Below are 70,944 nucleotides of genomic sequence, written 5' to 3'. Positions count from 1 at the left end.
CACACAAGTGAGGTATAATTTTTATCCGGAGACTTGGGGGAATGCTGGGTGGAAGGAAATTTGTGGCTCCTCTCAGTTCCAGAACTTTCTGTCACCGAAATGTGAGGAAAACTTGTTTTTTTAGCCACTTTTTGAGGTTTGCAAAGGATTCCAGGTAACAGAACCTGGTCAGAGCCCCACGAGTCACCCCATCTTGGATTCCCCTAGGTCTCTAGTTTTCAAAAATGCACAGGTTTGGTAGGTTTCCCTATGTGTCGGCTGAGCTAGAGGCCAAAATCTACAGGTAGGCACTTTGCAAAAAACAGCTCTGTATTTTGTCAAAAAATGGGATGTGTCCACATTGTGTTTTGTGGCATTTCCTGTCGCGGGGGCTAGGCCTACCCACACAAGTGAGGTATCATTTTTATCGGGAGACTTGGGGGAATGCTGGGTGGAAGGAAATTTGTGGCTCCTCTCAGATTCCAGAACTTTCTGTCACAGAAATGTAAGGAAAACTTGTTTTTTTTAGCCACTTTTTGAGGTTTGCAAAGGATTCTGGGTAACAGAACCTGGTCAGAGCCCCACGACTCACCCCATCTTGGATTCCCCTAGGTCTCTAGTTTTCAAAAATGCACAGGTTTGGTAGGTTTCCCTATGTGCCGGCTGAGCTAGAGGCCAAAATCTACAGGTAGGCACTTTGCAAAAAACAGCTCTGTATTTTGTCAAAAAATGGGATGTGTCCACGTTGTGTTTTGGGGCATTTGCTGTCGCAGGCGCTAGGCCTACCCACACAAGTGAGGTATCATTTTTATCCAGAGACTTGGGGGAACGCTGGGTGGAAGGAAATTTGTGGCTCCTCTCAGATTCCAGAACTTTCTGTCACAGAAATGTGAGGAAAACTTGTTTTTTTTAGCCACTTTTTGAGGTTTGCAAAGGATTCTGGGTAACAGAACCTGGTCAGAGCCCCACGAGTCACCCCATCTTGGATTCCCCTAGGTCTCTAGTTTTCAAAAATGCACAGGTTTGGTAGGTTTCCCTATGTGCCGGCTGAGCTAGAGGCCAAAATCTACAGGTAGGCACTTTGCAAAAAACAGCTCTGTATTTTGTCAAAAAATGGGATGTGTCCACGTTGTGTTTTGGGGCATTTGCTGTCGCGGGCGCCAGGCCTACCCACACAAGTGAGGTATCATTTTTATCCGGAGACTTGGGGGAACGCTGGGTGGAAGGAAATTTGTGGCTCCTCTCAGATTCCAGATCTTTCTGTCACCGAAATGTGAGGAAAACTTGTTTTTTTAGCCACTTTTTGAGGTTTGCAAAGGATTCTGGGTAACAGAACCTGGTCAGAGCCCCACGAGTCACCCCATCTTGGATTCCCCTAGGTCTCTAGTTTTCAAAAATGCACAGGTTTGGTAGGTTTCCCTATGTGTCGGCTGAGCTAGAGGCCAAAATCTACAGGTAGGCACTTTGCAAAAAACAGCTCTGTATTTTGTCAAAAAATGGGATGTGTCCACGTTGTGTTTTGGGGCATTTAATGTCGCGGGCGCTAGGCCTACCCACACAAGTGAGGTATCATTTTTATCGGGAGACTTGGGGGAACGCTAGGTAGAAGGAAATTTGTGGCTCCTCTCAGATTCCAGAACTTTCTGTCACGAAATGTGAGGAAAACGTGTTATTTTAGCCATATTTTGAGGTTTGCAAAGGATTCTGGGTAACAGAACCTGGTCAGAGCCCCACAAGTCACCCCATCTTGGATTCCCCTACGTCTCTAGTTTTCAAAAATGTGCTGGTTTGGTCGGTTTCCCCAGGTGCCGGCTGAGCTAGAGGCCAAAATCCACAGGTAGGCTCTGTTTTCTATGAAAAAATGTGATGTGTCCACGTTGTGTTTTGGGGCATTTCCTGTCGCGGGCGCCAGGCCTACCCACACAAGTGAGGTATCATTTTTATCGGGAGACTTGGAGGAATGCTGTGGGGAAGGAAATTTGTGGCTCCTCTCAGATTCCAGAACTTTCTGTCACAGAAATGTGAGGAACATGTGTTTTTTTAGCCAAATTTTGAAGTTTGCAAAGGATTCTGGGTAACAGAACCTGGTCAGAGCCCCACAAGTCACCCCATCTTGGATTCCCATATGTCTCTAGTTTTCAAACATGCACAGGTTTGGTAGGTTTCCCTATGTGCCGGCTGAGCTAGAGGCCAAAATCTACAGGTAGGCACTTTGCAAAAAACAGCTCTGTATTTTGTCAAAAAATGGGATGTGTCCACGTTGTGTTTTGGGGCATTTCCTGTCGCGGGCGTAGGCCTACCCACACAAGTGAGGTATCATTTTTATCGGGAGACTTGGGGGAACGCTGGGTGGAAGGAAATTTGTGGCTCCTCTCAGATTCCAGAACTTTCTGTCACCGAAATGTGAGGAAAACTTGTTTTTTTAGCCACTTTTTGAGGTTTGCAAAGGATTCTGGGTAACAGAACCTGGTCAGAGCCCCACGAGTCACCCCCTCTTGGATTCCCCTAGGTCTCTAGTTTTCAAAAATGTGCTGGTTTGGTCGGTTTCCCCAGGTGCCGGCTGAGCTAGAGGCCAAAATCCACAGGTAGGCTCTGTTTTCTATGAAAAAATGTGATGTGTCCACGTTGTGTTTTGGGGCATTTCCTGTCGCGGGCGCCAGGCCTACCCACACAAGTGAGGTATCATTTTTATCGGGAGACTTGGGGGAATGCTGTGTGGAAGGAAATTTGTGGCTCCTCTCAGATTCCAGAACTTTCTGTCACCGAAATGTGAGGAAAACTTGTTTTTTTAGCCACTTTTTGAGGTTTGCAAAGGATTCCGGGTAACAGAACCTGGTCAGAGCCCCACGAGTCACCCCATCTTGGATTCCCCTAGGTCTCTAGTTTTCAAAAATGCACAGGTTTGGTAGGTTTCCCTATGTGTCGGCTGAGCTAGAGGCCAAAATCTACAGGTAGGCACTTTGCAAAAAACAGCTCTGTATTTTGTCAAAAAATGGGATGTGTCCACATTGTGTTTTGGGGCATTTCCTGTCGCGGGGGCTAGGCCTACCCACACAAGTGAGGTATCATTTTTATCGGGAGACTTGGGGGAATGCTGGGTGGAAGGAAATTTGTGGCTCCTCTCAGATTCCAGAACTTTCTGTCACAGAAATGTAAGGAAAACTTGTTTTTTTTAGCCACTTTTTGAGGTTTGCAAAGTATTCTGGGTAACAGAACCTGGTCAGAGCCCCACGAGTCACCCCATCTTGGATTCCCCTAGGTCTCTAGTTTTCAAAAATGCACAGGTTTGGTAGGTTTCCCTATGTGCCGGCTGAGCTAGAGGCCAAAATCTACAGGTAGGCACTTTGCAAAAAACAGCTCTGTATTTTGTCAAAAAATGGGATGTGTCCACGTTGTGTTTTGGGGCATTTGCTGTCGCGGGCGCTAGGCCTACCCACACAAGTGAGGTATCATTTTTATCCGGAGACTTGGGGGAACGCTGGGTGGAAGGAAATTTGTGGCTCCTCTCAGATTCCAGAACTTTCTGTCACAGAAATGTGAGGAAACTTGTTTTTTTTAGCCACTTTTTGAGGTTTGCAAAGGATTCTGGGTAACAGAACCTGGTCAGAGCCCCACGAGTCACCCCATCTTGGATTCCCCTAGGTCTCTAGTTTTCAAAAATGCACAGGTTTGGTAGGTTTCCCTATGTGCCGGCTGAGCTAGAGGCCAAAATCTACAGGTAGGCACTTTGCAAAAAACAGCTCTGTATTTTGTCAAAAAATGGGAGGTGTCCACATTGTGTTTTGGGGCATTTCCTGTCGCGGGGGCTAGGCCTACCGACACAAGTGAGGTATCATTTTTATCGGGAGACTTGGGGGAACGCTGGGTGGAAGGAAATTTGTGGCTCCTCTCAGATTCCAGAACTTTCTGTCACCGAAATGTGAGGAAAACTTGTTTTTTTAGCCACTTTTTGAGGTTTGCAAAGGATTCTGGGTAACAGAACCTGGTCAGAGCCACACGAGTCACCCCATCTTGGATTCCCCTAGGTCTCTAGTTTTCGAAAATGCACAGGTTTGGTAGGTTTCCCTATGTGCCGGCTGAGCTAGAGGCCAAAATCTACAGGTAGGCACTTTGCAAAAAACAGCTCTGTATTTTGTCAAAAAATGGGATGTGTCCACGTTGTGTTTTGGGGCATTTCCTGTCGCGGGCGCTAGGCCTACCCACACAAGTGAGGTATAATATTTATCCGGAGTCTTGGGGGAACGCTGGGTGGAAGGAAATTTGTGGCTCCTCTCAGATTCCAGAACTTTCTGTCACCGAAATGTGAGGAAAACTTGTTTTTTTAGCCACTTTTTGAGGTTTGCAAAGGATTCTGGGTAACAGAACCTGGTCAGAGCCCCACAAGTCACCCCATCTTGGATTCCCCTACGTCTCTAGTTTTTAAAAATGTGCTGGTTTGGTCGGTTTCCCCAGGTGCCGGCTGAGCTAGAGGCCAAAATCCACAGGTAGGCTCTGTTTTCTATGAAAAAATGTGATGTGTCCACGTTGTGTTTTGGGGCATTTCCTGTCGCGGGCGCCAGGCCTACCCACACAAGTGAGGTATCATTTTTATCGGGAGACTTGGGGGAATGCTGTGGGGAAGGAAATTTGTGGCTCCTCTCAGATTCCAGAACTTTCTGTCACAGAAATATGAGGAACATGTGTTTTTTTAGCCAAATTTTGAAGTTTGCAAAGGATTCTGGGTAACAGAACCTGGTCAGAGCCCCACAAGTCACCCCATCTTGGATTCCCATATGTCTCTAGTTTTCAAACATGCACAGGTTTGGTAGGTTTCCCTATGTGCCGGCTGAGCTAGAGGCCAAAATCTACAGGTAGGCACTTTGCAAAAAACAGCTCTGTATTTTGTCAAAAAATGGGATGTGTCCACGTTGTGTTTTGGGGCATTTCCTGTCGCGGGCGCTAGGCCTACCCACACAAGTGAGGTATAATTTTTATCCGGAGACTTGGGGGAACGCTGGGTGGAAGGAAATTTGTGGCTCCTCTCAGATTCCAGAACTTTCTGTCACCGAAATGTGAGGAAAACTTGTTTTTTTAGCCACTTTTTGAGGTTTGCAAAGGATTCTGGGTAACAGAACCTGGTCAGAGCCCCACGAGTCAGTCCATCTTGGATTCCCCTAGGTCTCTAGTTTTCAAAAATGCACAGGTTTGGTAGGTTTCCCTATGTGTCGGCTGAGCTAGAGGCCAAAATCTACAGGTAGGCACTTTGCAAAAAACAGCTCTGTATTTTGTCAAAAAATGGGATGTGTCCACATTGTGTTTTGGGGCATTTCCTGTCGCGGGGGCTAGGCCTACCCACACAAGTGAGGTATCATTTTTATCGGGAGACTTGGGGGAATGCTGGGTGGAAGGAAATTTGTGGCTCCTCTCAGATTCCAGAACTTTCTGTCACAGAAAGGTGAGGAAAACTTGTTTTTTTTAGCCACTTTTTGAGGTTTGCAAAGGATTCTGGGTAACAGAACCTGGTCAGAGCCCCACGAGTCACCCCATCTTGGATTCCCCTAGGTCTCTAGTTTTAAAAAATGCACAGGTTTGGTAGGTTTCCCTATGTGCCGGCTGAGCTAGAGGCCAAAATCTACAGGTAGGCACTTTGCAAAAAACAGCTCTGTATTTTGTCAAAAAATGGGATGTGTCCACGTTGTGTTTTGGGGCATTTAATGTCGCGGGCGCTAGGCCTACCCACACAAGTGAGGTATAATTTTTATCCGGAGACTTGGGGGAATGCTGGGTGGAAGGAAATTTGTGGCTCCTCTCAGATTCCAGAACTTTCTGTCACAGAAATGTGAGGAACATGTGTTTTTTTAGCCATATTTTGAGGTTTGCAAAGGATTCTGGGTAACAGAACCTGGTCAGAGCCCCACAAGTCACCCCATCTTGGATTCCCCTACGTCTCTAGTTTTCAAAAATGTGCTGGTTTGGTCGGTTTCCCCAGGTGCCGGCTGAGCTAGAGGCCAAAATCCACAGGTAGGCTCTGTTTTCTATGAAAAAATGTGATGTGTCCACGTTGTGTTTTGGGGCATTTCCTGTCGCGGGCGCCAGGCCTACCCACACAAGTGAGGTATCATTTTTATCGGGAGACTTGGGGGAATGCTGTGTGGAAGGAAATTTGTGGCTCCTCTCAGATTCCAGAACTTTCTGTCACAGAAATGTGAGGAACATGTGTTTTTTTAGCCAAATTTTGAAGTTTGCAAAGGATTCTGGGTAACAGAACCTGGTCAGAGCCCCACAAGTCACCCCATCTTGGATTCCCATATGTCTCTAGTTTTCAGACCTGCACAGGTTTGGTAGGTTTCCCTATGTGCCGGCTGAGCTAGAGGCCAAAATCTACAGGTAGGCACTTTGCAAAAAACAGCTCTGTATTTTGTCAAAAAATGGGATGTGTCCACGTTGTGTTTTGGGGCATTTCCTGTCGCGGGCGTAGGCCTACCCACACAAGTGAGGTATCATTTTTATCGGGAGACTTGGGGGAACACTGGGTGGAAGGAAATTTGTGGCTCCTCTCAGATTCCAGAACTTTCTGTCACCGAAATGTGAGGAAAACTTGTTTTTTTAGCCACTTTTTGAGGTTTGCAAAGGATTCTGGGTAACAGAACCTGGTCAGAGCCCCACGAGTCACCCCAGCTTGGATTCCCCTAGGTCTCTAGTTTTCAAAAATGCACAGGTTTGGTAGGTTTCCCTATGTGCCGGCTGAGCTAGAGGCCAAAATCTACAGGTAGGCACTTTGCAAAAAACAGCTCTGTATTTTGTCAAAAAATGGGATGTGTCCACGTTGTGTTTTGGGGCATTTCCTGTCGCGGGCGCTAGGCCTACCCACACAAGTGAGGTATAATTTTTATCCGGAGACTTGGGGGAATGCTGGGTGGAAGGAAATTTGTGGCTCCTCTCAGATTCCAGAACTTTCTGTCACCGAAATGTGAGGAAAACTTGTTTTTTTAGCCACTTTTTGAGGTTTGCAAAGGATTCCGGGTAACAGAACCTGGTCAGAGCCCCACGAGTCACCCCATCTTGGATTCCCCTAGGTCTCTAGTTTTCAAAAATGCACAGGTTTGGTAGGTTTCCCTATGTGTCGGCTGAGCTAGAGGCCAAAATCTACAGGTAGGCACTTTGCAAAAAACAGCTCTGTATTTTGTCAAAAAATGGGATGTGTCCACATTGTGTTTTGGGGCATTTCCTGTCGCGGGGGCTAGGCCTACCCACACAAGTGAGGTATCATTTTTATCGGGAGACTTGGGGGAATGCTGGGTGGAAGGAAATTTGTGGCTCCTCTCAGATTCCAGAACTTTCTGTCACAGAAATGTAAGGAAAACTTGTTTTTTTTAGCCACTTTTTGAGGTTTGCAAAGGATTCTGGGTAACAGAACCTGGTCAGAGCCCCACGAGTCACCCCATCTTGGATTCCCCTAGGTCTCTAGTTTTCAAAAATGCACAGGTTTGGTAGGTTTCCCTATGTGCCGGCTGAGCTAGAGGCCAAAATCTACAGGTAGGCACTTTGCAAAAAACAGCTCTGTATTTTGTCAAAAAATGGGATGTGTCCACGTTGTGTTTTGGGGCATTTGCTGTCGCGGGCGCTAGGCCTACCCACACAAGTGAGGTATAATTTTTATCCGGAGACTTGGGGGAACGCTGGGTGGAAGGAAATTTGTGGCTCCTCTCAGATTCCAGAACTTTCTGTCACAGAAATGTGAGGAAACTTGTTTTTTTTAGCCACTTTTTGAGGTTTGCAAAGGATTCTGGGTAACAGAACCTGGTCAGAGCCCCACGAGTCACCCCATCTTGGATTCCCCTAGGTCTCTAGTTTTCAAAAATGCACAGGTTTGGTAGGTTTCCCTATGTGCCGGCTGAGCTAGAGGCCAAAATCTACAGGTAGGCACTTTGCAAAAAACAGCTCTGTATTTTGTCAAAAAATGGGATGTGTCCACATTGTGTTTTGGGGCATTTCCTGTCGCGGGGGCTAGGCCTACCCACACAAGTGAGGTATCATTTTTATCGGGAGACTTGGGGGAACGCTGGGTGGAAGGAAATTTGTGGCTCCTCTCAGATTCCAGAACTTTCTGTCACCGAAATGTGAGGAAAACTTGTTTTTTTAGCCACTTTTTGAGGTTTGCAAAGGATTCTGGGTAACAGAACCTGGTCAGAGCCCCACGAGTCACCCCATCTTGGATTCCCCTAGGTCTCTAGTTTTCAAAAATGCACAGGTTTGGTAGGTTTCCCTATGTGTCGGCTGAGCTAGAGGCCAAAATCTACAGGTAGGCACTTTGCAAAAAACAGCTCTGTATTTTGTCAAAAAATGGGATGTGTCCACGTTGTGTTTTGGGGCATTTAATGTCGCGGGCGCTAGGCCTACCCACACAAGTGAGGTATAATTTTTATCGGGAGACTTGGGGGAACGCTAGGTAGAAGGAAATTTGTGGCTCCTCTCAGATTCCAGAACTTTCTGTCACGAAATGTGAGGAAAACGTGTTATTTTAGCCATATTTTGAGGTTTGCAAAGGATTCTGGGTAACAGAACCTGGTCAGAGCCCCACAAGTCACCCCATCTTGGATTCCCCTACGTCTCTAGTTTTTAAAAATGTGCTGGTTTGGTCGGTTTCCCCAGGTGCCGGCTGAGCTAGAGGCCAAAATCCACAGGTAGGCTCTGTTTTCTATGAAAAAATGTGATGTGTCCACGTTGTGTTTTGAGGCATTTCCTGTCGCGGGCGCCAGGCCTACCCACACAAGTGAGGTATCATTTTTATCGGTAGACTTGGGGGAATGCTGTGGGGAAGGAAATTTGTGGCTCCTCTCAGATTCCAGAACTTTCTGTCACAGAAATATGAGGAACATGTGTTTTTTTAGCCAAATTTTGAAGTTTGCAAAGGATTCTGGGTAACAGAACCTGGTCAGAGCCCCACAAGTCACCCCATCTTGGATTCCCATATGTCTCTAGTTTTCAAACATGCACAGGTTTGGTAGGTTTCCCTATGTGCCGGCTGAGCTAGAGGCCAAAATCTACAGGTAGGCACTTTGCAAAAAACAGCTCTGTATTTTGTCAAAAAATGGGATGTGTCCACGTTGTGTTTTGGGGCATTTCCTGTCGCGGGCGCTAGGCCTACCCACACAAGTGAGGTATAATTTTTATCCGGAGACTTGGGGGAACGCTGGGTGGAAGGAAATTTGTGGCTCCTCTCAGATTCCAGAACTTTCTGTCACCGAAATGTGAGGAAAACTTGTTTTTTTAGCCACTTTTTGAGGTTTGCAAAGGATTCTGGGTAACAGAACCTGGTCAGAGCCCCACGAGTCACCCCATCTTGGATTCCCCTAGGTCTCTAGTTTTCAAAAATGCACAGGTTTGGTAGGTTTCCCTATGTGTCGGCTGAGCTAGAGGCCAAAATCTACAGGTAGGCACTTTGCAAAAAACAGCTCTGTATTTTGTCAAAAAATGGGATGTGTCCACGTTGTGTTTTGGGGCATTTGCTGTCGCGGGCGCTAGGCCTACCCACACAAGTGAGGTATCATTTTTATCGGGAGACTTGGGGGAATGCTGGGTGGAAGGAAATTTGTGGCTCCTCTCAGATTCCAGAACTTTCTGTCACAGAAATGTGAGGAAAACTTGTTTTTTTAGCCACTTTTTGAGGTTTGCAAAGGATTCCGGGTAACAGAACCTGGTCAGAGCCCCACGAGTCACCCCATCTTGGATTCCCCTAGGTCTCTAGTTTTCAAAAATGCACAGGTTTGGTAGGTTTCCCTATGTGCCGGCTGAGCTAGAGGCCAAAATCTACAGGTAGGCACTTTGCAAAAAACAGCTCTGTATTTTGTCAAAAAATGGGATGTGTCCACGTTGTGTTTTGGGGCATTTGCTGTCGCGGGCGCCAGGCCTACCCACACAAGTGAGGTATCATTTTTATCGGGAGACTTGGGGGAATGCTGGGTGGAAGGAAATTTGTGGCTCCTCTCAGATTCCAGAACTTTCTGTCACAGAAATGTGAGGAAAACTTGTTTTTTTTAGCCACTTTTTGAGGTTTGCAAAGGATTCTGGGTAACAGAACCTGGTCAGAGCCCCACGAGTCACCCCATCTTGGATTCCCCTAGGTCTCTAGTTTTCAAAAATGCACAGGTTTGGTAGGTTTCCCTATGTGCCGGCTGAGCTAGAGGCCAAAATCTACAGGTAGGCACTTTGCAAAAAACAGCTCTGTATTTTGTCAAAAAATGGGATGTGTCCACGTTGTGTTTTGGGGCATTTAATGTCGCGGGCACTAGGTCTACCCACACAAGTGAGGTATCATTTTTATCGGGAGACTTGGGGGAACGCTAGGTAGAAGGAAATTTGTGGCTCCTCTCAGATTCCAGAACTTTCTGTCACGAAATGTGAGGAAAACGTGTTATTTTAGCCATATTTTGAGGTTTGCAAAGGATTCTGGGTAACAGAACCTGGTCAGAGCCCCACAAGTCACCCCATCTTGGATTCCCCTACGTCTCTAGTTTTCAAAAATGTGCTGGTTTGGTCGGTTTCCCCAGGTGCCGGCTGAGCTAGAGGCCAAAATCCACAGGTAGGCTCTGTTTTCTATGAAAAAATGTGATGTGTCCACGTTGTGTTTTGGGGCATTTCCTGTCGCGGGCGCCAGGCCTACCCACACAAGTGAGGTATCATTTTTATCGGGAGACTTGGGGGAATGCTGTGTGGAAGGAAATTGGTGGCTCCTCTCAGATTCCAGAACTTTCTGTCACAGAAATGTGAGGAACATGTGTTTTTTTAGCCAAATTTTGAAGTTTGCAAAGGATTCTGGGTAACAGAACCTGGTCAGAGCCCCACAAGTCACCCCATCTTGGATTCCCATATGTCTCTAGTTTTCAAACATGCACAGGCTTGGTAGGTTTCCCTATGTGCCGGCTGAGCTAGAGGCCAAAATCTACAGGTAGGCACTTTGCAAAAAACTGCTCTGTATTTTGTAAAAAAATGGGATGTGTCCACGTTGTGTTTTGGGGCATTAAATGTCGCGGGCGCTAGGCCTACCCACACAAGTGAGGTATCATTTTTATCGGGAGACTTGGGGGAACGCTAGGTAGAAGGAAATTTGTGGCTCCTCTCAGATTCCAGAACTTTCTGTCACGAAATGTGAGGAAAACGTGTTATTTTAGCCATATTTTGAGGTTTGCAAAGGATTCTGGGTAACAGAACCTGGTCAGAGCCCCACAAGTCACCCCATCTTGGATTCCCCTACGTCTCTAGTTGTCAAAAATGTGCTGGTTTGGTCGGTTTCCCCAGGTGCCGGCTGAGCTAGAGGCCAAAATCTACAGGTAGCCTCTGTTTTCTATGAAAAAATGTGATGTGTCCACGTTGTGTTTTGGGGCATTTCCTGTCGCGGGCGCCAGGCCTACCCACACAAGTGAGGTATCATTTTTATCGGGAGACTTGGGGGAATGCTGTGTGGAAGGAAATTGGTGGCTCCTCTCAGATTCCAGAACTTTCTGTCACAGAAATGTGAGGAACATGTGTTTTTTTAGCCAAATTTTGAAGTTTGCAAAGGATTCTGGGTAACAGAACCTGGTCAGAGCCCCACAAGTCACCCCATCTTGGATTCCCATATGTCTCTAGTTTTCAAACATGCACAGGTTTGGTAGGTTTCCCTATGTGCCGGCTGAGCTAGAGGCCAAAATCTACAGGTAGGCACTTTGCAAAAAACAGCTCTGTATTTTGTCAAAAAATGGGATGTGTCCACGTTGTGTTTTGGGGCATTTCCTGTCGCGGGCGTAGGCCTACCCACACAAGTGAGGTATCATTTTTATCGGGAGACTTGGGGGAACGCTGGGTGGAAGGAAATTTGTGGCTCCTCTCAGATTCCAGAACTTTCTGTCACCGAAATGTGAGGAAAACTTGTTTTTTTAGCCACTTTTTGAGGTTTGCAAAGGATTCTGGGTAACAGAACCTGGTCAGAGCCCCACGAGTCACCCCATCTTGGATTCCCCTAGGTCTCTAGTTTTCAAAAATGCACAGGTTTGGTAGGTTTCCCTATGTGCCGGCTGAGCTAGAGGCCAAAATCTACAGGTAGGCACTTTGCAAAAAACTGCTCTGTATTTTGTCAAAAAATGGGATGTGTCCACGTTGTGTTTTGGGGCATTTCCTGTCGCGGGCGCTAGGCCTACCCACACAAGTGAGGTATCATTTTTATCCGAAGACTTGGGGGAATGCTGGGTGGAAGGAAATTTGTGGCTCCTCTCAGATTCCAGAACTTTCTGTCACCGAAATGTGAGGAAAACTTGTTTTCTTAGCCACTTTTTGAGGTTTGCAAAGGATTCCGGGTAACAGAACCTGGTCAGAGCCCCACGAGTCACCCCATCTTGGATTCCCCTAGGTCTCTAGTTTTCAAAAATGCACAGGTTTGGTAGGTTTCCCTATGTGTCGGCTGAGCTAGAGGCCAAAATCTACAGGTAGGCACTTTGCAAAAAACAGCTCTGTATTTTGTCAAAAAATGGGATGTGTCCACATTGTGTTTTGGGGCATTTCCTGTCGCGGGGGCTAGGCCTACCCACACAAGTGAGGTATCATTTTTATCGGGAGACTTGGGGGAATGCTGGGTGGAAGGAAATTTGTGGCTCCTCTCAGATTCCAGAACTTTCTGTCACAGAAATGTAAGGAAAACTTGTTTTTTTTAGCCACTTTTTGAGGTTTGCAAAGGATTCTGGGTAACAGAACCTGGTCAGAGCCCCACGAGTCACCCCATCTTGGATTCCCCTAGGTCTCTAGTTTTCAAAAATGCACAGGTTTGGTAGGTTTCCCTATGTGCCGGCTGAGCTAGAGGCCAAAATCTACAGGTAGGCACTTTGCAAAAAACAGCTCTGTATTTTGTCAAAAAATGGGATGTGTCCACGTTGTGTTTTGGGGCATTTGCTGTCGCGGGCGCTAGGCCTACCCACACAAGTGAGGTATCATTTTTATCCGGAGACTTGGGGGAACGCTGGGTGGAAGGAAATTTGTGGCTCCTCTCAGATTCCAGAACTTTCTGTCACAGAAATGTGAGGAAACTTGTTTTTTTTTGCCACTTTTTGAGGTTTGCAAAGGATTCTGGGTAACAGAACCTGGTCAGAGCCCCACGAGTCACCCCATCTTGGATTCCCCTAGGTCTCTAGTTTTCAAAAATGCACAGGTTTGGTAGGTTTCCCTATGTGCCGGCTGAGCTAGAGGCCAAAATCTACAGGTAGGCACTTTGCAAAAAACAGCTCTGTATTTTGTCAAAAAATGGGATGTGTCCACATTGTGTTTTGGGGCATTTCCTGTCGCGGGGGCTAGGCCTACCCACACAAGTGAGGTATCATTTTTATCGGGAGACTTGGGGGAACGCTGGGTGGAAGGAAATTTGTGGCTCCTCTCAGATTCCAGAACTTTCTGTCACCGAAATGTGAGGAAAACTTGTTTTTTTAGCCACTTTTTGAGGTTTGCAAAGGATTCTGGGTAACAGAACCTGGTCAGAGCCACACGAGTCACCCCATCTTGGATTCCCCTAGGTCTCTAGTTTTCGAAAATGCACAGGTTTGGTAGGTTTCCCTATGTGCCGGCTGAGCTAGAGGCCAAAATCTACAGGTAGGCACTTTGCAAAAAACAGCTCTGTATTTTGTCAAAAAATGGGATGTGTCCACGTTGTGTTTTGGGGCATTTCCTGTCGCGGGCGCTAGGCCTACCCACACAAGTGAGGTATAATATTTATCCGGAGTCTTGGGGGAACGCTGGGTGGAAGGAAATTTGTGGCTCCTCTCAGATTCCAGAACTTTCTGTCACCGAAATGTGAGGAAAACTTGTTTTTTTAGCCACTTTTTGAGGTTTGCAAAGGATTCTGGGTAACAGAACCTGGTCAGAGCCCCACGAGTCACCCCATCTTGGATTCCCCTAGGTCTCTAGTTTTCAAAAATGCACAGGTTTGGTAGGTTTCCCTATGTGTCGCCTGAGCTAGAGGCCAAAATCTACAGGTAGGCACTTTGCAAAAAACAGCTCTGTATTTTGTCAAAAAATGGGATGTGTCCACATTGTGTTTTGGGGCATTTCCTGTCGCGGGGGCTAGGCCTACCCACACAAGTGAGGTATCATTTTTATCGGGAGACTTGGGGGAATGCTGGGTGGAAGGAAATTTGTGGCTCCTCTCAGATTCCAGAACTTTCTGTCACAGAAATTTGAGGAAAACTTGTTTTTTTTAGCCACTTTTTGAGGTTTGCAAAGGATTCTGGGTAACAGAACCTGGTCAGAGCCCCACGAGTCACCCCATCTTGGATTCCCCTAGGTCTCTAGTTTTCAAAAATGCACAGGTTTGGTAGGTTTCCCTATGTGCCGGCTGAGCTAGAGGCCAAAATCTACAGGTAGGCACTTTGCAAAAAACAGCTCTGTATTTTGTCAAAAAATGGGATGTGTCCACGTTGTGTTTTGGGGCATTTGCTGTCGCGGGCGCTAGGCCTACCCACACAAGTGAGGTATCATTTTTATCCGGAGACTTCGGGGAACGCTGGGTGGAAGGAAATTTGTGGCTCCTCTCAGATTCCAGAACTTTCTGTCACCGAAATGTGAGGAAAACTTGTTTTTTTAGCCACTTTTTGAGGTTTGCAAAGGATTCTGGGTAACAGAACCTGGTCAGAGCCCCACGAGTCACCCCATCGTGGATTCCCCTAGGTCTCTAGTTTTCAAAAATGCACAGGTTTGGTAGGTTTCCCTATGTGTCGGCTGAGCTAGAGGCCAAAATCTACAGGTAGGCACTTTGCAAAAAACAGCTCTGTATTTTGTCAAAAAATGGGATGTGTCCATGTTGTGTTTTGGGGCATTTAATGTCGCGGGCGCTAGGCCTACCCACACAAGTGAGGTATAATTTTTATCGGGAGACTTGGGGGAACGCTAGGTAGAAGGAAATTTGTGGCTCCTCTCAGATTCCAGAACTTTCTGTCACGAAATGTGAGGAAAACGTGTTATTTTAGCCATATTTTGAGGTTTGCAAAGGATTCTGGGTAACAGAACCTGGTCAGAGCCCCACAAGTCACCCCATCTTGGATTCCCCTACGTCTCTAGTTTTTAAAAATGTGCTGGTTTGGTCGGTTTCCCCAGGTGCCGGCTGAGCTAGAGGCCAAAATCCACAGGTAGGCTCTGTTTTCTATGAAAAAATGTGATGTGTCCACGTTGTGTTTTGGGGCATTTCCTGTCGCGGGCGCCAGGCCTACCCACACAAGTGAGGTATCATTTTTATCGGGAGACTTGGGGGAATGCTGTGGGGAAGGAAATTTGTGGCTCCTCTCAGATTCCAGAACTTTCTGTCACAGAAATATGAGGAACATGTGTTTTTTTAGCCAAATTTTGAAGTTTGCAAAGGATTCTGGGTAACAGAACCTGGTCAGAGCCCCACAAGTCACCCCATCTTGGATTCCCATATGTCTCTAGTTTTCAAACATGCACAGGTTTGGTAGGTTTCCCTATGTGCCGGCTGAGCTAGAGGCCAAAATCTACAGGTAGGCACTTTGCAAAAAACAGCTCTGTATTTTGTCAAAAAATGGGATGTGTCCACGTTGTGTTTTGGGGCATTTCCTGTCGCGGGCGCTAGGCCTACCCACACAAGTGAGGTATAATTTTTATCCGGAGACTTGGGGGAACGCTGGGTGGAAGGAAATTTGTGGCTCCTCTCAGATTCCAGAACTTTCTGTCACCGAAATGTGAGGAAAACTTGTTTTTTTAGCCACTTTTTGAGGTTTGCAAAGGATTCTGGGTAACAGAACCTGGTCAGAGCCCCACGAGTCACCCCATCTTGGATTCCCCTAGGTCTCTAGTTTTAAAAAATGCACAGGTTTGGTAGGTTTCCCTATGTGTCGGCTGAGCTAGAGGCCAAAATCTACAGGTAGGCACTTTGCAAAAAACAGCTCTGTATTTTGTCAAAAAATGGGATGTGTCCACATTGTGTTTTGGGGCATTTCCTGTTGCGGGGGCTAGGCCTACCCACACAAGTGAGGTATCATTTTTATCGGGAGACTTGGGGGAATGCTGGGTGGAAGGAAATTTGTGGCTCCTCTCAGATTCCAGAACTTTCTGTCACAGAAATGTGAGGAAAACTTGTTTTTTTTAGCCACTTTTTGAGGTTTGCAAAGGATTCTGGGTAACAGAACCTGGTCAGAGCCCCACGAGTCACCCCATCTTGGATTCCCCTAGGTCTCTAGTTTTCAAAAATGCACAGGTTTGGTAGGTTTCCCTATGTGCCGGCTGAGCTAGAGGCCAAAATCTACAGGTAGGCACTTTGCAAAAAACAGCTCTGTATTTTGTCAAAAAATGGGATGTGTCCACGTTGTGTTTTGGGGCATTTAATGTCGCGGGCGCTAGGCCTACCCACACAAGTGAGGTATCATTTTTATCGGGAGACTTGGGGGAACGCTAGGTAGAAGGAAATTTGTGGCTCCTCTCAGATTCCAGAACTTTCTGTCACGAAATGTGAGGAAAACGTGTTATTTTAGCCATATTTTGAGGTTTGCAAAGGATTCTGGATAACAGAACCTGGTCAGAGCCCCACAAGTCACCCCATCTTGGATTCCCCTACGTCTCTAGTTTTCAAAAATGTGCTGGTTTGGTCGGTTTCCCCAGGTGCCGGCTGAGCTAGAGGCCAAAATCCACAGGTAGGCTCTGTTTTCTATGAAAAAATGTGATGTGTCCACGTTGTGTTTTGGGGCATTTCCTGTCGCGGGCGCCAGGCCTACCCACACAAGAGAGGTATCATTTTTATCGGGAGACTTGGGGGAACGCTAGGTAGAAGGAAATTTGTGGCTCCTCTCAGATTCCAGAACTTTCTGTCACAGAAATGTGAGGAACATGTGTTTTTTTAGCCAAATTTTGAAGTTTGCAAAGGATTCTGGGTAACAGAACCTGGTCAGAGCCCCACAAGTCACCCCATCTTGGATTCCCATATGTCTCTAGTTTTCAAACATGCACAGGTTTGGTAGGTTTCCCTATGTGCCGGCTGAGCTAGAGGCCAAAATCTACAGGTAGGCACTTTGCAAAAAACAGCTCTGTATTTTGTCAAAAAATGGGATGTGTCCACATTGTGTTTTGGGGCATTTCCTGTCGCGGGGGCTAGGCCTACCCACACAAGTGAGGTATCATTTTTATCGGGAGACTTGGGGGAATGCTGGGTGGAAGGAAATTTGTGGCTCCTCTCAGATTCCAGAACTTTCTGTCACAGAAATGTAAGGAAAACTTGTTTTTTTTAGCCACTTTTTGAGGTTTGCAAAGGATTCTGGGTAACAGAACCTGGTCAGAGCCCCACGAGTCACCACAGCTTGGATTCCCCTAGGTCTCTAGTTTTCAAAAATGCACAGGTTTGGTAGGTTTCCCTATGTGCCGGCTGAGCTAGAGGCCAAAATCTACAGGTAGGCACTTTGCAAAAAACAGCTCTGTATTTTGTCAAAAAATGGGATGTGTCCACGTTGTGTTTTGGGGCATTTGCTGTCGCGGGCGCTAGGCCTACCCACACAAGTGAGGTATCATTTTTATCCGGAGACTTGGGGGAACGCTGGGTGGAAGGAAATTTGTGGCTCCTCTCAGATTCCAGAACTTTCTGTCACCGAAATGTGAGGAAAACTTGTTTTTTAGCCACTTTTTGAGGTTTGCAAAGGATTCTGGGTAACAGAACCTGGTCAGAGCCCCACGAGTCACCCCATCTTGGATTCCCCTAGGTCTCTAGTTTTCAAAAATGCACAGGTTTGGTAGGTTTCCCTATGTGTCGGCTGAGCTAGAGGCCAAAATCTACAGGTAGGCACTTTGCAAAAAACAGCTCTGTATTTTGTCAAAAAATGGGATGTGTCCACATTGTGTTTTGGGGCATTTCCTGTCGCGGGGGCTAGGCCTACCCACACAAGTGAGGTATCATTTTTATCGGGAGACTTGGGGGAATGCTGGGTGGAAGGAAATTTGTGGCTCCTCTCAGATTCCAGAACTTTCTGTCAAAGAAATGTGAGGAAAACTTGTTTTTTTTAGCCACTTTTTGAGGTTTGCAAAGGATTCTGGGTAACAGAACCTGGTCAGAGCCCCACGAGTCACCCCATCTTGGATTCCCCTAGGTCTCTAGTTTTCAAAAATGCACAGGTTTGGTAGGTTTCCCTATGTGCCGGCTGAGCTAGAGGCCAAAATCTACAGGTAGGCACTTTGCAAAAAACAGCTCTGTATTTTGTAAAAAAATGGGATGTGTCCACGTTGTGTTTTGGGGCATTTCCTGTCGCGGGCGTAGGCCTACCCACACAAGTGAGGTATCATTTTTATCGGGAGACTTGGGGGATCGCTGGGTGGAAGGAAATTTGTGGCTCCTCTCAGATTCCAGAACTTTCTGTCACCGAAATGTGAGGAAAACTTGTTTTTTTAGCCACTTTTTGAGGTTTGCAAAGGATTCTGGGTAATATAACCTGGTCAGAGCCCCACGAGTCACCCCATCTTGGATTCCCCTAGGTCTCTAGTTTTCAAAAATGCACAGGTTTGGTAGGTTTCCCTATGTGCCGGCTGAGCTAGAGGCCAAAATCTACAGGTAGGCACTTTGCAAAAAACAGCTCTGTATTTTGTCAAAAAATGGGATGTGTCCACGTTGTGTTTTGGGGCATTTCCTGTCGCGGGCGCTAGGCCTACCCACACAAGTGAGGTATAATTTTTATCCGGAGACTTGGGGGAATGCTGGGTGGAAGGAAATTTGTGGCTCCTCTCAGATTCCAGAACTTTCTGTCACCGAAATGTGAGGAAAACTTGTTTTTTTAGCCACTTTTTGAGGTTTGCAAAGGATTCCGGGTAACAGAACCTAGTCAGAGCCCCACGAGTCACCCCATCTTGGATTCCCCTAGGTCTCTAGTTTTCAAAAATGCACAGGTTTGGTAGGTTTCCCTATGTGTCGGCTGAGCTAGAGGCCAAAATCTACAGGTAGGCACTTTGCAAAAAACAGCTCTGTATTTTGTCAAAAAATGGGATGTGTCCACATTGTGTTTTGGGGCATTTCCTGTCGCGGGGGCTAGGCCTACCCACACAAGTGAGGTATCATTTTTATCGGGAGACTTGGGGGAATGCTGGGTGGAAGGAAATTTGTGGCTCCTCTCAGATTCCAGAACTTTCTGTCACAGAAATGTAAGGAAAACTTGTTTTTTTAGCCACTTTTTGAGGTTTGCAAAGGATTCTGGGTAACAGAACCTGGTCAGAGCCCCACGAGTCACCCCATCTTGGATTCCCCTAGGTCTCTAGTTTTCAAAAATGCACAGGTTTGGTAGGTTTCCCTATGTGCCGGCTGAGCTAGAGGCCAAAATCTACAGGTAGGCACTTTGCAAAAAACAGCTCTGTATTTTGTCAAAAAATGGGATGTGTCCACATTGTGTTTTGGGGCATTTGCTGTCGAGGGCGCTAGGCCTACCCACACAAGTGAGGTATCATTTTTATCCGGAGACTTGGGGGAACGCTGGGTGGAAGGAAATTTGTGGCTCCTCTCAGATTCCAGAACTTTCTGTCACCGAAATGTGAGGAAAACTTGTTTTTTTAGCCACTTTTTGAGGTTTGCAAAGGATTCTGGGTAACAGAACCTGGTCAGAGCCCCACGAGTCACCCCATCTTGGATTCCCCTAGGTCTCTAGTTTTCAAAAATGCACAGGTTTGGTAGGTTTCCCTATGTGTCGGCTGAGCTAGAGGCCAAAATCTACAGGTAGGCACTTTGCAAAAAACAGCTCGGTATTTTGTCAAAAAATGGGATGTGTCCACGTTGTGTTTTGGGGCATTTAATGTCGCGGGCGCTAGGCCTACCCACACAAGTGAGGTATCATTTTTATCGGGAGACTTGGGGGAACGCTAGGTAGAAGGAAATTTGTGGCTCCTCTCAGATTCCAGAACTTTCTGTCACGAAATGTGAGGAAAACGTGTTATTTTAGCCATATTTTGAGGTTTGCAAAGGATTCTGGGTAACAGAACCTGGTCAGAGCCCCACAAGTCACCCCATCTTGGATTCCCCTACGTCTCTAGTTTTCAAAAATGTGCTGGTTTGGTCGGTTTCCCCAGGTGCCGGCTGAGCTAGAGGCCAAAATCCACAGGTAGGCTCTGTTTTCTATGAAAAAATGTGATGTGTCCACGTTGTGTTTTGGGGCATTTCCTGTCGCGGGCGCCAGGCCTACCCACACAAGTGAGGTATCATTTTTATCGGGAGACTTGGGGGAATGCTGTGGGGAAGGAAATTTGTGGCTCCTCTCAGATTCCAGAACTTTCTGTCACAGAAATGTGAGGAACATGTGTTTTTTTAGCCAAATTTTGAAGTTTGCAAAGGATTCTGGGTAACAGAACCTGGTCAGAGCCCCACAAGTCACCCCATCTTGGATTCCCATATGTCTCTAGTTTTCAAACATGCACAGGTTTGGTAGGTTTCCCTATGTGCCGGCTGAGCTAGAGGCCAAAATCTACAGGTAGGCACTTTGCAAAAAACAGCTCTGTATTTTGTCAAAAAATGGGATGTGTCCACGTTGTGTTTTGGGGCATTTCCTGTCGCGGGCGTAGGCCTACCCACACAAGTGAGGTATCATTTTTATCGGGAGACTTGGGGGAACGCTGGGTGGAAGGAAATTTGTGGCTCCTCTCAGATTCCAGAACTTTCTGTCACCGAAATGTGAGGAAAACTTGTTTTTTTAGCCACTTTTTGAGGTTTGCAAAGGATTCTGGGTAACAGAACCTGGTCAGAGCCCCACGAGTCACCCCATCTTGGATTCCCCTAGGTCTCTAGTTTTCAAAAATGCACAGGTTTGGTAGGTTTCCCTATGTGCCGGCTGAGCTAGAGGCCAAAATCTACAGGTAGGCACTTTGCAAAAAACAGCTCTGTATTTTGTCAAAAAATGGGATGTGTCCACGTTGTGTTTTGGGGCATTTCCTGTCGCGGGCGCTAGGCCTACCCACACAAGTGAGGTATAATTTTTATCCGGAGACTTGGGGGAACGCTGGGTGGAAGGAAATTTGTGGCTCCTCTCAGATTCCAGAACTTTCTGTCACCGAAATGTGAGGAAAACTTGTTTTTTTAGCCACTTTTTGAGGTTTGCAAAGGATTCTGGGTAACAGAACCTGGTCAGAGCCCCACGAGTCACCCCATCTTGGATTCCCCTAGGTCTCTAGTTTTAAAAAATGCACAGGTTTGGTAGGTTTCCCTATGTGTCGGCTGAGCTAGAGGCCAAAATCTACAGGTAGGCAATTTGCAAAAAACAGCTCTGTATTTTGTCAAAAAATGGGATGTGTCCACATTGTGTTTTGGGGCATTTCCTGTCACGGGGGCTAGGCCTACCCACACAAGTGAGGTATCATTTTTATCGGGAGACTTGGGGGAATGCTGGGTGGAAGGAAATTTGTGGCTCCTCTCAGATTCCAGAACTTTCTGTCACAGAAATGTGAGGAAAACTTGTTTTTTTTAGCCACTTTTTGAGGTTTGCAAAGGATTCTGGGTAACAGAACCTGGTCAGAGCCCCACGAGTCACCCCATCTTGGATTCCCCTAGGTCTCTAGTTTTCAAAAATGCACAGGTTTGGTAGGTTTCCCTATGTGCCGGCTGAGCTAGAGGCCAAAATCTACAGGTAGGCACTTTGCAAAAAACAGCTCTGTATTTTGTCAAAAAATGGGATGTGTCCACGTTGTGTTTTGGGGCATTTGCTGTCGCGGGCGCTAGGCCTACCCACACAAGTGAGGTATCATTTTTATCCGGAGACTTGGGGGAACGCTGGGTGGAAGGAAATTTGTGGCTCCTCTCAGATTCCAGAACTTTCTGTCACCGAAATGTGAGGAAAACTTGTTTTTTTAGCCACTTTTTGAGGTTTGCAAAGGATTCTGGGTAACAGAACCTGGTCAGAGCCCCACGAGTCACCCCATCTTGGATTCCCCTAGGTCTCTAGTTTTAAAAAATGCACAGGTTTGGTAGGTTTCCCTATGTGTCGGCTGAGCTAGAGGCCAAAATCTACAGGTAGGCACTTTGCAAAAAACAGCTCTGTATTTTGTCAAAAAATGGGATGTGTCCACATTGTGTTTTGGGGCATTTCCTGTCGCGGGGGCTAGGCCTACCCACACAAGTGAGGTATCATTTTTATCGGGAGACTTGGGGGAATGCTGGGTGGAAGGAAATTTGTGGCTCCTCTCAGATTCCAGAACTTTCTGTCACAGAAATGTGAGGAAAACTTGTTTTTTTAGCCACTTTTTGAGGTTTGCAAAGGATTCCGGGTAACAGAACCTGGTCAGAGCCCCACGAGTCACCCCATCTTGGATTCCCCTAGGTCTCTAGTTTTCAAAAATGCACAGGTTTGGTAGGTTTCCCTATGTGCCGGCTGAGCTAGAGGCCAAAATCTACAGGTAGGCACTTTGCAAAAAACAGCTCTGTATTTTGTCAAAAAATGGGATGTGTCCACGTTGTGTTTTGGGGCATTTGCTGTCGCGGGCGCCAGGCCTACCCACACAAGTGAGGTATCATTTTTATCGGGAGACTTGGGGGAATGCTGGGTGGAAGGAAATTTGTGGCTCCTCTCAGATTCCAGAACTTTCTGTCACAGAAATGTGAGGAAAACTTGTTTTTTTTAGCCACTTTTTGAGGTTTGCAAAGGATTCTGGGTAACAGAACCTGGTCAGAGCCCCACGAGTCACCCCATCTTGGATTCCCCTAGGTCTCTAGTTTTCAAAAATGCACAGGTTTGGTAGGTTTCCCTATGTGCCGGCTGAGCTAGAGGCCAAAATCTACAGGTAGGCACTTTGCAAAAAACAGCTCTGTATTTTGTCAAAAAATGGGATGTGTCCATGTTGTGTTTTGGGGCATTTAATGTCGCGGGCACTAGGTCTACCCACACAAGTGAGGTATAATTTTTATCGGGAGACTTGGGGGAACGCTAGGTAGAAGGAAATTTGTGGCTCCTCTCAGATTCCAGAACTTTCTGTCACGAAATGTGAGGAAAACGTGTTATTTTAGCCATATTTTGAGGTTTGCAAAGGATTCTGGGTAACAGAACCTGGTCAGAGCCCCACAAGTCACCCCATCTTGGATTCCCCTACGTCTCTAGTTGTCAAAAATGTGCTGGTTTGGTCTGTTTCCCCAGGTGCCGGCTGAGCTAGAGGCCAAAATCTACAGGTAGGCACTTTGCAAAAAACAGCTCTGTATTTTGTCAAAAAATGGGATGTGTCCACGTTGTGTTTTGGGGCATTTCCTGTCGCGGGCGCTAGGCCTACCCACACAAGTGGGGTATAATTTTTATCCGGAGACTTGGGGGAACGCTGGGTGGAAGGAAATTTGTGGCTCCTCTCAGATTCCAGAACTTTCTGTCACCGAAATGTGAGGAAAACTTGTTTTTTTAGCCACTTTTTGAGGTTTGCAAAGGATTCTGGGTAACAGAACCTGGTCAGAGCCCCACGAGTCACCCCATCTTGGATTCCCCTAGGTCTCTAGTTTTAAAAAATGCACAGGTTTGGTAGGTTTCCCTATGTGTCGGCTGAGCTAGAGGCCAAAATCTACAGGTAGGCACTTTGCAAAAAACAGCTCTGTATTTTGTCAAAAAATGGGATGTGTCCACATTGTGTTTTGGGGCATTTCCTGTTGCGGGGGCTAGGCCTACCCACACAAGTGAGGTATCATTTTTATCGGGAGACTTGGGGGAATGCTGGGTGGAAGGAAATTTGTGGCTCCTCTCAGATTCCAGAACTTTCTGTCACAGAAATGTGAGGAAAACTTGTTTTTTTTAGCCACTTTTTGAGGTTTGCAAAGGATTCTGGGTAACAGAACCTGGTCAGAGCCCCACGAGTCACCCCATCTTGGATTCCCCTAGGTCTCTAGTTTTCAAAAATGCACAGGTTTGGTAGGTTTCCCTATGTGCCGGCTGAGCTAGAGGCCAAAATCTACAGGTAGGCACTTTGCAAAAAACAGCTCTGTATTTTGTCAAAAAATGGGATGTGTCCACGTTGTGTTTTGGGGCATTTAATGTCGCGGGCGCTAGGCCTACCCACACAAGTGAGGTATCATTTTTATCGGGAGACTTGGGGGAACGCTAGGTAGAAGGAAATTTGTGGCTCCTCTCAGATTCCAGAACTTTCTGTCACGAAATGTGAGGAAAACGTGTTATTTTAGCCATATTTTGAGGTTTGCAAAGGATTCTGGATAACAGAACCTGGTCAGAGCCCCACAAGTCACCCCATCTTGGATTCCCCTACGTCTCTAGTTTTCAAAAATGTGCTGGTTTGGTCGGTTTCCCCAGGTGCCGGCTGAGCTAGAGGCCAAAATCCACAGGTAGGCTCTGTTTTCTATGAAAAAATGTGATGTGTCCACGTTGTGTTTTGGGGCATTTCCTGTCGCGGGCGCCAGGCCTACCCACACAAGAGAGGTATCATTTTTATCGGGAGACTTGGGGGAACGCTAGGTAGAAGGAAATTTGTGGCTCCTCTCAGATTCCAGAACTTTCTGTCACAGAAATGTGAGGAACATGTGTTTTTTTAGCCAAATTTTGAAGTTTGCAAAGGATTCTGGGTAACAGAACCTGGTCAGAGCCCCACAAGTCACCCCATCTTGGATTCCCATATGTCTCTAGTTTTCAAACATGCACAGGTTTGGTAGGTTTCCCTATGTGCCGGCTGAGCTAGAGGCCAAAATCTACAGGTAGGCACTTTGCAAAAAACAGCTCTGTATTTTGTCAAAAAATGAGATGTGTCCACGTTGTGTTTTGGGGCATTTCCTGTCGCGGGCGCTAGGCCTACCCACACAAGTGAGGTATAATTTTTATCCGGAGACTTGGGGGAACGCTGGGTGGAAGGAAATTTGTGGCTCCTCTCAGATTCCAGAACTTTCTGTCACCGAAATGTGAGGAAAACTTGTTTTTTTAGCCACTTTTTGAGGTTTGCAAAGGATTCTGGGTAACAGAAACTGGTCAGAGCCCCACGAGTCACCCCATCTTGGATTCCCCTAGGTCTCTAGTTTTCAAAAATGCACAGGTTTGGTAGGTTTCCCTATGTGCCGGCTGAGCTAGAGGCCAAAATCTACAGGTAGGCACTTTGCAAAAAACAGCTCTGTATTTTGTCAAAAAATGGGATGTGTCCACATTGTGTTTTGGGGCATTTCCTGTCGCGGGGGCTAGGCCTACCCACACAAGTGAGGTATCATTTTTATCGGGAGACTTGGGGGAATGCTGGGTGGAAGGAAATTTGTGGCTCCTCTCAGATTCCAGAACTTTCTGTCACAGAAATGTGAGGAAAACTTGTTTTTTTTAGCCACTTTTTGAGGTTTGCAAAGGATTCTGGGTAACAGAACCTGGTCAGAGCCCCACGAGTCACCCCATCTTGGATTCCCCTAGGTCTCTAGTTTTCAAAAATGCACAGGTTTGGTAGGTTTCCCTATGTGCCGGCTGAGCTAGAGGCCAAAATCTACAGGTAGGCACTTTGCAAAAAACAGCTCTGTATTTTGTAAAAAAATGGGATGTGTCCACGTTGTGTTTTGGGGCATTTCCTGTCGCGGGCGTAGGCCTACCCACACAAGTGAGGTATCATTTTTATCGGGAGACTTGGGGGATCGCTGGGTGGAAGGAAATTTGTGGCTCCTCTCAGATTCCAGAACTTTCTGTCACCGAAATGTGAGGAAAACTTGTTTTTTTAGCCACTTTTTGAGGTTTGCAAAGGATTCTGGGTAATATAACCTGGTCAGAGCCCCACGAGTCACCCCATCTTGGATTCCCCTAGGTCTCTAGTTTTCAAAAATGCACAGGTTTGGTAGGTTTCCCTATGTGCCGGCTGAGCTAGAGGCCAAAATCTACAGGTAGGCACTTTGCAAAAAACAGCTCTGTATTTTGTCAAAAAATGGGATGTGTCCACGTTGTGTTTTGGGGCATTTCCTGTCGCGGGCGCTAGGCCTACCCACACAAGTGAGGTATAATTTTTATCCGGAGACTTGGGGGAATGCTGGGTGGAAGGAAATTTGTGGCTCCTCTCAGATTCCAGAACTTTCTGTCACCGAAATGTGAGGAAAACTTGTTTTTTTAGCCACTTTTTGAGGTTTGCAAAGGATTCCGGGTAACAGAACCTAGTCAGAGCCCCACGAGTCACCCCATCTTGGATTCCCCTAGGTCTCTAGTTTTCAAAAATGCACAGGTTTGGTAGGTTTCCCTATGTGTCGGCTGAGCTAGAGGCCAAAATCTACAGGTAGGCACTTTGCAAAAAACAGCTCTGTATTTTGTCAAAAAATGGGATGTGTCCACATTGTGTTTTGGGGCATTTCCTGTCGCGGGGGCTAGGCCTACCCACACAAGTGAGGTATCATTTTTATCGGGAGACTTGGGGGAATGCTGGGTGGAAGGAAATTTGTGGCTCCTCTCAGATTCCAGAACTTTCTGTCACAGAAATGTAAGGAAAACTTGTTTTTTTAGCCACTTTTTGAGGTTTGCAAAGGATTCTGGGTAACAGAACCTGGTCAGAGCCCCACGAGTCACCCCATCTTGGATTCCCCTAGGTCTCTAGTTTTAAAAAATGCACAGGTTTGGTAGGTTTCCCTATGTGCCGGCTGAGCTAGAGGCCAAAATCTACAGGTAGGCACTTTGCAAAAAACAGCTCTGTATTTTGTCAAAAAATGGGATGTGTCCACATTGTGTTTTGGGGCATTTGCTGTCGAGGGCGCTAGGCCTACCCACACAAGTGAGGTATCATTTTTATCCGGAGACTTGGGGGAACGCTGGGTGGAAGGAAATTTGTGGCTCCTCTCAGATTCCAGAACTTTCTGTCACCGAAATGTGAGGAAAACTTGTTTTTTTAGCCACTTTTTGAGGTTTGCAAAGGATTCTGGGTAACAGAACCTGGTCAGAGCCCCACGAGTCACCCCATCTTGGATTCCCCTAGGTCTCTAGTTTTCAAAAATGCACAGGTTTGGTAGGTTTCCCTATGTGTCGGCTGAGCTAGAGGCCAAAATCTACAGGTAGGCACTTTGCAAAAAACAGCTCGGTATTTTGTCAAAAAATGGGATGTGTCCACGTTGTGTTTTGGGGCATTTAATGTCGCGGGCGCTAGGCCTACCCACACAAGTGAGGTATCATTTTTATCGGGAGACTTGGGGGAACGCTAGGTAGAAGGAAATTTGTGGCTCCTCTCAGATTCCAGAACTTTCTGTCACGAAATGTGAGGAAAACGTGTTATTTTAGCCATATTTTGAGGTTTGCAAAGGATTCTGGGTAACAGAACCTGGTCAGAGCCCCACAAGTCACCCCATCTTGGATTCCCCTACGTCTCTAGTTTTCAAAAATGTGCTGGTTTGGTCGGTTTCCCCAGGTGCCGGCTGAGCTAGAGGCCAAAATCCACAGGTAGGCTCTGTTTTCTATGAAAAAATGTGATGTGTCCACGTTGTGTTTTGGGGCATTTCCTGTCGCGGGCGCCAGGCCTACCCACACAAGTGAGGTATCATTTTTATCGGGAGACTTGGGGGAATGCTGTGGGGAAGGAAATTTGTGGCTCCTCTCAGATTCCAGAACTTTCTGTCACAGAAATGTGAGGAACATGTGTTTTTTTAGCCAAATTTTGAAGTTTGCAAAGGATTCTGGGTAACAGAAAATGGTCAGAGCCCCACAAGTCACCCCATCTTGGATTCCCATATGTCTCTAGTTTTCAAACATGCACAGGTTTGGTAGGTTTCCCTATGTGCCGGCTGAGCTAGAGGCCAAAATCTACAGGTAGGCACTTTGCAAAAAACAGCTCTGTATTTTGTCAAAAAATGGGATGTGTCCACGTTGTGTTTTGGGGCATTTCCTGTCGCGGGCGTAGGCCTACCCACACAAGTGAGGTATCATTTTTATCGGGAGACTTGGGGGAACGCTGGGTGGAAGGAAATTTGTGGCTCCTCTCAGATTCCAGAACTTTCTGTCACCGAAATGTGAGGAAAACTTGTTTTTTTAGCCACTTTTTGAGGTTTGCAAAGGATTCTGGGTAACAGAACCTGGTCAGAGCCTCACGAGTCACCCCATCTTGGATTCCCCTAGGTCTCTAGTTTTAAAAAATGCACAGGTTTGGTAGGTTTCCCTATGTGTCGGCTGAGCTAGAGGCCAAAATCTACAGGTAGGCAATTTGCAAAAAACAGCTCTGTATTTTGTCAAAAAATGGGATGTGTCCACATTGTGTTTTGGGGCATTTCCTGTCACGGGGGCTAGGCCTACCCACACAAGTGAGGTATCATTTTTATCGGGAGACTTGGGGGAATGCTGGGTGGAAGGAAATTTGTGGCTCCTCTCAGATTCCAGAACTTTCTGTCACAGAAATGTGAGGAAAACTTGTTTTTTTTAGCCACTTTTTGAGGTTTGCAAAGGATTCTGGGTAACAGAACCTGGTCAGAGCCCCACGAGTCACCCCATCTTGGATTCCCCTAGGTCTCTAGTTTTCAAAAATGCACAGGTTTGGTAGGTTTCCCTATGTGCCGGCTGAGCTAGAGGCCAAAATCTACAGGTAGGCACTTTGCAAAAAACAGCTCTGTATTTTGTCAAAAAATGGGATGTGTCCACGTTGTGTTTTGGGGCATTTGCTGTCGCGGGCGCTAGGCCTACCCACACAAGTGAGGTATCATTTTTATCCGGAGACTTGGGGGAACGCTGGGTGGAAGGAAATTTGTGGCTCCTCTCAGATTCCAGAACTTTCTGTCACCGAAATGTGAGGAAAACTTGTTTTTTTAGCCACTTTTTGAGGTTTGCAAAGGATTCTGGGTAACAGAACCTGGTCAGAGCCCCACGAGTCACCCCATCTTGGATTCCCCTAGGTCTCTAGTTTTAAAAAATGCACAGGTTTGGTAGGTTTCCCTATGTGTCGGCTGAGCTAGAGGCCAAAATCTACAGGTAGGCACTTTGCAAAAAACAGCTCTGTATTTTGTCAAAAAATGGGATGTGTCCACATTGTGTTTTGGGGCATTTCCTGTCGCGGGGGCTAGGCCTACCCACACAAGTGAGGTATCATTTTTATCGGGAGACTTGGGGGAATGCTGGGTGGAAGGAAATTTGTGGCTCCTCTCAGATTCCAGAACTTTCTGTCACAGAAATGTGAGGAAAACTTGTTTTTTTAGCCACTTTTTGAGGTTTGCAAAGGATTCCGGGTAACAGAACCTGGTCAGAGCCCCACGAGTCACCCCATCTTGGATTCCCCTAGGTCTCTAGTTTTCAAAAATGCACAGGTTTGGTAGGTTTCCCTATGTGCCGGCTGAGCTAGAGGCCAAAATCTACAGGTAGGCACTTTGCAAAAAACAGCTCTGTATTTTGTCAAAAAATGGGATGTGTCCACGTTGTGTTTTGGGGCATTTGCTGTCGCGGGCGCCAGGCCTACCCACACAAGTGAGGTATCATTTTTATCGGGAGACTTGGGGGAATGCTGGGTGGAAGGAAATTTGTGGCTCCTCTCAGATTCCAGAACTTTCTGTCACAGAAATGTGAGGAAAACTTGTTTTTTTTAGCCACTTTTTGAGGTTTGCAAAGGATTCTGGGTAACAGAACCTGGTCAGAGCCCCACGAGTCACCCCATCTTTGATTCCCCTAGGTCTCTAGTTTTCAAAAATGCACAGGTTTGGTAGGTTTCCCTATGTGCCGGCTGAGCTAGAGGCCAAAATCTACAGGTAGGCACTTTGCAAAAAACAGCTCTGTATTTTGTCAAAAAATGGGATGTGTCCACGTTGTGTTTTGGTGCATTTAATGTCGCGGGCACTAGGTCTACCCACACAAGTGAGGTATCATTTTTATCGGGAGACTTGGGGGAACGCTAGGTAGAAGGAAATTTGTGGCTCCTCTCAGATTCCAGAACTTTCTGTCACGAAATGTGAGGAAAACGTGTTATTTTAGCCATATTTTGAGGTTTGCAAAGGATTCTGGGTAACAGAACCTGGTCAGAGCCCCACAAGTCACCCCATCTTGGATTCCCCTACGTCTCTAGTTGTCAAAAATGTGCTGGTTTGGTCTGTTTCCCCAGGTGCCGGCTGAGCTAGAGGCCAAAATCTACAGGTAGGCACTTTGCAAAAAACAGCTCTGTATTTTGTCAAAAAATGGGATGTGTCCACGTTGTGTTTTGGGGCATTTCCTGTCGCGGGCGCTAGGCCTACCCACACAAGTGAGGTATAATTTTTATCCGGAGACTTGGGGGAACGCTGGGTGGAAGGAAATTTGTGGCTCCTCTCAGATTCCAGAACTTTCCGTCACCGAAATGTGAGGAAAACTTGTTTTTTTAGCCACTTTTTGAGGTTTGCAAAGGATTCTGGGTAACAGAACCTGGTCAGAGCCCCACGAGTCACCCCATCTTGGATTCCCCTAGGTCTCTAGTTTTCAAAAATGCACAGGTTTGGTAGGTTTCCCTATGTGTCGGCTGAGCTAGAGGCCAAAATCTACAGGTAGGCAATTTGCAAAAAACAGCTCTGTATTTTGTCAAAAAATGGGATGTGTCCACGTTGTGTTTTGGGGCATTTGCTGTCGCGGGCGCTAGGCCTACCCACACAAGTGAGGTATCATTTTTATCCGGAGACTTGGGGGAACGCTGGGTGGAAGGAAATTTGTGGCTCCTCTCAGATTCCAGAACTTTCTGTCACCGAAATGTGAGGAAAACTTGTTTTTTTAGCCACTTTTTGAGGTTTGCAAAGGATTCTGGGTAACAGAACCTGGTCAGAGCCCCACGAGTCACCCCATCTTGGATTCCCCTAGGTCTCTAGTTTTCAAAAATGCACAGGTTTGGTAGGTTTCCCTATGTGCCGGCTGAGGTAGAGGCCAAAATCTACAGGTAGGCACTTTGCAAAAAACAGCTCTGTATTTTGTCAAAAAATGGGATGTGTCCACGTTGTGTTTTGGAGCATTTCCTGTCGCTGGCGCTAGGCCTACCCACACAAGTGAGGTATCATTTTTATCGGGAGACTAGGGGGAACGCTGGGTGGAAGGAAATTTGTGGCTCCTCTCAGATTCTAGAACTTTCTGTCACCGAAATTGAGGAAAACTTGTTTTTTTAGCCACTTTTTGAGGTTTGCAAAGGATTCTGGGTAACAGAACCTGGTCAGAGCCCCACGAGTCACCCCATCTTGGATTCCCCTAGGTCTCTAGTTTTCAAAAATGTGCTGGTTTGGTCGGTTTCCCCAGGTGCCGGCTGAGCTAGAGGCCAAAATCCACAGGTAGGCTCTGTTTTCTATGAAAAAATGTGATGTGTCCACGTTGTGTTTTGGGGCATTTCCTGTCGCGGGCGCCAGGCCTACCCACACAAGTGAGGTATCATTTTTATCGGGAGACTTGGGGGAATGCTGGGTGGAAGGAAATTTGTGGCTCCTCTCAGATTCCAGAACTTTCTGTCACAGAAATGTGAGGAAAACTTGTTTTTTTAGCCACTTTTTGAGGTTTGCAAAGGATTCCGGGTAACAGAACCTGGTCAGAGCCCCACGAGTCACCCCATCTTGGATTCCCCTAGGTCTCTAGTTTTCAAAAATGCACAGGTTTGGTAGGTTTCCCTATGTGCCGGCTGAGCTAGAGGCCAAAATCTACAGGTAGGCACTTTGCAAAAAACAGCTCTGTATTTTGTCAAAAAATGGGATGTGTCCACGTTGTGTTTTGGGGCATTTGCTGTCGCGGGCGCCAGGCCTACCCACACAAGTGAGGTATCATTTTTATCGGGAGACTTGGGGGAATGCTGGGTGGAAGGAAATTTGTGGCTCCTCTCAGATTCCAGAACTTTCTGTCACAGAAATGTGAGGAAAACTTGTTTTTTTTAGCCACTTTTTGAGGTTTGCAAAGGATTCTGGGTAACAGAACCTGGTCAGAGCCCCACGAGTCACCCCATCTTTGATTCCCCTAGGTCTCTAGTTTTCAAAAATGCACAGGTTTGGTAGGTTTCCCTATGTGCCGGCTGAGCTAGAGGCCAAAATCTACAGGTAGGCACTTTGCAAAAAACAGCTCTGTATTTTGTCAAAAAATGGGATGTGTCCACGTTGTGTTTTGGTGCATTTAATGTCGCGGGCACTAGGTCTACCCACACAAGTGAGGTATCATTTTTATCGGGAGACTTGGGGGAACGCTAGGTAGAAGGAAATTTGTGGCTCCTCTCAGATTCCAGAACTTTCTGTCACGAAATGTGAGGAAAACGTGTTATTTTAGCCATATTTTGAGGTTTGCAAAGGATTCTGGGTAACAGAACCTGGTCAGAGCCCCACAAGTCACCCCATCTTGGATTCCCCTACGTCTCTAGTTGTCAAAAATGTGCTGGTTTGGTCTGTTTCCCCAGGTGCCGGCTGAGCTAGAGGCCAAAATCTACAGGTAGGCACTTTGCAAAAAACAGCTCTGTATTTTGTCAAAAAATGGGATGTGTCCACGTTGTGTTTTGGGGCATTTCCTGTCGCGGGCGCTAGGCCTACCCACACAAGTGAGGTATAATTTTTATCCGGAGACTTGGGGGAACGCTGGGTGGAAGGAAATTTGTGGCTCCTCTCAGATTCCAGAACTTTCCGTCACCGAAATGTGAGGAAAACTTGTTTTTTTAGCCACTTTTTGAGGTTTGCAAAGGATTCTGGGTAACAGAACCTGGTCAGAGCCCCACGAGTCACCCCATCTTGGATTCCCCTAGGTCTCTAGTTTTCAAAAATGCACAGGTTTGGTAGGTTTCCCTATGTGTCGGCTGAGCTAGAGGCCAAAATCTACAGGTAGGCAATTTGCAAAAAACAGCTCTGTATTTTGTCAAAAAATGGGATGTGTCCACGTTGTGTTTTGGGGCATTTGCTGTCGCGGGCGCTAGGCCTACCCACACAAGTGAGGTATCATTTTTATCCGGAGACTTGGGGGAACGCTGGGTGGAAGGAAATTTGTGGCTCCTCTCAGATTCCAGAACTTTCTGTCACCGAAATGTGAGGAAAACTTGTTTTTTTAGCCACTTTTTGAGGTTTGCAAAGGATTCTGGGTAACAGAACCTGGTCAGAGCCCCACGAGTCACCCCATCTTGGATTCCCCTAGGTCTCTAGTTTTAAAAAATGCACAGGTTTGGTAGGTTTCCCTATGTGTCGGCTGAGCTAGAGGCCAAAATCTACAGGTAGGCACTTTGCAAAAAACAGCTCTGTATTTTGTCAAAAAATGGGATGTGTCCACATTGTGTTTTGGGGCATTTCCTGTCGCGGGGGCTAGGCCTACCCACACAAGTGAGGTATCATTTTTATCCGGAGACTTGGGGGGATGCTGGGTGGAAGGAAATTTGTGGCTCCTCTCAGATTCCAGAACTTTCTGTCACAGAAATGTGAGGAAAACTTGTTTTTTTTAGCCACTTTTTGAGGTTTGCAAAGGATTCCGGGTAACAGAACCTGGTCAGAGCCCCACGAGTCACCCCATCTTGGATTCCCCTAGGTCTCTAGTTTTCAAAAATGCACAGGTTTGGTAGGTTTCCCTATGTGCCGGCTGAGCTAGAGGCCAAAATCTACAGGTAGGCACTTTGCAAAAAACAGCTCTGTATTTTGTCAAAAAATGGGATGTGTCCACGTTGTGTTTTGGGGCATTTGCTGTCGCGGGCGCCAGGCCTACCCACACAAGTGAGGTATCATTTTTATCGGGAGACTTGGGGGAATGCTGGGTGGAAGGAAATTTGTGGCTCCTCTCAGATTCCAGAACTTTCTGTCACCGAAATGTGAGGAAAACTTGTTTTTTTAGCCACTTTTTGAGGTTTGCAAAGGATTCTGGGTAACAGAACCTGGTCAGAGCCCCACGAGTCACCCCATCTTGGATTCCCCTAGGTCTCTAGTTTTCAAAAATGTGCTGGTTTGGTCGGTTTCCCCAGGTGCCGGCTGAGCTAGAGGCCAAAATCCACAGGTAGGCTCTGTTTTCTATGAAAAAATGTGATGTGTCCACGTTGTGTTTTGGGGCATTTCCTGTCGCGGGCGCCAGGCCTACCCACACAAGTGAGGTATCATTTTTATCGGGAGACTTGGGGGAATGCTGTGTGGAAGGAAATTGGTGGCTCCTCTCAGATTCCAGAACTTTCTGTCACAGAAATGTGAGGAACATGTGTTTTTTTAGCCAAATTTTGAAGTTTGCAAAGGATTCTGGGTAACAGAACCTGGTCAGAGCCCCACAAGTCACCCCATCTTGGATTCCCATATGTCTCTAGTTTTCAAACATGCACAGGTTTGGTAGGTTTCCCTATGTGCCGGCTGAGCTAGAGGCCAAAATCTACAGGTAGGCACTTTGCAAAAAACAGCTCTGTATTTTGTCAAAAAATGGGATGTGTCCACGTTGTGTTTTGGGGCATTTCCTGTCGCGGGCGTAGGCCTACCCACACAAGTGAGGTATCATTTTTATCGGGAGACTTGGGGGAACGCTGGGTGGAAGGAAATTTGTGGCTCCTCTCAGATTCCAGAACTTTCTGTCACCGAAATGTGAGGAAAACTTGTTTTTTTAGCCACTTTTTGAGGTTTGCAAAGGATTCTGGGTAACAGAACCTGGTCAGAGCCCCACGAGTCACCCCATCTTGGATTCCCCTAGGTCTCTAGTTTTCAAAAATGCACAGGTTTGGTAGGTTTCCCTATGTGCCGGCTGAGGTAGAGGCCAAAATCTACAGGTAGGCACTTTGCAAAAAACAGCTCTGTATTTTGTCAAAAAATGGGATGTGTCCACGTTGTGTTTTGGAGCATTTCCTGTCGCTGGCGCTAGGCCTACCCACACAAGTGAGGTATCATTTTTATCGGGAGACTAGGGGGAACGCTGGGTGGAAGGAAATTTGTGGCTCCTCTCAGATTCTAGAACTTTCTGTCACCGAAATTGAGGAAAACTTGTTTTTTTAGCCACTTTTTGAGGTTTGCAAAGGATTCTGGGTAACAGAACCTGGTCAGAGCCCCACGAGTCACCCCATCTTGGATTCCCCTAGGTCTCTAGTTTTCAAAAATGCACAGGTTTGGTAGGTTTCCCTATGTGCCGGCTGAGCTAGAGGCCAAAATCTACAGGTAGGCACTTTGCAAAAAACAGCTCTGTATTTTGTCAAAAAATGGGATGTGTCCACGTTGTGTTTTGGGGCATTAAATGTCGCGGGCGCTAGGCCTACCCACACAAGTGAGGTATCATTTTTATCGGGAGACTTGGGGGAACGCTAGGTAGAAGGAAATTTGTGGCTCCTCTCAGATTCCAGAACTTTCTGTCACGAAATGTGAGGAAAACGTGTTATTTTAGCCATATTTTGAGGTTTGCAAAGGATTCTGGGTAACAGAACCTGGTCAGAGCCCCACAAGTCACCCCATCTTGGATTCCCCTACGTCTCTAGTTTTCAAAAATGTGCTGGTTTGGTCGGTTTCCCCAGGTGCCGGCTGAGCTAGAGGCCAAAATCCACAGGTAGGCTCTGTTTTCTATGAAAAAATGTGATGTGTCCACGTTGTGTTTTGGGGCATTTCCTGTCGCGGGCGCCAGGCCTACCCACACAAGTGAGGTATCATTTTTATCGGGAGACTTGAGGGAATGCTGTGTGGAAGGAAATTTGTGGCTCCTCTCAGATTCCAGAACTTTCTGTCACAGAAATGTGAGGAACATGTGTTTTTTTAGCCAAATTTTGAAGTTTGCAAAGGATTCTGGGTAACAGAACCTGGTCAGAGCCCCACAAGTCACCCCATCTTGGATTCCCATATGTCTCTAGTTTTCAAACATGCACAGGTTTGGTAGGTTTCCCTATGTGCCGGCTGAGCTAGAGGCCAAAATCTACAGGTAGGCACTTTGCAAAAAACAGCTCTGTATTTTGTCAAAAAATGGGATGTGTCCACGTTGTGTTTTCGGGCAGTTCCTGTCGCGGGCGTAGGCCTACCCACACAAGTGAGGTATCATTTTTATCGGGAGACTTGGGGGAACGCTGGGTGGAAGGAAATGTGTGGCTCCTCTCAGATTCCAGAACTTTCTGTCACCGAAATGTGAGGAAAACTTGTTTTTTTAGCCACTTCTTGAGGTTTGCAAAGGATTCTGGGTAACAGAACCTGGTCAGAGTCCCACGAGTCACCCCATCTTGGATTCCCCTAGGTCTCTAGTTTTCAAAAATGCACAGGTTTGGTAGGTTTCCCTATGTGTCGGCTGAGCTAGAGGCCAAAATCTACAGGTAGGCACTTTGCAAAAAACAGCTCTGTATTTTGTCAAAAAATGGGATGTGTCCACGTTGTGTTTTGGGGCATTTCCTGTCGCGGGCGCTAGGCCTACCCACACAAGTGAGGTATCATTTTTATCGGGAGACTTGGAGGAACGCTAGGTAGAAGGAAATTTGTGGCTCCTCTCAGATTCCAGAACTTTCTGTCACCGAAATGTGAGGAAAACTTGTTTTTTTAGCCACTTTTTGAGGTTTGCAAAGGATTCTGGGTAACAGAACCTGGTCAGAGCCCCACGAGTCACCCCATCTTGGATTCCCCTTGGTCTCTAGTTTTCAAAAATGCACAGGTTTGGTAGGTTTCCCTATGTGCCGGCTGAGGTAGAGGCCAAAATCTACAGGTAGGCACTTTGCAAAAAACAGCTCTGTATTTTGTCAAAAAATGGGATGTGTCCACGTTATGTTTTGGGGCATTTAATGTCGCGGGCGCTAGGCCTACCCACACAAGTGAGGTATCATTTTTATCGGGAGACTTGGGGGAACGCTAGGTAGAAGGAAATTTGTGGCTCCTCTCAGATTCCAGAACTTTCTGTCACGAAATGTGAGGAAAACGTGTTATTTTAGCCATATTTTGAGGTTTGCAAAGGATTCTGGGTAACAGAACCTGGTCAGAGCCCCACAAGTCACCCCATCTTGGATTCCCCTACGTCTCTAGTTTTCAAAAATGTGCTGGTTTGGTCGGTTTCCCCAGGTGCCGGCTGAGCTAGAGGCCAAAATCTACAGGTAGGCACTTTGCAAAAAACAGCTCTGTATTTTGTCAAAAAATGGGATGTGTCCACGTTGTGTTTTGGGGCATTTCCTGTCGCGGGCGCTAGGCCTACCCACACAAGTGAGGTATCATTTTTATCGGGAGACTTGGGGGAACGCTGGGTGGAAGGAAATTTGTGGCTCCTCTCAGATTCCAGAACTTTCTGTCACCGAAATGTGAGGAAAACTTGTTTTTTTAGCCACTTCTTGAGGTTTGCAAAGGATTCTGGGTAACAGAACCTGGTCAGAGCCCCACGAGTCACCCCATCTTGGATTCCCCTAGGTCTCTAGTTTTCAAAAATGCACAGGTTTGGTAGGTTTCCCTATGTGCCGGCTGAGGTAGAGGCCAAAATCTACAGGTAGGCACTTTGCAAAAAACAGCTCTGTATTTTGTCAAAAAATGGGATGTGTCCACGTTGTGTTTTGGAGCATTTCCTGTCGCTGGCACTAGGCCTACCCACACAAGTGAGGTATCATTTTTATCGGGAGACTAGGGGGAACGCTGGGTGGAAGGAAATTTGTGGCTCCTCTCAGATTCTAGAACTTTCTGTCACCGAAATTGAGGAAAACTTGTTTTTTTAGCCACTTTTTGAGGTTTGCAAAGGATTCTGGGTAACAGAACCTGGTCAGAGCCCCACGAGTCACCCCATCTTGGATTCCCCTAGGTCTCTAGTTTTAAAAAAATGCACAGGTTTTGTAGGTTTCCCTATGTGTCGGCTGAGCTAGAGGCCAAAATCTACAGGTAGGCACTTTGCAAAAAACAGCTCTGTATTTTGTCAAAAAATGGGATGTGTCCACGTTGTGTTTTGGGGCATTTCCTGTCGCGGGCGCTAGGCCTACCCACACAAGTGAGGTATCATTTTTATCCGAAGACTTGGGGGAATGCTGGGTGGAAGGAAATTTGTGGCTCCTCTCAGATTCCAGAACTTTCTGTCACGAAATGTGAGGAAAACGTGTTATTTTAGCCATATTTTGAGGTTTGCAAAGGATTCTGGGTAACAGAACCTGGTCAGAGCCCCACAAGTCACCCCATCTTGGATTCCCCTACGTCTCTAGTTTTCAAAAATGTGCTGGTTTGGTCGGTTTCCCCAGGTGCCGGCTGAGCTAGAGGCCAAAATCCACAGGTAGGCTCTGTTTTCTATGAAAAAATGTGATGTGTCCACGTTGTGTTTTGGGGCATTTCCTGTCGCGGGCGCCAGGCCTACCCACACAAGTGAGGTATCATTTTTATCGGGAGACTTGAGGGAATGCTGTGTGGAAGGAAATTTGTGGCTCCTCTCAGATTCCAGAACTTTCGGTCACAGAAATGTGAGGAAAACTTGTTTTTTTAGCCACTTTTTGAGGTTTGCAAAGGATTCTGGGTAACAGAACCTGGTCAGAGCCCCACGAGTCACCCCATCTTGGATTCCCCTAGGTCTCTAGTTTTCAAAAATGCACAGGTTTGGTAGGTTTCCCTATGTGCCGGCTGAGCTAGAGGCCAAAATCTACAGGTAGGCACTTTGCAAAAAACTGCTCTGTATTTTGTAAAAAAATGGGATGTGTCCACGTTGTGTTTTGGGGCATTTCCTGTCGCGGGCGCTAGGCCTACCCACACAAGTGAGGTATAATTTTTATCCGGAGACTTGGGGAACGCTGGGTGGAAGGAAATTTGTGGCTCCTCTCAGATTCCAGAACTTTCTGTCACCGAAATGTGAGGAAAACTTGTTTTTTTAGCCACTTTGTGAGGTTTGCAAAGGATTCTGGGTAACAGAACCTGGTCAGAGCCCCACGAGTCACCCCATCTTGGATTCCCCTAGGTCTCTAGTTTTCAAAAATGCACAGGTTTGGTAGGTTTCCCTATGTGTCGGCTGAGCTAGAGGCCAAAATCTACAGGTAGGCACTTTGCAAAAAACAGCTCTGTATTTTGTCAAAAAATGGGATGTGTCCACATTGTGTTTTGGGGCATTTCCTGTCGCGGGGGCTAGGCCTACCCACACAAGTGAGGTATCATTTTTATCGGGAGACTTGGGGGAATGCTGGGTGGAAGGAAATTTGTGGCTCCTCTCAGATTCCAGAACTTTCTGTCACCGAAATGTGAGGAAAACTTGTTTTTTTTAGCCACTTTTTGAGGTTTGCAATGGATTCTGGGTAACAGAACCTGGTCAGAGCCCCACGAGTCACCCCATCTTGGATTCCCCTAGGTCTCTAGTTTTCAAAAATGCACAGGTTTGGTAGGTTTCCCTATGTGCCGGCTGAGCTAGAGGCCAAAATCTACAGGTAGGCACTTTGCAAAAAACAGCTCTGTATTTTGTCAAAAAATGGGATGTGTTCACGTTGTGTTTTGGGGCATTAAATGTCGCGGGCGCTAGGCCTACCCACACAAGTGAGGTATCATTTTTATCGGGAGACTTGGGGGAACGCTAGGTAGAAGGAAATTTGTGGCTCCTCTCAGATTCCAGAACTTTCTGTCACGAAATGTGAGGAAAACGTGTTATTTTAGCCATATTTTGAGGTTTGCAAAGGATTCTGGGTAACAGAACCTGGTCAGAGCCCCACAAGTCACCCCATCTTGGATTCCCCTACGTCTCTAGTTTTCAAAAATGTGCTGGTTTGGTCGGTTTCCCCAGGTGCCGGCTGAGCTAGAGGCCAAAATCCACAGGTAGGCTCTGTTTTCTATGAAAAAATGTGATGTGTCCACGTTGTGTTTTGGGGCATTTCCTGTCGCGGGCGCCAGGCCTACCCACACAAGTGAGGTATCATTTTTATCGGGAGACTTGAGGGAATGCTGTGTGGAAGGAAATTTGTGGCTCCTCTCAGATTCCAGAACTTTCTGTCACAGAAATGTGAGGAACATGTGTTTTTTTAGCCAAATTTTGAAGTTTGCAAAGGATTCTGGGTAACAGAACCTGGTCAGAGCCCCACAAGTCACCCCATCTTGGATTCCCATATGTCTCTAGTTTTCAAACATGCACAGGTTTGGTAGGTTTCCCTATGTGCCGGCTGAGCTAGAGGCCAAAATCTACAGGTAGGCACTTTGCAAAAAACAGCTCTGTATTTTGTCAAAAAATGGGATGTGTCCACGTTGTGTTTTGGGGCATTTCCTGTCGCGGGCGTAGGCCTACCCACACAAGTGAGGTATCATTTTTATCGGGAGACTTGGGGGAACGCTGGGTGGAAGGAAATTTGTGGCTCCTCTCAGATTCCAGAACTTTCTGTCACCGAAATGTGAGGAAAACTTGTTTTTTTAGCCACTTCTTGAGGTTTGCAAAGGATTCTGGGTAACAGAACCTGGTCAGAGCCCCACGAGTCACCCCATCTTGGATTCCCCTAGGTCTCTAGTTTTCAAAAATGCACAGGTTTGGTAGGTTTCCCTATGTGTCGGCTGAGCTAGAGGCCAAAATCTACAGGTAGGCACTTTGCAAAAAACAGCTCTGTATTTTGTCAAAAAATGGGATGTGTCCACGTTGTGTTTTGGGGCATTTCCTGTCGCGGGCGCTAGGCCTACCCACACAAGTGAGGTATCATTTTTATCCGAAGACTTGGGGGAATGCTGGGTGGAAGGAAATTTGTGGCTCCTCTCAGATTCCAGAACTTTCTGTCACGAAATGTGAGGAAAACGTGTTATTTTAGCCATATTTTGAGGTTTGCAAAGGATTCTGGGTAACAGAACCTGGTCAGAGCCCCACAAGTCACCCCATCTTGGATTCCCCTACGTCTCTAGTTTTCAAAAATGTGCTGGTTTGGTCGGTTTCCCCAGGTGCCGGCTGAGCTAGAGGCCAAAATCTACAGGTAGGCACTTTGCAAAAAACAGCTCTGTATTTTGTCAAAAAATGGGATGTGTCCACGTTGTGTTTTGGGGCATTTCCTGTCGCGGGCGCTAGGCCTACCCACACAAGTGAGGTATCATTTTTATCGGGAGACTTGGGGGAACGCTGGGTGGAAGGAAATTTGTGGCTCCTCTCAGATTCCAGAACTTTCTGTCACCGAAATGTGAGGAAAACTTGTTTTTTTAGCCACTTCTTGAGGTTTGCAAAGGATTCTGGGTAACAGAACCTGGTCAGAGCCCCACGAGTCACCCCATCTTGGATTCCCCTAGGTCTCTAGTTTTCAAAAATGCACAGGTTTGGTAGGTTTCCCTATGTGTCGGCTGAGCTAGAGGCCAAAATCTACAGGTAGGCACTTTGCAAAAAACAGCTCTGTATTTTGTCAAAAAATGGGATGTGTCCACGTTGTGTTTTGGGGCATTTTCTGTCGCGGGCGCTAGGCCTACCCACACAAGTGAGGTATCATTTTTATCGGGAGACTTGGAGGAACGCTAGGTAGAAGGAAATTTGTGGCTCCTCTCAGATTCCAGAACTTTCTGTCACCGAAATGTGAGGAAAACTTGTTTTTTTAGCCACTTTTTGAGGTTTGCAAAGGATTCTGGGTAACAGAACCTGGTCAGAGCCCCACGAGTCACCCCATCTTGGATTCCCCTAGGTCTCTAGTTTTCAAAAATGCACAGCTTTGGTAGGTTTCCCTATGTGCCGGCTGAGGTAGAGGCCAAAATCTACAGGTAGGCACTTTGCAAAAAACAGCTCTGTATTTTGTCAAAAAATGGGATGTGTCCACGTTGTGTTTTGGAGCATTTCCTGTCGCTGGCACTAGGCCTACCCACACAAGTGAGGTATCATTTTTATCGGGAGACTAGGGGGAACGCTGGGTGGAAGGAAATTTGTGGCTCCTCTCAGATTCTAGAACTTTCTGTCACCGAAATTGAGGAAAACTTGTTTTTTTAGCCACTTTTTGAGGTTTGCAAAGGATTCTGGGTAACAGAACCTGGTCAGAGCCCCACGAGTCACCCCATCTTGGATTCCCCTAGGTCTCTAGTTTTAAAAAAATGCACAGGTTTTGTAGGTTTCCCTATGTGTCGGCTGAGCTAGAGGCCAAAATCTACAGGTAGGCACTTTGCAAAAAACAGCTCTGTATTTTGTCAAAAAATGGGATGTGTCCACGTTGTGTTTTGGGGCATTTCCTGTCGCGGGCGCTAGGCCTACCCACACAAGTGAGGTATCATTTTTATCCGAAGACTTGGGGGAATGCTGGGTGGAAGGAAATTTGTGGCTCCTCTCAGATTCCAGAACTTTCTGTCACGAAATGTGAGGAAAACGTGTTATTTTAGCCATATTTTGAGGTTTGCAAAGGATTCTGGGTAACAGAACCTGGTCAGAGCCCCACAAGTCACCCCATCTTGGATTCCCCTACGTCTCTAGTTTTCAAAAATGTGCTGGTTTGGTCGGTTTCCCCAGGTGCCGGCTGAGCTAGAGGCCAAAATCCACAGGTAGGCTCTGTTTTCTATGAAAAAATGTGATGTGTCCACGTTGTGTTTTGGGGCATTTCCTGTCGCGGGCGCCAGGCCTACCCACACAAGTGAGGTATCATTTTTATCGGGAGACTTGAGGGAATGCTGTGTGGAAGGAAATTTGTGGCTCCTCTCAGATTCCAGAACTTTCTGTCACAGAAATGTGAGGAAAACTTGTTTTTTTAGCCACTTTTTGAGGTTTGCAAAGGATTCTGGGTAACAGAACCTGGTCAGAGCCCCACGAGTCACCCCATCTTGGATTCCCCTAGGTCTCTAGTTTTCAAAAATGCACAGGTTTGGTAGGTTTCCCTATGTGCCGGCTGAGCTAGAGGCCAAAATCTACAGGTAGGCACTTTGCAAAAAACTGCTCTGTATTTTGTAAAAAAATGGGATGTGTCCACGTTGTGTTTTGGGGCATTTCCTGTCGCGGGCGCTAGGCCTACCCACACAAGTGAGGTATAATTTTTATCCGGAGACTTGGGGGAACGCTGGGTGGAAGGAAATTTGTGGCTCCTCTCAGATTCCAGAACTTTCTGTCACCGAAATGTGAGGAAAACTTGTTTTTTTAGCCACTTTGTGAGGTTTGCAAAGGATTCTGGGTAACAGAACCTGGTCAGAGCCCCACGAGTCACCCCATCTTGGATTCCCCTAGGTCTCTAGTTTTCAAAAATGCACAGGTTTGGTAGGTTTCCCTATGTGTCGGCTGAGCTAGAGGCCAAAATCTACAGGTAGGCACTTTGCAAAAAACAGCTCTGTATTTTGTCAAAAAATGGGATGTGTCCACATTGTGTTTTGGGGCATTTCCTGTCGCGGGGGCTAGGCCTACCCACACAAGTGAGGTATCATTTTTATCGGGAGACTTGGGGGAATGCTGGGTGGAAGGAAATTTGTGGCTCCTCTCAGATTCCAGAACTTTCTGTCACCGAAATGTGAGGAAAACTTGTTTTTTTTAGCCACTTTTTGAGGTTTGCAATGGATTCTGGGTAACAGAACCTGGTCAGAGCCCCACGAGTCACCCCATCTTGGATTCCCCTAGGTCTCTAGTTTTCAAAAATGCACAGGTTTGGTAGGTTTCCCTATGTGCCGGCTGAGCTAGAGGCCAAAATCTACAGGTAGGCACTTTGCAAAAAACAGCTCTGTATTTTGTCAAAAAATGGGATGTGTTCACGTTGTGTTTTGGGGCATTAAATGTCGCGGGCGCTAGGCCTACCCACACATGTGAGGTATCATTTTTATCGGGAGACTTGGGGGAACGCTAGGTAGAAGGAAATTTGTGGCTCCTCTCAGATTCCAGAACTTTCTGTCACGAAATGTGAGGAAAACGTGTTATTTTAGCCATATTTTGAGGTTTGCAAAGGATTCTGGGTAACAGAACCTGGTCAGAGCCCCACAAGTCACCCCATCTTGGATTCCCCTACGTCTCTAGTTTTCAAAAATGTGCTGGTTTGGTCGGTTTCCCCAGGTGCCGGCTGAGCTAGAGGCCAAAATCCACAGGTAGGCTCTGTTTTCTATGAAAAAATGTGATGTGTCCACGTTGTGTTTTGGGGCATTTCCTGTCGCGGGCGCCAGGCCTACCCACACAAGTGAGGTATCATTTTTATCGGGAGACTTGAGGGAATGCTGTGTGGAAGGAAATTTGTGGCTCCTCTCAGATTCCAGAACTTTCTGTCACAGAAATGTGAGGAACATGTGTTTTTTTAGCCAAATTTTGAAGTTTGCAAAGGATTCTGGGTAACAGAACCTGGTCAGAGCCCCACAAGTCACCCCATCTTGGATTCCCATATGTCTCTAGTTTTCAAACATGCACAGGTTTGGTAGGTTTCCCTATGTGCCGGCTGAGCTAGAGGCCAAAATCTACAGGTAGGCACTTTGCAAAAAACAGCTCTGTATTTTGTCAAAAAATGGGATGTGTCCACGTTGTGTTTTGGGGCATTTCCTGTCGCGGGCGCTAGGCCTACCCACACAAGTGAGGTATCATTTTTATCGGGAGACTTGGAGGAACGCTAGGTAGAAGGAAATTTGTGGCTCCTCTCAGATTCCAGAACTTTCTGTCACCGAAATGTGAGGAAAACTTGTTTTTCTAGCCACTTCTTGAGGTTTGCAAAGGATTCTGGGTAACAGAACCTGGTCAGAGCCCCACGAGTCACCCATCTTGGATTCCCCTAGGTCTCTAGTTTTAAAAAATGCACAGGTTTGGTAGGTTTCCCTATGTGCCGGCTGAGGTAGAGGCCAAAATCTACAGGTAGGCACTTTGCAAAAAACAGCTCTGTATTTTGTCAAAAAATGGGATGTGTCCACGTTGTGTTTTGGAGCATTTCCTGTCGCTGGCGCTAGGCCTACCCACACAAGTGAGGTATCATTTTTATCGGGAGACTAGGGGGAACGCTGGGTGGAAGGAAATTTGTGGCTCCTCTCAGATTCTAGAACTTTCTGCCACCGAAATTGAGGAAAACTTGTTTTTTTAGCCACTTTTTGAGGTTTGCAAAGGATTCTGGGTAACAGAACCTGGTCAGAGCCCCACGAGTCACCCCATCTTGGATTCCCCTAGGTCTCTAGTTTTAAAAAATGCACAGGTTTGGTAGGTTTCCCTATGTGTCGGCTGAGCTAGAGGCCAAAATCTACAGGTAGGCACTTTGCAAAAAACAGCTCTGTATTTTGTCAAAAAATGGGATGTGTCCACGTTGTGTTTTGGGGCATTTCCTGTCGCGGGCGCTAGGCCTACCCACACAAGTGAGGTATCATTTTTATCCGAAGACGTGGGGGAATGCTGGGTGGAAGGAAATTTGTGGCTCCTCTCAGATTCCAGAACTTTCTGTCACGAAATGTGAGGAAAACGTGTTATTTTAGCCATATTTTGAGGTTTGCAAAGGATTCTGGGTAACAGAACCTGGTCAGAGCCCCACAAGTCACCCCATCTTGGATTCCCCTACGTCTCTAGTTTTCAAAAATGTGCTGGTTTGGTCGGTTTCCCCAGGTGCCGGCTGAGCTAGAGGCCAAAATCTACAGGTAGGCACTTTGCAAAAAACAGCTCTGTATTTTGTCAAAAAATGGGATGTGTCCACGTTGTGTTTTGGGGCATTTCCTGTCGCGGGCGCTAGGCCTACCCACACAAGTGAGGTATCATTTTTATCGGGAGACTTGGGGGAACGCTGGGTGGAAGGAAATTTGTGGCTCCTCTCAGATTCCAGAACTTTCTGTCACCGAAATGTGAGGAAAACTTGTTTTTTTAGCCACTTCTTGAGGTTTGCAAAGGATTCTGGGTAACAGAACCTGGTCAGAGCCCCACGAGTCACCCCATCTTGGATTCCCCTAGGTCTCTAGTTTTCAAAAATGCACAGGTTTGGTAGGTTTCCCTATGTGTCGGCTGAGCTAGAGGCCAAAATCTACAGGTAGGCACTTTGCAAAAAACAGCTCTGTATTTTGTCAAAAAATGGGATGTGTCCACGTTGTGTTTTGGGGCATTTCCTGTCGCGGGCGCTAGGCCTACCCACACAAGTGAGGTATCATTTTTATCGGGAGACTTGGAGGAACGCTAGGTAGAAGGAAATTTGTGGCTCCTCTCAGATTCCAGAACTTTCTGTCACCGAAATGTGAGGAAAACTTGTTTTTTTAGCCACTTTTTGAGGTTTGCAAAGGATTCTGGGTAACAGAACCTGGTCAGAGCCCCACGAGTCACCCCATCTTGGATTCCCCTAGGTCTCTAGTTTTAAAAAATGCACAGGTTTGGTAGGTTTCCCTATGTGCCGGCTGAGGTAGAGGCCAAAATCTACAGGTAGGCACTTTGCAAAAAACAGCTCTGTATTTTGTCAAAAAATGGGATGTGTCCACGTTGTGTTTTGGAGCATTTCCTGTCGCTGGCGCTAGGCCTACCCACACAAGTGAGGTATCATTTTTATCGGGAGACTAGGGGGAACGCTGGGTGGAAGGAAATTTGTGGCTCCTCTCAGATTCTAGAACTTTCTGCCACCGAAATTGAGGAAAACTTGTTTTTTTAGCCACTTTTTGAGGTTTGCAAAGGATTCTGGGTAACAGAACCTGGTCAGAGCCCCACGAGTCACCCCATCTTGGATTCCCCTAGGTCTCTAGTTTTAAAAAATGCACAGGTTTGGTAGGTTTCCCTATGTGTCGGCTGAGCTAGAGGCCAAAATCTACAGGTAGGCACTTTGCAAAAAACAGCTCTGTATTTTGTCAAAAAATGGGATGTGTCCACGTTGTGTTTTGGGGCATTTCCTGTCGCGGGCGCTAGGCCTACCCACACAAGTGAGGTATCATTTTTATCCGAAGACTTGGGGGAATGCTGGGTGGAAGGAAATTTGTGGCTCCTCTCAGATTCCAGAACTTTCTGTCACGAAATGTGAGGAAAACGTGTTATTTTAGCCATATTTTGAGGTTTGCAAAGGATTCTGGGTAACAGAACCTGGTCAGAGCCCCACGAGTCACCCCATCTTGGATTCCCCTAGGTCTCTAGTTTTCAAAAATGCACAGGTTTGGTAGGTTTCCCTATGTGTCGGCTGAGCTAGAGGCCAAAATCTACAGGTAGGCACTTTGCAAAAAACAGCTCTGTATTTTGTCAAAAAATGGGATGTGTCCACGTTGTGTTTTGGGGCATTTCCTGTCGCGGGCGCTAGGCCTACCCACACAAGTGAGGTATCATTTTTATCGGGAGACTTGGAGGAACGCTAGGTAGAAGGAAATTTGTGGCTCCTCTCAGATTCCAGAACTTTCTGTCACCGAAATGTGAGGAAAACTTGTTTTTTTAGCCACTTTTTGAGGTTTGCAAAGGATTCTGGGTAACAGAACCTGGTCAGAGCCCCACGAGTCACCCCATCTTGGATTCCCCTAGGTCTCTAGTTTTCAAAAATGCACAGGTTTGGTAGGTTTCCCTATGTGTCGGCTGAGCTAGAGGCCAAAATCTACAGGTAGGCACTTTGCAAAAAACAGCTCTGTATTTTGTCAAAAAATGGGATGTGTCCACATTGTGTTTTGGGGCATTTCCTGTCGCGGGGGCTAGGCCTACCCACACAAGTGAGGTATCATTTTTATCGGGAGACTTGGGGGAATGCTGGGTGGAAGGAAATTTGTGGCTCCTCTCAGATTCCAGAACTTTCTGTCACCGAAATGTGAGGAAAACTTGTTTTTTTTAGCCACTTTTTGAGGTTTGCAATGGATTCTGGGTAACAGAACCTGGTCAGAGCCCCACGAGTCACCCCATCTTGGATTCCCCTAGGTCTCTAGTTTTCAAAAATGCACAGGTTTGGTAGGTTTCCCTATGTGCCGGCTGAGCTAGAGGCCAAAATCTACAGGTAGGCACTTTGCAAAAAACAGCTCTGTATTTTGTCAAAAAATGGGATGTGTTCACGTTGTGTTTTGGGGCATTAAATGTCGCGGGCGCTAGGCCTACCCACACAAGTGAGGTATCATTTTTATCGGGAGACTTGGGGGAACGCTAGGTAGAAGGAAATTTGTGGCTCCTCTCAGATTCCAGAACTTTCTGTCACGAAATGTGAGGAAAACGTGTTATTTTAGCCATATTTTGAGGTTTGCAAAGGATTCTGGGTAACAGAACCTGGTCAGAGCCCCACAAGTCACCCCATCTTGGATTCCCCTACGTCTCTAGTTTTCAAAAATGTGCTGGTTTGGTCGGTTTCCCCAGGTGCCGGCTGAGCTAGAGGCCAAAATCCACAGGTAGGCTCTGTTTTCTATGAAAAAATGTGATGTGTCCACGTTGTGTTTTGGGGCATTTCCTGTCGCGGGCGCCAGGCCTACCCACACAAGTGAGGTATCATTTTTATCGGGAGACTTGAGGGAATGCTGTGTGGAAGGAAATTTGTGGCTCCTCTCAGATTCCAGAACTTTCTGTCACAGAAATGTGAGGAACATGTGTTTTTTTAGCCAAATTTTGAAGTTTGCAAAGGATTCTGGGTAACAGAACCTGGTCAGAGCCCCACAAGTCACCCCATCTTGGATTCCCATATGTCTCTAGTTTTCAAACATGCACAGGTTTGGTAGGTTTCCCTATGTGCCGGCTGAGCTAGAGGCCAAAATCTACAGGTAGGCACTTTGCAAAAAACAGCTCTGTATTTTGTCAAAAAATAGGATGTGTCCACGTTGTGTTTTGGGGCATTTCCTGTCGCGGGCGTAGGCCTACCCACACAAGTGAGGTATCATTTTTATCGGGAGACTTGGGGGAACGCTGGGTGGAAGGAAATTTGTGGCTCCTCTCAGATTCCAGAACTTTCTGTCACCGAAATGTGAGGAAAACTTGTTTTTTTAGCCACTTCTTGAGGTTTGCAAAGGATTCTGGGTAACAGAACCTGGTCAGAGCCCCACGAGTCACCCCATCTTGGATTCCCCTAGGTCTCTAGTTTTCAAAAATGCACAGGTTTGGTAGGTTTCCCTATGTGTCGGCTGAGCTAGAGGCCAAAATCTACAGGTAGGCACTTTGCAAAAAACAGCTCTGTATTTTGTCAAAAAATGGGATGTGTCCACGTTGTGTTTTGGGGCATTTCCTGTCGCGGGCGCTAGGCCTACCCACACAAGTGAGGTATCATTTTTATCGGGAGACTTGGAGGAACGCTAGGTAGAAGGAAATTTGTGGCTCCTCTCAGATTCCAGAACTTTCTGTCACCGAAATGTGAGGAAAACTTGTTTTTTTAGCCACTTTTTGAGGTTTGCAAAGGATTCTGGGTAACAGAACCTGGTCAGAGCCCCACGAGTCACCCCATCTTGGATTCCCCTAGGTCTCTAGTTTTAAAAAATGCACAGGTTTGGTAGGTTTCCCTATGTGCCGGCTGAGGTAGAGGCCAAAATCTACAGGTAGGCACTTTGCAAAAAACAGCTCTGTATTTTGTCAAAAAATGGGATGTGTCCACGTTGTGTTTTGGAGCATTTCCTGTCGCTGGCGCTAGGCCTACCCACACAAGTGAGGTATCATTTTTATCGGGAGACTAGGGGGAACGCTGGGTGGAAGGAAATTTGTGGCTCCTCTCAGATTCTAGAACTTTCTGCCACCGAAATTGAGGAAAACTTGTTTTTTTAGCCACTTTTTGAGGTTTGCAAAGGATTCTGGGTAACAGAACCTGGTCAGAGCCCCACGAGTCACCCCATCTTGGATTCCCCTAGGTCTCTAGTTTTAAAAAATGCACAGGTTTGGTAGGTTTCCCTATGTGTCGGCTGAGCTAGAGGCCAAAATCTACAGGTAGGCACTTTGCAAAAAACAGCTCTGTATTTTGTCAAAAAATGGGATGTGTCCACGTTGTGTTTTGGGGCATTTCCTGTCGCGGGCGCTAGGCCTACCCACACAAGTGAGGTATCATTTTTATCCGAAGACTTGGGGGAATGCTGGGTGGAAGGAAATTTGTGGCTCCTCTCAGATTCCAGAACTTTCTGTCACGAAATGTGAGGAAAACGTGTTATTTTAGCCATATTTTGAGGTTTGCAAAGGATTCTGGGTAACAGAACCTGGTCAGAGCCCCACAAGTCACCCCATCTTGGATTCCCCTACGTCTCTAGTTTTCAAAAATGTGCTGGTTTGGTCGGTTTCCCCAGGTGCCGGCTGAGCTAGAGGCCAAAATCTACAGGTAGGCACTTTGCAAAAAACAGCTCTGTATTTTGTCAAAAAATGGGATGTGTCCACGTTGTGTTTTGGGGCATTTCCTGTCGCGGGCGCTAGGCCTACCCACACAAGTGAGGTATCATTTTTATCGGGAGACTTGGGGGAACGCTGGGTGGAAGGAAATTTGTGGCTCCTCTCAGATTCCAGAACTTTCTGTCACCGAAATGTGAGGAAAACTTGTTTTTTTAGCCACTTCTTGAGGTTTGCAAAGGATTCTGGGTAACAGAACCTGGTCAGAGCCCCACGAGTCACCCCATCTTGGATTCCCCTAGGTCTCTAGTTTTCAAAAATGCACAGGTTTGGTAGGTTTCCCTATGTGTCGGCTGAGCTAGAGGCCAAAATCTACAGGTAGGCACTTTGCAAAAAACAGCTCTGTATTTTGTCAAAAAATGGGATGTGTCCACGTTGTGTTTTGGGGCATTTCCTGTCGCGGGCGCTAGGCCTACCCACACAAGTGAGGTATCATTTTTATCGGGAGACTTGGAGGAACGCTAGGTAGAAGGAAATTTGTGGCTCCTCTCAGATTCCAGAACTTTCTGTCACCGAAATGTGAGGAAAACTTGTTTTTTTAGCCACTTTTTGAGGTTTGCAAAGGATTCTGGGTAACAGAACCTGGTCAGAGCCCCACGAGTCACCCCATCTTGGATTCCCCTAGGTCTCTAGTTTTCAAAAATGCACAGGTTTGGTAGGTTTCCCTATGTGCCGGCTGAGGTAGAGGCCAAAATCTACAGGTAGGCACTTTGCAAAAAACAGCTCTGTATTTTGTCAAAAAATGGGATGTGTCCACGTTGTGTTTTGGAGCATTTCCTGTCGCTGGCGCTAGGCCTACCCACACAAGTGAGGTATCATTTTTATCGGGAGACTAGGGGGAACGCTGGGTGGAAGGAAATTTGTGGCTCCTCTCAGATTCTAGAACTTTCTGTCACCGAAATTGAGGAAATTTTTTTTTTTTAGCCACTTTTTGAGGTTTGCAAAGGATTCTGGGTAACAGAACCTAGTCAGAGCCCCACAAGTCACCCCATCTTGGATTCCCCTACGTCTCTAGTTTTCAAAAATGTGCTGGTTTGGTCGGTTTCCCCAGGTGCCGGCTGAGCTAGAGGCCAAAATCCACAGGTAGGCTCTGTTTTCTATGAAAAAATGTGATGTGTCCACGTTGTGTTTTGGGGCATTTCCTGTCGCGGGCGCCAGGCCTACCCACACAAGTGAGGTATCATTTTTATCGGGAGACTTGAGGGAATGCTGTGTGGAAGGAAATTTGTGGCTCCTCTCAGATTCCAGAACTTTCTGTCACAGAAATGTGAGGAACATGTGTTTTTTTAGCCAAATTTTGAAGTTTGCAAAGGATTCTGGGTAACAGAACCTGGTCAGAGCCCCACAAGTCACCCCATCTTGGATTCCCATATGTCTCTAGTTTTCAAACATGCACAGGTTTGGTAGGTTTCCCTATGTGCCGGCTGAGCTAGAGGCCAAAATCTACAGGTAGGCACTTTGCAAAAAACAGCTCTGTATTTTGTCAAAAAATGGGATGTGTCCACGTTGTGTTTTGGGGCATTTCCTGTCGCGGGCGTAGGCCTACCCACACAAGTGAGGTATCATTTTTATCGGGAGACTTGGGGGAACGCTGGGTGGAAGGAAATTTGTGGCTCCTCTCAGATTCCAGAACTTTCTGTCACCGAAATGTGAGGAAAACTTGTTTTTTTAGCCACTTCTTGAGGTTTGCAAAGGATTCTGGGTAACAGAACCTGGTCAGAGCCCCACGAGTCACCCCATCTTGGATTCCCCTAGGTCTCTAGTTTTCAAAAATGCACAGGTTTGGTAGGTTTCCCTATGTGTCGGCTGAGCTAGAGGCCAAAATCTACAGGTAGGCACTTTGCAAAAAACAGCTCTGTATTTTGTCAAAAAATGGGATGTGTCCACGTTGTGTTTTGGAGCATTTCCTGTCGCTGGCGCTAGGCCTACCCACACAAGTGAGGTATCATTTTTATCGGGAGACTAGGGGGAACGCTGGGTGGAAGGAAATTTGTGGCTCCTCTCAGATTCTAGAACTTTCTGTCACCGAAATTGAGGAAAACTTGTTTTTTTAGCCACTTTTTGAGGTTTGCAAAGGATTCTGGGTAACAGAACCTGGTCAGAGCCCCACGAGTCACCCCATCTTGGATTCCCCTAGGTCTCTAGTTTTAAAAAATGCACAGGTTTGGTAGGTTTCCCTATGTGTCGGCTGAGCTAGAGGCCAAAATCTACAGGTAGGCACTTTGCAAAAAACAGCTCTGTATTTTGTCAAAAAATGGGATGTGTCCACGTTGTGTTTTGGGGCATTTCCTGTCGCGGGCGCTAGGCCTACCCACACAAGTGAGGTATCATTTTTATCCGAAGACTTGGGGGAATGCTGGGTGGAAGGAAATTTGTGGCTCCTCTCAGATTCCAGAACTTTCTGTCACGAAATGTGAGGAAAACGTGTTATTTTAGCCATATTTTGAGGTTTGCAAAGGATTCTGGGTAACAGAACCTGGTCAGAGCCCCACAAGTCACCCCATCTTGGATTCCCCTACGTCTCTAGTTTTCAAAAATGTGCTGGTTTGGTCGGTTTCCCCAGGTGCCGGCTGAGCTAGAGGCCAAAATCCACAGGTAGGCTCTGTTTTCTATGAAAAAATGTGATGTGTCCACGTTGTGTTTTGGGGCATTTCCTGTCGCGGGCGCCAGGCCTACCCACACAAGTGAGGTATCATTTTTATCGGGAGACTTGAGGGAATGCTGTGTGGAAGGAAATTTGTGGCTCCTCTCAGATTCCAGAACTTTCTGTCACAGAAATGTGAGGAAAACTTGTTTTTTTTAGCCACTTTTTGAGGTTTGCAAAGGATTCTGGGTAACAGAACCTGGTCAGAGCCCCACGAGTCACCCCATCTTGGATTCCCCTAGGTCTCTAGTTTTCAAAAATGCACAGGTTTGGTAGGTTTCCCTATGTGCCGGCTGAGCTAGAGGCCAAAATCTACAGGTAGGCACTTTGCAAAAAACAGCTCTGTATTTTGTCAAAAAATGGGATGTGTCCACGTTGTGTTTTGGGGCATTTGCTGTCGCGGGCGCTAGGCCTACCCACACAAGTGAGGTATCATTTTTATCGGGAGACTTGGGGGAATGCTGGGTGGAAGGAAATTTGTGGCTCCTCTCAGATTCCAGAACTTTCTGTCACCGAAATGTGAGGAAAACGTGTTATTTTAGCCATATTTTGAGGTTTGCAAAGGATTCTGGGTAACAGAACCTGGTCAGAGCCCCACAAGTCACCCCATCTTGGATTCCCCTACGTCTCTAGTTTTCAAAAATGTGCTGGTTTGGTCGGTTTCCCCAGGTGCCGGCTGAGCTAGAGGCCAAAATCCACAGGTAGGCTCTGTTTTCTATGAAAAAATGTGATGTGTCCACGTTGTGTTTTGGGGCATTTCCTGTCGCGGGCGCCAGGCCTACCCACACAAGTGAGGTATCATTTTTATCGGGAGACTTGAGGGAATGCTGTGTGGAAGGAAATTTGTGGCTCCTCTCAGATTCCAGAACTTTCTGTCACAGAAATGTGAGGAACATGTGTTTTTTTAGCCAAATTTTGAAGTTTGCAAAGGATTCTGGGTAACAGAACCTGGTCAGAGCCCCACAAGTCACCCCATCTTGGATTCCCATATGTCTCTAGTTTTCAAACATGCACAGGTTTGGTAGGTTTCCCTATGTGCCGGCTGAGCTAGAGGCCAAAATCTACAGGTAGGCACTTTGCAAAAAACAGCTCTGTATTTTGTCAAAAAATGGGATGTGTCCACGTTGTGTTTTGGGGCAGTTCCTGTCGCGGGCGTAGGCCTACCCACACAAGTGAGGTATCATTTTTATCGGGAGACTTGGGGGAACGCTGGGTGGAAGGAAATGTGTGGCTCCTCTCAGATTCCAGAACTTTCTGTCACCGAAATGTGAGGAAAACTTGTTTTTTTAGCCACTTCTTGAGGTTTGCAAAGGATTCTGGGTAACAGAACCTGGTCAGAGCCCCACGAGTCACCCCATCTTGGATTCCCCTTGGTCTCTAGTTTTCAAAAATGCACAGGTTTGGTAGGTTTCCCTATGTGCCGGCTGAGGTAGAGGCCAAAATCTACAGGTAGGCACTTTGCAAAAAACAGCTCTGTATTTTGTCAAAAAATGGGATGTGTCCACGTTATGTTTTGGGGCATTTAATGTCGCGGGCGCTAGGCCTACCCACACAAGTGAGGTATCATTTTTATCGGGAGACTTGGGGGAACGCTAGGTAGAAGGAAATTTGTGGCTCCTCTCAGATTCCAGAACTTTCTGTCACGAAATGTGAGGAAAACGTGTTATTTTAGCCATATTTTGAGGTTTGCAAAGGATTCTGGGTAACAGAACCTGGTCAGAGCCCCACAAGTCACCCCATCTTGGATTCCCCTACGTCTCTAGTTTTCAAAAATGTGCTGGTTTGGTCGGTTTCCCTAGGTGCCGGCTGAGCTAGAGGCCAAAATCCACAGGTAGGCTCTGTTTTCTATGAAAAAATGTGATGTGTCCACGTTGTGTTTTGGGGCATTTCCTGTCGCGGGCGCCAGGCCTACCCACACAAGTGAGGTATCATTTTTTTCGGGAGACTTGAGGGAATGCTGTGTGGAAGGAAATTTGTGGCTCCTCTCAGATTCCAGAACTTTCTGTCACAGAAATGTGAGGAACATGTGTTTTTTTAGCCAAATTTTGAAGTTTGCAAAGGATTCTCGGTAACAGAACCTGGTCAGAGCCCCACAAGTCACCCCATCTTGGATTCCCATATGTCTCTAGTTTTCAAACATGCACAGGTTTGGTAGGTTTCCCTATGTGCCGGCTGAGCTAGAGGCCAAAATCTACAGGTAGGCACTTTGCAAAAAACAGCTCTGTATTTTGTCAAAAAATGGGATGTGTCCACGTTGTGTTTTGGGGCATTTCCTGTCGCGGGCGTAGGCCTACCCACACAAGTGAGGTATCATTTTTATCGGGAGACTTGGGGGAACGCTGGGTGGAAGGAAATTTGTGGCTCCTCTCAGATTCCAGAACTTTCTGTCACCGAAATGTGAGGAAAACTTGTTTTTTTAGCCACTTCTTGAGGTTTGCAAAGGATTCTGGGTAACAGAACCTGGTCAGAGCCCCACGAGTCACCCCATCTTGGATTCCCCTAGGTCTCTAGTTTTCAAAAATGCACAGGTTTGGTAGGTTTCCCTATGTGCCGGCTGAGGTAGAGGCCAAAATCTACAGGTAGGCACTTTGCAAAAAACAGCTCTGTATTTTGTCAAAAAATGGGATGTGTCCACGTTGTGTTTTGGAGCATTTCCTGTCGCTGGCGCTAGGCCTACCCACACAAGTGAGGTATCATTTTTATCCGAAGACTTGGGGGAATGCTGGGTGGAAGGAAATTTGTGGCTCCTCTCAGATTCCAGAACTTTCTGTCACGAAATGTGAGGAAAACGTGTTATTTTAGCCATATTTTGAGGTTTGCAAAGGATTCTGGGTAACAGAACCTGGTCAGAGCCCCACAAGTCACCCCATCTTGGATTCCCCTACGTCTCTAGTTTTCAAAAATGTGCTGGTTTGGTCGGTTTCCCCAGGTGCCGGCTGAGCTAGAGGCCAAAATCTACAGGTAGGCACTTTGCAAAAAACAGCTCTGTATTTTGTCAAAAAATGGGATGTGTCCACGTTGTGTTTTGGGGCATTTTCTGTCGCGGGCGCTAGGCCTACCCACACAAGTGAGGTATCATTTTTATCGGGAGACTTGGGGGAACGCTGGGTGGAAGGAAATTTGTGGCTCCTCTCAGATTCCAGAACTTTCTGTCACCGAAATGTGAGGAAAACTTGTTTTTTTAGCCACTTCTTGAGGTTTGCAAAGGATTCTGGGTAACAGAACCTGGTCAGAGCCCCACGAGTCACCCCATCTTGGATTCCCCTAGGTCTCTAGTTTTCAAAAATGCACAGGTTTGGTAGGTTTCCCTATGTGTCGGCTGAGCTAGAGGCCAAAATCTACAGGTAGGCACTTTGCAAAAAACAGCTCTGTATTTTGTCAAAAAATGGGATGTGTCCACGTTGTGTTTTGGGGCATTTCCTGTCGCGGGCGCTAGGCCTACCCACACAAGTGAGGTATCATTTTTATCGGGAGACTTGGAGGAACGCTAGGTAGAAGGAAATTTGTGGCTCCTCTCAGATTCCAGAACTTTGTGTCACCGAAATGTGAGGAAAACTTGTTTTTTTAGCCACTTTTTGAGGTTTGCAAAGGATTCTGGGTAACAGAACCTGGTCAGAGCCCCACGAGTCACCCCATCTTGGATTCCCCTAGGTCTCTAGTTTTCAAAAATGCACAGGTTTGGTAGGTTTCCCTATGTGCCGGCTGAGGTAGAGGCCAAAATCTACAGGTAGGCACTTTGCAAAAAACAGCTCTGTATTTTGTCAAAAAGTGGGATGTGTCCACGTTGTGTTTTGGAGCATTTCCTGTCGCTGGCGCTAGGCCTACCCACACAAGTGAGGTATCATTTTTATCGGGAGACTAGGGGGAACGCTGGGTGGAAAGAAATTTGTGGCTCCTCTCAGATTCCAGAACTTTCTGTCACGAAATGTGAGGAAAACGTGTTATTTTAGCCATATTTTGAGGTTTGCAAAGGATTCTGGGTAACAGAACCTGGTCAGAGCCCCACAAGTCACCCCATCTTGGATTCCCCTACGTCTCTAGTTTTCAAAAATGTGCTGGTTTGGTCGGTTTTCCCCAGGTGCCGGCTGAGCTAGAGGCCAAAATCCACAGGTAGGCTCTGTTTTCTATGAAAAAATGTGATGTGTCCACGTTGTGTTTTGGGGCATTTCCTGTCGCGGGCGCCAGGCCTACCCACACAAGTGAGGTATCATTTTTATCGGGAGACTTGAGGGAATGCTGTGTGGAAGGAAATTTGTGGCTCCTCTCAGATTCCAGAACTTTCTGTCACAGAAATGTGAGGAAAACTTGTTTTTTTAGCCACTTTTTGAGGTTTGCAAAGGATTCTGGGTAACAGAACCTGGTCAGAGCCCCACGAGTCACCCCATCTTGGATTCCCCTAGGTCTCTAGTTTTCAAAAATGCACAGGTTTGGTAGGTTTCCCTATGTGCCGGCTGAGCTAGAGGCCAAAATCTACAGGTAGGCACTTTGCAAAAAACTGCTCTGTATTTTGTAAAAAAATGGGATGTGTCCACGTTGTGTTTTGGGGCATTTCCTGTCGCGGGCGCTAGGCCTACCCACACAAGTGAGGTATAATTTTTATCCGGAGACTTGGGGGAACGCTGGGTGGAAGGAAATTTGTGGCTCCTCTCAGATTCCAGAACTTTCTGTCACCGAAATGTGAGGAAAACTTGTTTTTTTAGCCACTTTTTGAGGTTTGCAAAGGATTCTGGGTAACAGAACCTGGTCAGAGCCCCACGAGTCACCCCATCTTGGATTCCCCTAGGTCTCTAGTTTTCAAAAATGCACAGGTTTGGTAGGTTTCCCTATGTGTCGGCTGAGCTAGAGGCCAAAATCTACAGGTAGGCACTTTGCAAAAAACAGCTCTGTATTTTGTCAAAAAATGGGATGTGTCCACATTGTGTTTTGGGGCATTTCCTGTCGCGGGGGCTAGGCCTACCCACACAAGTGAGGTATCATTTTTATCGGGAGACTTGGGGGAATGCTGGGTGGAAGGAAATTTGTGGCTCCTCTCAGATTCCAGAACTTTCTGTCACCGAAATGTGAGGAAAACTTGTTTTTTTTAGCCACTTTTTGAGGTTTGCAATGGATTCTGGGTAACAGAACCTGGTCAGAGCCCCACGAGTCACCCCATCTTGGATTCCCCTAGGTCTCTAGTTTTCAAAAATGCACAGGTTTGGTAGGTTTCCCTATGTGCCGGCTGAGCTAGAGGCCAAAATCTACAGGTAGGCACTTTGCAAAAAACAGCTCTGTATTTTGTCAAAAAATGGGATGTGTTCACGTTGTGTTTTGGGGCATTAAATGTCGCGGGCGCTAGGCCTACCCACACAAGTGAGGTATCATTTTTATCGGGAGACTTGGGGGAACGCTAGGTAGAAAGAAATTTGTGGCTCCTCTCAGATTCCAGAACTTTCTGTCACAAAATGTGAGGAAAACGTGTTATTTTAGCCATATTTTGAGGTTTGCAAAGGATTCTGGGTAACAGAACCTGGTCAGAGCCCCACAAGTCACCCCATCTTGGATTCCCCTACGTCTCTAGTTTTCAAAAATGTGCTGGTTTGGTCGGTTTCCCCAGGTGCCGGCTGAGCTAGAGGCCAAAATCCACAGGTAGGCTCTGTTTTCTATGAAAAAATGTGATGTGTCCACGTTGTGTTTTGGGGCATTTCCTGTCGCGGGCGCCAGGCCTACCCACACAAGTGAGGTATCATTTTTATCGGGAGACTTGAGGGAATGCTGTGTGGAAGGAAATTTGTGGCTCCTCTCAGATTCCAGAACTTTCTGTCACAGAAATGTGAGGAACATGTGTTTTTTTAGCCAAATTTTGAAGTTTGCAAAGGATTCTGGGTAACAGAACCTGGTCAGAGCCCCACAAGTCACCCCATCTTGGATTCCCATATGTCTCTAGTTTTCAAACATGCACAGGTTTGGTAGGTTTCCCTATGTGCCGGCTGAGCTAGAGGCCAAAATCTACAGGTAGGCACTTTGCAAAAAACAGCTCTGTATTTTGTCAAAAAATGGGATGTGTCCACGTTGTGTTTTGGGGCATTTCCTGTCGCGGGCGCTAGGCCTACCCACACAAGTGAGGTATCATTTTTATCGGGAGACTTGGAGGAACGCTAGGTAGAAGGAAATTTGTGGCTCCTCTCAGATTCCAGAACTTTCTGTCACCGAAATGTGAGGAAAACTTGTTTTTTTAGCCACTTTTTGAGGTTTGCAAAGGATTCTGGGTAACAGAACCTGGTCAGAGCCCCACGAGTCACCCCATCTTGGATTCCCCTAGGTCTCTAGTTTTAAAAAATGCACAGGTTTGGTAGGTTTCCCTATGTGCCGGCTGAGGTAGAGGCCAAAATCTACAGGTAGGCACTTTGCAAAAAACAGCTCTGTATTTTGTCAAAAAATGGGATGTGTCCACGTTGTGTTTTGGAGCATTTCCTGTCGCTGGCGCTAGGCCTACCCACACAAGTGAGGTATCATTTTTATCGGGAGACTAGGGGGAACGCTGGGTGGAAGGAAATTTGTGGCTCCTCTCAGATTCTAGAACTTTCTGCCACCGAAATTGAGGAAAACTTGTTTTTTTAGCCACTTTTTGAGGTTTGCAAAGGATTCTGGGTAACAGAACCTGGTCAGAGCCCCACGAGTCACCCCATCTTGGATTCCCCTAGGTCTCTAGTTTTAAAAAATGCACAGGTTTGGTAGGTTTCCCTATGTGTCGGCTGAGCTAGAGGCCAAAATCTACAGGTAGGCACTTTGCAAAAAACAGCTCTGTATTTTGTCAAAAAATGGGATGTGTCCACGTTGTGTTTTGGGGCATTTCCTGTCGCGGGCGCTAGGCCTACCCACACAAGTGAGGTATCATTTTTATCCGAAGACTTGGGGGAATGCTGGGTGGAAGGAAATTTGTGGCTCCTCTCAGATTCCAGAACTTTCTGTCACGAAATGTGAGGAAAACGTGTTATTTTAGCCATATTTTGAGGTTTGCAAAGGATTCTGGGTAACAGAACCTGGTCAGAGCCCCACAAGTCACCCCATCTTGGATTCCCCTACGTCTCTAGTTTTCAAAAATGTGCTGGTTTGGTCGGTTTCCCCAGGTGCCGGCTGAGCTAGAGGCCAAAATCTACAGGTAGGCACTTTGCAAAAAACAGCTCTGTATTTTGTCAAAAAATGGGATGTGTCCACGTTGTGTTTTGGGGCATTTCCTGTCGCGGGCGCTAGGCCTACCCACACAAGTGAGGTATCATTTTTATCGGGAGACTTGGGGGAACGCTGGGTGGAAGGAAATTTGTGGCTCCTCTCAGATTCCAGAACTTTCTGTCACCGAAATGTGAGGAAAACTTGTTTTTTTAGCCACTTCTTGAGGTTTGCAAAGGATTCTGGGTAACAGAACCTGGTCAGAGCCCCACGAGTCACCCCATCTTGGATTCCCCTAGGTCTCTAGTTTTCAAAAATGCACAGGTTTGGTAGGTTTCCCTATGTGTCGGCTGAGCTAGAGGCCAAAATCTACAGGTAGGCACTTTGCAAAAAACAGCTCTGTATTTTGTCAAAAAATGGGATGTGTCCACGTTGTGTTTTGGGGCATTTCCTGTCGCGGGCGCTAGGCCTACCCACACAAGTGAGGTATCATTTTTATCGGGAGACTTGGAGGAACGCTAGGTAGAAGGAAATTTGTGGCTCCTCTCAGATTCCAGAACTTTCTGTCACCGAAATGTGAGGAAAACTTGTTTTTTTTAGCCACTTTTTGAGGTTTGCAAAGGATTCTGGGTAACAGAACCTGGTCAGAGCCCCACGAGTCACCCCATCTTGGATTCCCCTAGGTCTCTAGTTTTCAAAAATGCACAGGTTTGGTAGGTTTCCCTATGTGCCGGCTGAGGTAGAGGCCAAAATCTACAGGTAGGCACTTTGCAAAAAACAGCTCTGTATTTTGTCAAAAAATGGGATGTGTCCACGTTGTGTTTTGGAGCATTTCCTGTCGCTGGCGCTAGGCCTACCCACACAAGTGAGGTATCATTTTTATCGGGAGACTAGGGGGAACGCTGGGTGGAAGGAAATTTGTGGCTCCTCTCAGATTCTAGAACTTTCTGTCACCGAAATTGAGGAAAACTTGTTTTTTTAGCCACTTTTTGAGGTTTGCAAAGGATTCTGGGTAACAGAACCTAGTCAGAGCCCCACAAGTCACCCCATCTTGGATTCCCCTACGTCTCTAGTTTTCAAAAATGTGCTGGTTTGGTCGGTTTCCCCAGGTGCCGGCTGAGCTAGAGGCCAAAATCCACAGGTAGGCTCTGTTTTCTATGAAAAAATGTGATGTGTCCACGTTGTGTTTTGGGGCATTTCCTGTCGCGGGCGCCAGGCCTACCCACACAAGTGAGGTATCATTTTTATCGGGAGACTTGAGGGAATGCTGTGTGGAAGGAAATTTGTGGCTCCTCTCAGATTCCAGAACTTTCTGTCACAGAAATGTGAGGAACATGTGTTTTTTTAGCCAAATTTTGAAGTTTGCAAAGGATTCTGGGTAACAGAACCTGGTCAGAGCCCCACAAGTCACCCCATCTTGGATTCCCATATGTCTCTAGTTTTCAAACATGCACAGGTTTGGTAGGTTTCCCTATGTGCCGGCTAAGCTAGAGGCCAAAATCTACAGGTAGGCACTTTGCAAAAAACAGCTCTGTATTTTGTCAAAAAATGGGATGTGTCCACGTTGTGTTTTGGGGCATTTCCTGTCGCGGGCGTAGGCCTACCCACACAAGTGAGGTATCATTTTTATCGGGAGACTTGGGGGAACGCTGGGTGGAAGGAAATTTGTGGCTCCTCTCAGATTCCAGAACTTTCTGTCACCGAAATGTGAGGAAAACTTGTTTTTTTAGCCACTTCTTGAGGTTTGCAAAGGATTCTGGGTAACAGAACCTGGTCAGAGCCCCACGAGTCACCCCATCTTGGATTCCCCTAGGTCTCTAGTTTTCAAAAATGCACAGGTTTGGTAGGTTTCCCTATGTGTCGGCTGAGCTAGAGGCCAAAATCTACAGGTAGGCACTTTGCAAAAAACAGCTCTGTATTTTGTCAAAAAATGGGATGTGTCCACGTTGTGTTTTGGAGCATTTCCTGTCGCTGGCGCTAGGCCTACCCACACAAGTGAGGTATCATTTTTATCGGGAGACTAGGGGGAACGCTGGGTGGAAGGAAATTTGTGGCTCCTCTCAGATTCTAGAACTTTCTGCCACCGAAATTGAGGAAAACTTGTTTTTTTAGCCACTTTTTGAGGTTTGCAAAGGATTCTGGGTAACAGAACCTGGTCAGAGCCCCACGAGTCACCCCATCTTGGATTCCCCTAGGTCTCTAGTTTTAAAAAATGCACAGGTTTGGTAGGTTTCCCTATGTGTCGGCTGAGCTAGAGGCAAAAATCTACAGGTAGGCACTTTGCAAAAAACAGCTCTGTATTTTGTCAAAAAATGGGATGTGTCCACGTTGTGTTTTGGGGCATTTCCTGTCGCGGGCGCTAGGCCTACCCACACAAGTGGTATCATTTTTATCCGAAGACTTGGGGGAATGCTGGGTGGAAGGAAATTTGTGGCTCCTCTCAGATTCCAGAACTTTCTGTCACGAAATGTGAGGAAAACGTGTTATTTTAGCCATATTTTGAGGTTTGCAAAGGATTCTGGGTAACAGAACCTGGTCAGAGCCCCACGAGTCACCCCATCTTGGATTCCCCTAGGTCTCTAGTTTTCAAAAATGCACAGGTTTGGTAGGTTTCCCTATGTGTCGGCTGAGCTAGAGGCCAAAATCTACAGGTAGGCACTTTGCAAAAAACAGCTCTGTATTTTGTCAAAAAATGGGATGTGTCCACGTTGTGTTTTGGGGCATTTCCTGTCGCGGGCGCTAGGCCTACCCACACAAGTGAGGTATCATTTTTATCGGGAGACTTGGAGGAACGCTAGGTAGAAGGAAATTTGTGGCTCCTCTCAGATTCCAGAACTTTCTGTCACCGAAATTGAGGAAAACTTGTTTTTTTTAGCCACTTTTTGAGGTTTGCAAAGGATTCTGGGTAACAGAACCTAGTCAGAGCCCCACAAGTCACCCCATCTTGGATTCCCCTACGTCTCTAGTTTTCAAAAATGTGCTGGTTTGGTCGGTTTCCCCAGGTGCCGGCTGAGCTAGAGGCCAAAATCCACAGGTAGGCTCTGTTTTCTATGAAAAAATGTGATGTGTCCACGTTGTGTTTTGGGGCATTTCCTGTCGCGGGCGCCAGGCCTACCCACACAAGTGAGGTATCATTTTTATCGGGAGACTTGAGGGAATGCTGTGTGGAAGGAAATTTGTGGCTCCTCTCAGATTCCAGAACTTTCTGTCACAGAAATGTGAGGAACATGTGTTTTTTTAGCCAAATTTTGAAGTTTGCAAAGGATTCTGGGTAACAGAACCTGGTCAGAGCCCCACAAGTCACCCCATCTTGGATTCCCATATGTCTCTAGTTTTCAAACATGCACAGGTTTGGTAGGTTTCCCTATGTGCCGGCTGAGCTAGAGGCCAAAATCTACAGGTAGGCACTTTGCAAAAAACAGCTCTGTATTTTGTCAAAAAATGGGATGTGTCCACGTTGTGTTTTGGGGCATTTCCTGTCGCGGGCGTAGGCCTACCCACACAAGTGAGGTATCATTTTTATCGGGAGACTTGGGGGAACGCTGGGTGGAAGGAAATTTGTGGCTCCTCTCAGATTCCAGAACTTTCTGTCACCGAAATGTGAGGAAAACTTGTTTTTCTAGCCACTTCTTGAGGTTTGCAAAGGATTCTGGGTAACAGAACCTGGTCAGAGCCCCACGAGTCACCCATCTTGGATTCCCCTAGGTCTCTAGTTTTCAAAAATGCACAGGTTTGGTAGGTTTCCCTATGTGTCGGCTGAGCTAGAGGCCAAAATCTACAGGTAGGCACTTTGCAAAAAACAGCTCTGTATTTTGTCAAAAAATGGGATGTGTCCACGTTGTGTTTTGGGGCATTTCCTGTCGCGGGCGCTAGGCCTACCCACACAAGTGAGGTATCATTTTTATCGGGAGACTTGGAGGAACGCTAGGTAGAAGGAAATTTGTGGCTCCTCTCAGATTCCAGAACTTTCTGTCACCGAAATGTGAGGAAAACTTGTTTTTCTAGCCACTTCTTGAGGTTTGCAAAGGATTCTGGGTAACAGAACCTGGTCAGAGACCCACGAGTCACCCATCTTGGATTCCCCTAGGTCTCTAGTTTTAAAAAATGCACAGGTTTGGTAGGTTTCCCTATGTGCCGGCTGAGGTAGAGGCCAAAATCTACAGGTAGGCACTTTGCAAAAAACAGCTCTGTATTTTGTCAAAAAATGGGATGTGTCCACGTTGTGTTTTGGAGCATTTCCTGTCGCTGGCGCTAGGCCTACCCACACAAGTGAGGTATCATTTTTATCGGGAGACTAGGGGGAACGCTGGGTGGAAGGAAATTTGTGGCTCCTCTCAGATTCTAGAACTTTCTGCCACCGAAATTGAGGAAAACTTGTTTTTTTAGCCACTTTTTGAGGTTTGCAAAGGATTCTGGGTAACAGAACCTGGTCAGAGCCCCACGAGTCACCCCATCTTGGATTCCCCTAGGTCTCTAGTTTTCAAAAATGCACAGGTTTGGTAGGTTTCCCTATGTGTCGGCTGAGCTAGAGGCCAAAATCTACAGGTAGGCACTTTGCAAAAAACAGCTCTGTATTTTGTCAAAAAATGGGATGTGTCCACGTTGTGTTTTGGGGCATTTCCTGTCGCGGGCGCTAGGCCTACCCACACAAGTGAGGTATCATTTTTATCCGAAGACGTGGGGGAATGCTGGGTGGAAGGAAATTTGTGGCTCCTCTCAGATTCCAGAACTTTCTGTCACGAAATGTGAGGAAAACGTGTTATTTTAGCCATATTTTGAGGTTTGCAAAGGATTCTGGGTAACAGAACCTGGTCAGAGCCCCACAAGTCACCCCATCTTGGATTCCCCTACGTCTCTAGTTTTCAAAAATGTGCTGGTTTGGTCGGTTTCCCCAGGTGCCGGCTGAGCTAGAGGCCAAAATCTACAGGTAGGCACTTTGCAAAAAACAGCTCTGTATTTTGTCAAAAAATGGGATGTGTCCACGTTGTGTTTTGGGGCATTTCCTGTCGCGGGCGCTAGGCCTACCCACACAAGTGAGGTATCATTTTTATCGGGAGACTTGGGGGAACGCTGGGTGGAAGGAAATTTGTGGCTCCTCTCAGATTCCAGAACTTTCTGTCACCGAAATGTGAGGAAAACTTGTTTTTTTAGCCACTTCTTGAGGTTTGCAAAGGATTCTGGGTAACAGAACCTGGTCAGAGCCCCACGAGTCACCCCATCTTGGATTCCCCTAGGTCTCTAGTTTTCAAAAATGCACAGGTTTGGTAGGTTTCCCTATGTGTCGGCTGAGCTAGAGGCCAAAATCTACAGGTAGGCACTTTGCAAAAAACAGCTCTGTATTTTGTCAAAAAATGGGATGTGTCCACGTTGTGTTTTGGGGCATTTCCTGTCGCGGGCGCTAGGCCTACCCACACAAGTGAGGTATCATTTTTATCGGGAGACTTGGAGGAACGCTAGGTAGAAGGAAATTTGTGGCTCCTCTCAGATTCCAGAACTTTCTGTCACCGAAATGTGAGGAAAACTTGTTTTTTTAGCCACTTTTTGAGGTTTGCAAAGGATTCTGGGTAACAGAACCTGGTCAGAGCCCCACGAGTCACCCCATCTTGGATTCCCCTAGGTCTCTAGTTTTCAAAAATGCACAGGTTTGGTAGGTTTCCCTATGTGCCGGCTGAGGTAGAGGCCAAAATCTACAGGTAGGCACTTTACAAAAAACAGCTCTGTATTTTGTCAAAAAATGGGATGTGTCCACGTTGTGTTTTGGAGCATTTCCTGTCGCTGGCGCTAGGCCTACCCACACAAGTGAGGTATCATTTTTATCGGGAGACTAGGGGGAACGCTGGGTGGAAGGAAATTTGTGGCTCCTCTCAGATTCTAGAACTTTCTGTCACCGAAATTGAGGAAAACTTGTTTTTTTAGCCACTTTTTGAGGTTTGCAAAGGATTCTGGGTAACAGAACCTGGTCAGAGCCCCACGAGTCCCCCCATCTTGGATTCCCCTAGGTCTCTAGTTTTGAAAAATGCACAGGTTTGGTAGGTTTCCCTATGTGTCGGCTGAGCTAGAGGCCAAAATCTACAGGTAGGCACTTTGCAAAAAACAGCTCTGTATTTTGTCAAAAAATGGGATGTGTCCACGTTGTGTTTTGGGGCATTTCCTGTCGCGGGCGCTAGGCCTACCCACACAAGTGAGGTATCATTTTTATCCGAAGACTTGGGGGAATGCTGGGTGGAAGGAAATTTGTGGCTCCTCTCAGATTCCAGAACTTTCTGTCACGAAATGTGAGGAAAACGTGTTATTTTAGCCATATTTTGAGGTTTGCAAAGGATTCTGGGTAACAGAACCTGGTCAGAGCCCCACAAGTCACCCCATCTTGGATTCCCCTACGTCTCTAGTTTTCAAAAATGTGCTGGTTTGGTCGGTTTCCCCAGGTGCCGGCTGAGCTAGAGGCCAAAATCCACAGGTAGGCTCTGTTTTCTATGAAAAAATGTGATGTGTCCACGCTGTGTTTTGGGGCATTTCCTGTCGCGGGCGCCAGGCCTACCCACACAAGTGAGGTATCATTTTTATCGGGAGACTTGAGGGAATGCTGTGTGGAAGGAAATTTGTGGCTCCTCTCAGATTCCAGAACTTTCTGTCACAGAAATGTGAGGAACATGTGTTTTTTTAGCCAAATTTTGAAGTTTGCAAAGGATTCTGGGTAACAGAACCTGGTCAGAGCCCCACAAGTCACCCCATCTTGGATTCCCATATGTCTCTAGTTTTCAAACATGCACAGGTTTGGTAGGTTTCCCTATGTGCCGGCTGAGCTAGAGGCCAAAATCTACAGGTAGGCACTTTGCAAAAAACAGCTCTGTATTTTGTCAAAAAATGGGATGTGTCCACGTTGTGTTTTGGGGCATTTCCTGTCGCGGGCGCTAGGCCTACCCACACAAGTGAGGTATCATTTTTATCGGGAGACTTGGAGGAACGCTAGGTAGAAGGAAATCTGTGGCTCCTCTCAGATTCCAGAACTTTCTGTCACCGAAATGTGAGGAAAACTTGTTTTTTTAGCCACTTTTTGAGGTTTGCAAAGGATTCTGGGTAACAGAACCTGGTCAGAGCCCCACGAGTCACCCCATCTTGGATTCCCCTAGGTCTCTAGTTTTCAAAAATGCACAGGTTTGGTAGGTTTCCCTATGTGCCGGCTGAGGTAGAGGCCAAAATCTACAGGTAGGCACTTTGCAAAAAACAGCTCTGTATTTTGTCAAAAAATGGGATGTGTCCACGTTGTGTTTTGGAGCATTTCCTGTCGCTGGCGCTAGGCCTACCCACACAAGTGAGGTATCATTTTTATCGGGAGACTAGGGGGAACGCTGGGTGGAAGGAAATTTGTGGCTCCTCTCAGATTCTAGAACTTTCTGTCACCGAAATTGAGGAAAACTTGTTTTTTTAGCCACTTTTTGAGGTTTGCAAAGGATTCTGGGTAACAGAACCTGGTCAGAGCCCCACGAGTCACCCCATCTTGGATTCCCCTAGGTCTCTAGTTTTAAAAAATGCACAGGTTTGGTCGGTTTCCCTATGTGCCGGCTGAGCTAGAGGCCAAAATCTACAGGTAGGCACTTTGCAAAAAACAGCTCTGTATTTTGTCAAAAAATGGGATGTGTCCACGTTGTGTTTTGGGGCATTTCCTGTCGCGGGCGCTAGGCCTACCCACACAAGTGAGGTATCATTTTTATCGGGAGACTTGGAGGAACGCTAGGTAGAAGGAAATTTGTGGCTCCTCTCAGATTCCAGAACTTTCTGTCACCGAAATGTGAGGAAAACTTGTTTTTTTAGCCACTTTTTGAGGTTTGCAAAGGATTCTGGGTAACAGAACCTGGTCAGAGCCCCACGAGTCACCCCATCTTGGATTCCCCTAGGTCTCTAGTTTTCAAAAATGCACAGGTTTGGTAGGTTTCCCTATGTGCCGGCTGAGCTAGAGGCCAAAATCTACAGGTAGGCACTTTGCAAAAAACAGCTCTGTATTTTGTCAAAAAATGGGATGTGTCCACGTTGTGTTTTGGGGCATTTCCTGTCGAGGGCGCTAGGCCTACCCACACAAGTGAGGTATCATTTTTATCGGGAAACTTGGGGGAACACTGGGTGGAAGGAAATTTGTGGCTCCTCTCAGATTCCAGTACTTTCTGTCACCGAAATGTGAGGAAAACTTGTTTTTTTAGCCACTTTTTGAGGTTTGCAAAGGATTCTGGGTAACAGAACCTGGTCAGAGCCCCACGAGTCACCCCATCTTGGATTCCCCTAAGTCTCTAGTTTTCAAAAATGTACACGTTTGGTAGGTTTCCCTATGTGTCGGCTGAGCTAGAGGCCAAAATCTACAGGTAGGCACTTTGCAAAAAACAGCTCTTTATTTTGTCAAAAAATGGGATGTGTCCACGTTGTGTTTTGGGGCATTTCCTGTCGCGGGGGCTAGGCCTACCCACACAAGTGAGGTATCATTTTTATCGGGAGACTTGGGGGAATGCTGGGTGGAAGGAAATTTGTGGCTCCTCTCAGATTCCAGAACTTTCTGTCACCGAAATGTGAGGAAAACTTGTTTTTTTTAGCTACTTTTTGAGGTTTGCAAAGGATTCTGGGTAACAGAACCTGGTCAGAGCCCCACGAGTCACCCCATCTTGGATTTCCCTAGGTCTCTAGTTTTCAAAAATGCACAGGTTTGGTAGGTTTCCCTATGTGCCGGCTGAGCTAGAGGCCAAAATCTACAGGTAGGCACTTTGCAAAAAACAGCTCTTTATTTTGTCAAAAAATGGGATGTGTCCACGTTGTGTTTTGGGGCATTTGCTGTCGCGGGCGCTAGGCCTACCCACACAAGTGAGGTATCATTTTTATCGGGAGACTTGGGGGAACGCTAGGTAGAAGGAAATTTGTGGCTCCTCTCAGATTCCAGAACTTTCTGTCACGAAATGTGAGGAAAACGTGTTATTTTAGCCATATTTTGAGGTTTGCAAAGGATTCTGGGTAACAGAACCTGGTCAGAGCCCCACAAGTCACCCCATCTTGGATTCCCCTACGTCTCTAGTTTTCAAAAATGTGCTGGTTTGGTCGGTTTCCCCAGGTGCCGGCTGAGCTAGAGGCCAAAATCCACAGGTAGGCTCTGTTTTCTATGAAAAAATGTGATGTGTCCACGTTGTGTTTTGGGGCATTTCCTGTCGCGGGCGCCAGGCCTACCCACACAAGTGAGGTATCATTTTTATCGGGAGACTTGGGGGAATGCTGTGGGGAAGGAAATTTGTGGCTCCTCTCAGATTCCAGAACTTTCTGTCACAGAAATGTGAGGAACATGTGTTTTTTTAGCCAAATTTTGAAGTTTGCAAAGGATTCTGGGTAACAGAACCTGGTCAGAGCCCCACAAGTCACCCCATCTTGGATTCCCATATGTCTCTAGTTTTCAAACATGCACAGGTTTGGTAGGTTTCCCTATGTGCCGGCTGAGCTAGAGGCCAAAATCTACAGGTAGGCACTTTGCAAAAAACAGCTCTGTATTTTGTCAAAAAATGGGATGTGTCCACGTTGTGTTTTGGGGCATTTCCTGTCGCGGGCGTAGGCCTACCCACACAAGTGAGGTATCATTTTTATCGGGAGACTTGGGGGAACGCTGGGTGGAAGGAAATTTGTGGCTCCTCTCAGATTCCAGAACTTTCTGTCACCGAAATGTGAGGAAAACTTGTTTTTTTAGCCACTTTTTGAGGTTTGCAAAGGATTCTGGGTAACAGAACCTGGTCAGAGCCCCATGAGTCACCCCATCTTGGATTCCCCTAGGTCTCTAGTTTTCAAAAATGCACAGGTTTGGTAGGTTTCCCTATGTGCCGGCTGAGCTAGAGGCCAAAATCTACAGGTAGGCACTTTGCAAAAAACAGCTCTGTATTTTGTAAAAAAATGGGATGTGTCCACGTTGTGTTTTGGGGCATTTCCTGTCGCGGGCGCTAGGCCTACCCACACAAGTGAGGTATAATTTTTATCCGGAGACTTGGGGGAACGCTGGGTGGAAGGAAATTTGTGGCTCCTCTCAGATTCCAGAACTTTCTGTCACCGAAATGTGAGGAAAACTTGTTTTTTTAGCCACTTTTTGAGGTTTGCAAAGGATTCTGGGTAACAGAACCTGGTCAGAGCCCCACGAGTCACCCCATCTTGGATTCCCCTAGGTCTCTAGTTTTCAAACATGCACAGGTTTGGTAGGTTTCCCTATGTGTCGGCTGAGCTAGAGGCCAAAATCTACAGGTAGGCACTTTGCAAAAAACAGCTCTGTATTTTGTCAAAAAATGGGATGTGTCCACATTGTGTTTTGGGGCATTTCCTGTCGCGGGGGCTAGGCCTACCCACACAAGTGAGGTATCATTTTTATCGGGAGACTTGGGGGAATGCTGGGTGGAAGGAAATTTGTGGCTCCTCTCAGATTCCAGAACTTTCTGTCACAGAAATGTGAGGAAAACTTGTTTTTTTTAGCCACTTTTTGAGGTTTGCAAAGGATTCTGGGTAACAGAACCTGGTCAGAGCCCCACGAGTCACCACATCTTGGATTCCCCTAGGTATCTAGTTTTCAAAAATGCACAGGTTTGGTAGGTTTCCCTATGTGCCGGCTGAGCTAGAGGCCAAAATCTACAGGTAGGCACTTTGCAAAAAACAGCTCAGTATTTTGTCAAAAAATGGGATGTGTCCACGTTGTGTTTTGGGGCATTTGCTGTCGCGGGCGCTAGGCCTACCCACACAAGTGAGGTATCATTTTTATCGGGAGACTTGGGGGAATGCTGGGTGGAAGGAAATTTGTGGCTCCTCTCAGATTCCAGAACTTTCTGTCACCGAAATGTGAGGAAAACATGTTTTTTTTAGCCACTTTTTGAGGTTTGCAAATGATTCTGGGTAACAGAACCTGGTCAGAGCCCCACAAGTCACCCCATCTTGGATTCCCCTAGGTCTCTAGTTTTCAAAAATGCACAGGTTTGGTAGGTTTCCCTATGTGCCGGCTGAGCTAGAGGCCAAAATCTACAGGTAGGCACTTTGCAAAAAACAGCTCTGTATTTTGTCAAAAAATGGGATGTGTCCACGTTGTGTTTTGGGGCATTTAATGTCGCGGGCGCTAGGCCTACCCACACAAGTGAGGTATCATTTTTATCGGGAGACTTGGGGGAATGCTGTGGGGAAGGAAATTTGTGGCTCCTCTCAGATTCCAGAACTTTCTGTCACAGAAATGTGAGGAACATGTGTTTTTTTAGCCAAATTTTGAAGTTTGCAAAGGATTCTGGGTAACAGAACCTGGTCAGAGCCCCACAAGTCACCCCATCTTGGATTCCCATATGTCTCTAGTTTTCAAACATGCACAGGTTTGGTAGGTTTCCCTATGTGCCG

The sequence above is a fragment of the Pleurodeles waltl genome, chromosome 5 (assembly GCF_031143425.1).
Source record: "Pleurodeles waltl isolate 20211129_DDA chromosome 5, aPleWal1.hap1.20221129, whole genome shotgun sequence".
Classification (NCBI taxonomy): domain Eukaryota; kingdom Metazoa; phylum Chordata; class Amphibia; order Caudata; family Salamandridae; genus Pleurodeles; species Pleurodeles waltl.
This window is presented reverse-complemented; position numbering follows the sequence as displayed.